This window comes from Falco rusticolus, chromosome 8 (genome assembly GCF_015220075.1).
Source record: "Falco rusticolus isolate bFalRus1 chromosome 8, bFalRus1.pri, whole genome shotgun sequence".
In the NCBI taxonomy this organism is placed as follows: Eukaryota; Metazoa; Chordata; class Aves; order Falconiformes; family Falconidae; genus Falco; species Falco rusticolus.
In genome coordinates, this window is record NC_051194.1 from 58,025,146 (window position 1) to 58,096,136 (window position 70,991).

The 70,991-nt window shown below is 44.3% G+C and overlaps 1 protein-coding gene across 1 annotated transcript; it reads left to right on the plus strand.

The window, feature by feature from the left end:
* The first annotated feature begins 9,610 nt into the window (after positions 1 to 9,610).
* Positions 9,611 to 58,837, plus strand: TRPM8 (transient receptor potential cation channel subfamily M member 8). Its single transcript, XM_037398527.1, has 26 exons — positions 9,611 to 9,652; positions 15,045 to 15,149; positions 16,686 to 16,759; positions 19,570 to 19,726; positions 23,532 to 23,709; positions 24,067 to 24,239; positions 25,434 to 25,608; positions 26,681 to 26,748; positions 28,637 to 28,834; positions 31,145 to 31,247; positions 32,222 to 32,340; positions 32,644 to 32,934; positions 34,061 to 34,156; positions 34,999 to 35,128; positions 37,709 to 37,854; positions 38,593 to 38,705; positions 39,182 to 39,398; positions 42,998 to 43,089; positions 44,050 to 44,191; positions 45,577 to 45,748; positions 45,981 to 46,158; positions 48,805 to 48,995; positions 51,316 to 51,415; positions 52,996 to 53,029; positions 54,953 to 55,039; positions 56,960 to 58,837. Exons 1-25 carry the CDS (start codon positions 9,611 to 9,613, stop codon positions 55,001 to 55,003), a joined length of 3,345 nt encoding a protein of 1,114 aa, XP_037254424.1. The 3' UTR covers positions 55,004 to 55,039; positions 56,960 to 58,837.
* Positions 58,838 to 70,991: the final 12,154 nt, after the last annotated feature.

Sequence of the window (70,991 nt, forward strand, 5' to 3'; positions counted from 1 at the left end):
TCAGTCTGACCTCAGCCTCTAAGGGATTTTTTTTCCATTGACTATATCTCTTCCTCTTTGCCTCTCCCTGTGTGCTGAAATTCTTGTCAGAGCTGCTAGCTCTGTCTATTAATGTAGCCTTTAGTGCTGCTTATTTTAAGACTTTTGAGCTCAAAACTTTTCTGAACATTCCCGTCTTGGTGGACAGTTCTCGCTGACTTTGATCTGAACTGAATTTCTTGGAAGCAATTTCTTCTCATCCTCCTAATTTTCTCAAACTGACTTTCCAGCAGCAGCTGGGCTGAGAACAAAATACTGAGTAATGCAAAGCATTTTGAGAGGGCTTGAGGAGTTAGGTCTTCTGTGTGAAGACCACTCAAACTGGGTAATTCAGTCAGGTTTTCCCACCTCAAGCCTGGAGTCTGACTATTTCTTTAATTTATTTTTTTCCTGTTGACTTGGCAAGGGTTCCTGTATTCTGTTTGTCTTCTCTGCGTTCCTTGCCACTTTTCATCACTTCCTATTTCAGCAAGCGTGACTGAACCCAACTTCTGTACTGCAAAACAGAAGGGTGTCCTTAGCCTCTCATCACTATGTTTTTTTTAGAAAATAAGTTGTTCAGAGTGATCTGGGGTGAATAGCACAGGTGATTTGAGATATTTGTAGCTCCACAATCCAATTCCTTAAGCAAAAGGCCACTGTAGATACAAGATACAGCGCTTGCTAAAGCTCGCTAACCCAAAGCAAGTGTGAAGAGTGGTTTGTCAAGTTGTTCCTTTCTTAGTTTTGCTTGTGAAACATGCAGGGCTTGGCAGGCTAATGAGCAGGGAGTTTATCTGATTGTTTTTATATTTTTTTTTTTTTCATTCATCAGGTCTGTTCAGGAATCACCATGATTTAAATAGAACCACTGGCAAGTGAGGTGTCAACATGCGATGTGTTCTTGTCACTGTAGAGTACCCTAAGATATGTGTTTACTGTTTGTACTTGTACTATGCACTGGGAGGTATCGTGGAGGGTCTGTGGGGAAATGGGACAGGCGGAGTGTGGGATGCTGTGGTCAGGCTGTTACAATGCAGAGGCAGCTGCTGTCTGTGGTTACATGGACAGCCTTCAAGGGTGTCTGCCAGCATCCAAGAAATTGATTTCTCTGCCTCAAGAGAGCCTGATGTTGTTCTCTTATGCCTATCAGCCTTAGGTTAACTATAAATCCAGCTTCTTGCTCGTGTTATCTCTCTGGTTATTGGAATCCTAGGGCATCTTGGGGCCGGTAACAGCTTCCCACAAAATGTTCCATGGAATTGTGTTGTTACACAGAAGGGCTTGAGAATGATGCAAGTTAGGGTTCCTCCAGACAGTGGCTGAATTGGGAAAAAGTAAAAAATATCCATGTCTTTGACAGTCCTACTCCTTTACAACAGCAGCATGTGCACCTGGGCTACTTCCAACAGCTACTACAGACTGGTAAGTGATTTTAGCCTGTGCCCACATCTGTTCTGTGCTGTTAATCAGTAGTCCAGTACCTGCTGTTGGAAGTGCAGTTTTCATCAAGTCAGGGCACCCTAAATTTGTCACTCTGGATGACCTGCATTTCCAACCACGCTTCTCAGCTGAGCGCTTCTCTTGGCACAGCTTTCATGTTAGCTCCATGGGGTCGATGATTGCTGCCACAGAACAAAAAGGGACAGCGGGAAAAGAAAGCAACAGGACTTGGACAAGTTATCCCTGGTCAGCCTGGTCAAGGAATTGTAATAGGCGGTATGTTCCTAAAATTACCAAGTTTGTACTTAAGCTTGCACCTATACTAGGGGTATATAATTGACTGTATGCTATTGGTCTCTTCTCTGGTGAATCCTGTCCTAGGTTAACAAAAACGTCCTTAGCTGCATCTGAAGGTGAAAGAATCTGTGGGCCAAATAGTCGAGTATGAGTCAGCAGAGTTCCCTGGAGCAAGAAAGGCCAATGACATCCTGGGTCTATTGGCAAGAGTATGGCCAGCAGGTCCAGCAAAGTGATTCTTCCTCTTTATTTGGCTTTTTTTTTTTGAGGTCACATCTGGAGTGCTGTGTCCAGTTTGAAGCTCATCAGTACAAAAAAGACGTGGATGTACTGAAGTGAGACAAAGCAGAGGCCACCAGGGTGCCTGGGGTGGGCACGCTGGTGCACATAATACATGAGGAAAGCTAAGCTGAGAAAGGTGCTGGGGGGGGGATCTTAATGGTGTCTGCAAGTGCCTAATGTGGGACGGTGTAGAGGGAATGGGTCCAGACTTCTCAGAGATGTGTGGGAATAGGGCAATGGACTTAAGGTGGAACAAAGGAAATTGCAGGTAGATACTAAGGGGGAAAAATCAGCCCAAGAGTGGTCAAACATGGGGGAAAAACGGTCTTGAGAGGTTGTGGGATTGATGTTCTCTGAGATAGAGCCATACGTAAAATTGGAGTATCGCAAATGGGAAGGAACCCATAGGATCATAGAGTCCAGCTCCCTGCTCCTTGCAGGAGTACCTGAAACCAAACCATATGACAAAGAGCATCATTCAGATGCTCCTTGGACTCTCGTCAAGCTTGCTCAGTTCTGATTTACCTGGGCTTCTAGAGGTACCTTCCCATTTATGTGAGACTGATTCTATGTTTTCCATAGATGAAGGGCATTTTACCAAAGAGAATGTATTTAGAGATTTGATTAAGTGTACCTTTTATAGGGGGAGATAATCAAATGCCTGCTGCTGACACACACTGTTATCCACGTAGTGGTGTGAAATTTGATGTATGAGGTTTGCATGTTACATCCAGTTTCCAGAGAATGGAGACTGAAATAGTCACAAGCATATGTTCATTTTGACAGAATATGATTAGATGAATTTGACAGCATACTTTAGTAATGTGTCTTTGTAAAAACAGATGTACTTCTTCACTGGAGCAGTTTCTTTTGATTAAATTAACATTTGTGAAAGCTTTTTCTTCAGTGTTACCACTTGTCTTTGTGCCATATAATATAGCTTTGCTTTATATGTGTGATCTCAGTGCATGCAAAATAGGCATATGAATATTATGCATAACCCCCCCCCCCTCAAAATAGAAAAATATTTAGCGTGTCTCAGTTATGAACTTTGCAACAGTGCGTGGTACCAGTTATTACTAAAGAAATTTTCTGTATCTTGCAGCAATGTTACAATGAGCCTTATAAAAACGAATGAACTTGATATTCTTCTTAAACATTTTGGATATATTCAAATATACTTCACTACTGAAGTATGCATGCTTCCTTTTAAAGAAGGCGGTTTTGCTGAAGTTTAGTTTTGATGCCAATGTGAAGAGAAATTATTACCACTTTCAATTTTTTGGCTTTTAGTTTTGACAGCTTTCATTGCCAAGCCCGTACCTTAAAGAACTGCTGTGTAAATGCAGTAGACTTCTCTGTGACACTCGTCACCTGGGTTATCTTGGGTTAATGCACATTTTTTATTTTGATCCTAGTTGAATTTAAAGAAATCCACGTAGCTGTAGCAAAGCTAAGCTGGTGAGTCTCCTGCATTGAAACTGGGAGCCAGTCTTCAATCGACTAGTATGTGTGAGGCTAGGGGCTTGCTTATCTCTTTTTTGTGTGTTCTGGGGTTTTTTTAGCTGATCTAAAGTGTCCTATGCTTTTAATCTCCTCACTCCTCCTCATTTTTAAAGCTTGATGAACACTTTCTCAGAACGTTTCCATCAAATTAAGTGCATAAAAGCCTGAGGTGCACGATTGCTAGTCACTCTGAACATTCATAAGCTGAAAATTACATAATCATTTTTGGTGGATTTCTTTTATTTCTAAGGCTTTTACAGAAAGAATCTGACAGTGTTCTGTTCATACCTATTAATATTTCACACCAAAATGCACTTTTAAAGCTTTCTGGGCTAACATGCATATTGGAATAGTTTCACCCATTGTTCTCCAGATGCAGTGTGCTCTCAAAGTAAATACAAGTGTCTGCATTTAGGAATCTAAATTAAAGGTTTTAGATTCCTAAAACCTAAATTAAAAAAGATTTTAAATGCTTGTGAAACAGCAGGATGGGTAATAAGAGAGGGCAGGATCACAGCTTTCTGCTCTGTTGTAACCCAGCTTTCAAGATTCCATAACACTAGGTCTCTATCTTCGAGAGGTCCCAGTTCCATTTGCCTAGGAGGCTGTCCTCTTTAAGTGAGACTAACTGGACACACAGACTAATACGAGGTGCCTCTAATGGATTTGGACTCTGTCAACAATCCCTTTTTGAACAGATCAAATACCTGTATATTGCCAAAATGTTGCCATTTTGCACTAGGTTCTGTTCTCTTTAGCGTGCCCTTTAGCGTGTCATTGTAGACTTGATAGAATATTCTGCTACATACCTTGGAAAGGAAAATGGCTAAAAATAACAAAATTGCTTTCAGTAATTAATATTAAATCCTTGTGACTTGAGCAGCCAGCTGGAAATATGCTATTCTACAAGGTTTTCCATTCAAAATGAGTAAGAATCACTGGAGCTGGGTGTCTTCGTTTATCTCCAGCCAGTGCGCTTGCCTTCCTCAACACAGGACGAAATGGGTAACCAGAAAGTGTTGCCTGGTCACAGAACCATGTCTCTTGAGCAATTATCTCCCCAGAGAAGCGCTCTTTAGGCTATTCCAAGATTCTTAAATACCCAAACCCCAAAGAAGCTCTGCTATCTGTGTTTTTGTTGCCAAAGTTGTACTGTAATGGGACCTACCACATCTGTGCTTCAGATTGGACTCTGCTGTAGTGCAAATAGTCTTGTTGACCTTCCTTGCAGTGAAGAATACCTTCTGCAGGTCCTCATTTTACTGAGCTTTCCTATAAACCAGAAGTGAAGTCAACAAATTGTCTATTATCCAAAATGTGCATCCCAGTGGTCCACACGCACAGGACTAGGAGTCAGATCTGTCTGCTCTTGCTAAAAAAAGGGGTGGCGGGGAAGCCTATCCTTGTCCTTTTGCTTGATTTGAAGAGCTTCCTCTGCTTGATCTCAATGCTTTTCTGGGGTGCCTGCTGCTAGGGTATTGACCTGCCACCCAGGCAGCAGCTTCAGATGCTCTCCTTGGCCAGAGCTGGGAAATAGCAAAAGACACAGAGAACTTCTCTGCTTCGCTGAGAACAACTGGGCATTTAAGGAGCAGGGGAGGTAGAGAGACAAAGGGCATGGGGTTAAAATGGCAGATAATATCTTTATTTCTCCTCAGGTTTGTTGTGCTCATGCTAATGACATTCAAGGTGCTTTTGAGGTTGAGAAGTGCTAAAGTATTCTAGTTCACGTTGAATAATTTGTATCGCTTTCTCTCCCTCTTCTTCTAACACTGTTGAGAAATGCCGTATCTAAGCTGGAAACGCGATGCGGGATGGGTTTGTTCTTCCCAGTGGTTATGAATCCGAAATCGCTACATAAAAAGGGTAGGCTAGGGAGCCACGCTAGCTGTTACCCCTGCTTGAGGTGAGTTTCTGCAGTCTGGATAAAAAGGGAAAAAGTGGGTCTTTTATAGCAAGTGATAAAAGGGGGTACAGAACGCACATCATACAGAGTAAATGAACTTCTGTGTGCAACTGCATCAGTGTGTTTCCTGCTCAAACAGGAACAGTGTTAACAGCTTGCAGCCAAAGCAAAATAAATCCGGGGGGATTTCTGTGATAGAAATGTTCTTTGTGAAGCTCCATGTAACACTTTGTTTTAGCTTCTGTAATTACGAAGTACCCTGGCTGTTCTACGACAGTATTTGGCATTTTGCTCTCTCTGGTGATCCATGGGGAGAATTTAGACTAGGGAATGGTGGTGATTAGCACTCAGCAGAAGTATTTTGCCTTTTTGACTATTTGATCCATCATGCTTCTATAGTGCTGCAAAACCTATCTGTATTTTTGCTTGGGCTCCTCTCCGAGTTTCAGGTGGGAACAGATGACCCAAGAATATTTTAATCCATTAAATTCTGTGGTGGCTATGCTGTGAAACCCCATATACAAACCTCCAGTAAGACGTTGTCTTTAAACTGTGGGTTAATAACGTATGGCTCAAAGCTTAGCCAAAACAACCTTGTTCCTAAAAAAGGGTTTCATGGCCAGTAGTGGTGATTTTAATGCTGTCAGCCTGTGACAGTGTCCTTGGCATTAAAAATTTCGTTTGGAGTGGTGAAATGAGACTAACTTAAGAAAACAAACAAAAAACAATCAAAAAACCCCGCAGAAACTTTATAAAATAATTGATATATTGGTTAACTTCACAGGTTCACTGTCAATTCTGCTTTCACCTTTAAAAGCCCTTCTTAAGCTCTCAGGTGATGGGATAGAAAGTGATTTACTGCCAACCACTGAAATGAATCCCATAGTACCTGGCTTTCTGCACAGTGGAGGCTGCAGGGTTAAGAAATCCCTGTAGCTCTTCGGCACCATTTGCCTTAAATGCTCTCTTGTTTATACTTTTTTTTTTTAAAGGATCATAAGGCTTACTGATGTGCAGAAACATTTTTTTTTTCTCTGTTCCCAGTACAATGGACAATAATTTAATATCTATGTGAATTTCCATGTCTTAGTAATACAGGTGCTTGCTGTATTTTCATTTCTGCATAGATAATGACACTGGTGTTCTGAATGTTGATCTTGAGGATAAGGGCTCTCACTTCACTGATCGTAGAAACATAACATTTTTGGTCAGGATCCACAATAACCCCTTTCCTATAGTTCACAAATATTCACCTCTTGTTTAGTCCAAAACTGGAGTTCTATACTTCATGTGAATTAGGAGACGGCAAATTCTGTGCCATTTGGTAAATTCTTAGTGAAATTTTCTGGTGGAGACAGACCTGATGTTTCTGGAATGCAGTAAATATTAGTGCATTTAATGTAATTCCTGTAGGTTTGGAATACTTGCATATGTATTCTCAGACCAAGACTGCAGGAATGCTGGGAAGTGTGAATAATCGCCAATGGAAGAGCTTTTATCTTTAGAAAACATTTACCATCTTTGCCCAGGTAGACTAAAACTTCCTGATATGTTTGGAGAGCATCTCTGACTTATGCTCAGGGTGCCCTGTTTCTTACTTGAGGTATGGAGGAATTTGCTACACCTGAGAGCCATGAAGTGGCCCCAAAAATCTGTCTGGTCCCCAGGTTTGCTGTGCATGAGAGAAACACGCAGAAGAGTTTGTTCCCCAGCTCTGCAGCTCCTTTTTTTTTAAGAGATGACTGAACTAATGAGTATTTACGTATTCATTAATTTCTCTTATTGTTACCAGCCAGACTGGTTTCACAGGGTATTGACTGAGGGACTTACTGCAGCTATAAACCACAATAAAGATTCATGTTCAGTACGTCAGTAGTATTGATGCATGATCATATTGTTTCTGTCTGTCCCTGAAAGCTCTGTGTTCTTGTGAAATAGGATGGCAGAAGATGTATAGAAGTGATTTATCTCTCTCTTAGGATTAGCTGCACGTCTTTGATGTGTTTCTGAGTGGTTCTTAGCAGTCGTGGATCACTTGGATGAGTAATGTCTTTGGGCTGAACACGTGTGGTAGAGGCAGGCAGGATGGTGGTGACTCCTGCGTTAAATACAAGGTCCCTGGTGTACGGAGTTCTAGGAGAAGTTTCTCTGATGGATGGTGAACCTGTAGCCTATGTTGTGGGGTCTGGATTGAGTGAGGAAATGAGAGAAAATGTTTGTGACAGTTTGGCAGTGCAAATAAAATGGAAACTGCAATAGCCACCAATAGTTTAAACTCTTAACCGCTTTTTACTATCGGCTTAAGGTAGGCTTTGTGTGATAATAGCTCTGATGTGACAGGGGAAGTGGAGACACGTGTACGAAATTACAGGCGTTACGGCTTTAGTTAAGACTTAGTTTTGTGCAGTTACCATTTTGTGATCCTAGTGGTGTTTGATGTCTAAGCTCCTACAGTCCATTTGGTACTTATTTCATAGTGGAACCAATTGGACAACCAAGCCAAGAAGGAAAGAAAATGGAGCAGTGAAGTACACGGCAGCTGCCTGTTCCTAAGTTATTAGTTGCTGGTGTGCAGTGTGTATTGCAGAGCAGGCACACAGCTGGTAGGTGCTGCAGTATGAAGTTAAGCCCCTAAGTAAAAACTCGTGCAAATGCAGATGTGCGTATGCCAAGGTAATGTGAGTTGGAAGGTAGATAAAGCTATCTCCATCACAAAAGGAAAGATTGCTCTGAGGCCAGGCTGCAGGTTGGAAAATTCCAGCTCTATTCCCTCTTCTGCCAGCGTCTCTTGGCAGAATAACTTATCAGGATTGATTAGTCCTTCGTGCTGCGAGTCCTGGCAGAGCAGCAGCACCTGCCTCACTGTGACTGGAGGGAAAAGTGCATCTGAGACTTCTCACTCCTACTTTTACAAAAAAATGCTACAGGAGTCTTTTTGAGCTTTTTTTTGGTGGCTATCCACTTACGTGTCCTACCCTACTGACTGCACACTGGGAACAGACTCCTATGTGCATCATTCCCTCCATTTGGTTTCCAAGGGAGAAAAGCCTGGAGCTGGGCGAGCGGAGGGCGCCCAGTGCATGGCACAGAGTTCCCTACTCTGGGTGCTCTGGGATCATGCTTCAGAACACACCTGAACAGTTTAGAGACTCTTCCGATTACCAGGAAATATCACTGTGAGCTTTTGACCATCAACAGAAACTCAAAACACTTCAGCTTGGTTTTAACGGTTGTGTTTTCAACAGCAGATCTGTAATTGCAACACAAACTTGTTTTGTCTTGAGCCTTTTGAATGGTATGCCTTTGTTCTTTTTCTCTGGCACTGGGATTGCTCATGGATTAGAAGCTTCTGCCCTTCAGAGCTGGATGTATTTTCTCCTTGCATGCTCATCCACTGCAGTGCAAAGCAAAACAGGATTGTGGGGGAGTGCTTGGGCTGGTGGGGTGGTGATATCTGCCCAAACTGGGTCACTACAAGGATGTAGAAGGTTCTCCAGCAGCACACCAAGTTCTGCTTTCTGCAAGGACAGTGGGCTGGGAACAGTCTGGCTCTCCAAGGAGGCACTGTGAATGTCAGCAATAGAAATTCCTCTTGCCGAAGTCAATAGCTTTAACTTAAAGGCCGAAGAAAACCAGATTACATTGATAAGTGTCAAACAAAAAGTTAGGGAACAGAGTAAGGTTTTTGTTGGGTCAAACCGTCGGTAGCTGCAAAGCCCTCTGTTGTACTCACCAGTGTTTCAACAACCTTGTAGTAAATCATGTTAATAAGTGTTGATTTTAGAACTGTTTCATTATCTTCTGGTATATTAATATCTAATTATTTATTCCCACAAGCATTTTCTTGTACTTCTGGCTTTCTAATAGTGCTGTTGATTGTGTAAATTAGCTGCAGTGTTGTTTCTAGTTTTTGTAATACCTTGGTAGCAGGTGGGACCAAAACATCGCTGTTCTCATAGAAATAACCTGCAACTGTTATTTCCTGTGCCCTACTGCAATTATGTGTGCCTTCGTTATTAATTGGTGAATAATCCTGCTGTTGCTTGCTCCCGTGCATTATCTCTTCCTCTGTGCCCTCCCTTAAAAGGAAAGCATGACACAGATAAAAAAGGTGGGGCTTTGCAAGCCAAAGTATATCAAAACCTTCCTCTTTGAGTAATGATTTCAGTAGGATTGCTGGGGCACATTCTGGAGACTTTGGTAAGTGTTCTACAGGGGTACGTGTTTAGGCATGGTTTTTGCTGTACTGAAGAGTATATACTTTTAATATGCTGAAATTGAGGTAGCTGTGCATCTGAAGTTTGGTAACGTCTTTTCTTTTTGACAGCTTTCACATAATTGCTAGAAATATGTTAGTGCAAATAGTGGTTAGATTTATCTGACTGCTTTCTTAGAGGGGAAGCTGGTCTTGCTTTGTCAGTTGCAGACAGGTTTTTTAAAAGCCTATTCATTAAATTTTCTTCAGAATTAGTTATTTTTACTGTCACTTCTCCGTTTAGTCACCTCTGAGCTGAAGACTTTCCTTGGAATATGCTGCTTCAAATGCTGTGAAAGTCATAGTATGAGGATTATTCTAGTGTTTATTTAATGGCTATTACTCTAAAAACATGTTAGTTTAAAGTTATGCTTTAATGCAGTAGTCCATGCTTTAAAAATGTCTTCTTATATACCTAATGGATTGGAAATACAATAGAAAATGAATTAATTTGCCTGTTACGTAGACTGTGGCTGTGTCACATCTTTTAAAGTGTGCACGGTTGCTGTGTTATTTCTAACACTGATAGAATTAATGAGATTTGCTTACAAAAATCAGCTAAACTCGGTGGTATCAATGCAGCTCTTCAGAACTTAAATTTAAAAATAAGTCCAAGGTTTTCAGAATTCCTTTGCACCCTTGCTAACTTTTTTTACTTTGTTTGCAACGTGTTCGTTCTTATAAATTATTTACAAATGCAGCAAGGCAAACTTGAAATCCTTTACTCTTTTGAATGAATAATTTAATGCCCTTGTTTCCTCTTAATCTTCTCAGTTACGTCCATAGTCACTTTTCTGGTGTTAACTTATTAAACAGATCAGCAACTAAAGTAAACCTCTGTCAATAAATAAGTTGCATAGATTCCTGACCAAAATGTATTTCCCCCTGTGGAAATTTATTCTGAATTACAGCATTAAAAAAATCAATTTTGTGAACTAAGAATTGCTTTCTGGGCTGTTAAGAAATATGTCCCCCAATGCAGATGCTGGTTTTCCTCAGTGAAATGAGTGATACGGTGGGTGGAGGGTGTGGGTGTGTGGTTTTGCTTTGTTTTGAACAATCTGGTGGTTTTGGGGACTATTTTCTCAGCCATTGCCTTGGTTGCTAACCAAAGCTAGCACTTCATGAGGGCAGGATGACTGCTTCGTGGCTGTGGCCATCTAAATTCCTCTGGCACTGTGTCCTCCTAGAAGAGAAACTGCTAAAGCTTTGTTAATTGCTTCTTTGCTTCTAGCTCATGCCAGGAAAACATCCTTGCGCTAGGTAAAATGTGCAAAGCTCGTGTCCTGCCTGGGGAGGGAAGGAAGGATGCTAAAAATGTTTGGGGTGCTGAGTGAAACCTGTCATAGCAGCAAAGTCAGCTGTTCGTCTTATAGCTTGCTTGCCCTGTTTGGAAACGCAGTGAGAGCTACTAGTCTTTTGACGGAGCACTTTTTATTTATCAGGACCTTCCTGATCTGCGCTGAAGGCAGGGTCAGGCAGGGAAAGGGGGTCATTACCTGCAGGACCCTGGACTCATTTGGAAGCTTCGTGAAAATTCAGGCAGGCCTACAGCCAGGCAATGGGTGGTCCCAAATTTAGGGAAGGTAAAGCCAAACTATTTGACCAGACTATGAAGACCAGTGTTTGGGCTTGCATCTGTCAGTGAAGGAGTGACGCTGGCCAAGTCCCTAAATAATTCATAGGTGGTTCCTTGATGGAACTCTCATGGCTACCCAGCATGAGGTTCTACTGGCCCTGAAATGATCTTGGGAAAGCAGTGAGCAGAAATGGTAGCCTGGCTGCTCTTGGCAAGCTTCTAGTGCTTCATATTCCTTTACTGGCCCCCTTCCCATTGGGCCAGGGGAGACAGGGCACACGCATGGCACTCTCGGGGTTGACTGGCACTCATATATTGGTAGATCTCTGAGCACTGGCACAGCCCCTCTGCGCAGCACCCCTGCCCAGACAGTTAAGAAATAATTTATTAAGACAGGAGAGATTGCAGTGATCAGGTGCAGGTGCAAGGCTCAGCCAGACAAGTGCACTAGCCCTGTTTCATGTGCAAAGGGTCCCTTTTATACCCCTTTCTGCTAATTCCTCCTCTGTTCTCCCCTGTCTGCCTTTCCCTCCTCAGCTGGCAGGGCTCCACTGGCCCCCCTCCAACATCCTTGAACTTCAGCTTACATCCTCAGCAGCTGTAAAGTCCGAGTTTGCACAAAGCTTCTGGCTAACTCATCAATTACTGACTGACAAGGTGTTTTTTCTTATCTTTGTCTCCATGATGTTTGCTTGCTAGGTTTGAGCCTCTGTATATTTTGTGTATGGCTTCCCTCTCATCCCACCTGACAAGCCCACCTCATCAGATAACCTCACTGGAACAAACATTGCCCCGTTCCACATACCCTTATTGTGGTATATCAGGTTTGGGTCTCATCACTCCTTTGTTGTCTATCAGTCAGATTTTCTTCTCTGCATGATCTTGTTTATGGCTTCCTCCTTTTGTGTTGAAAAGGCCCGTGAGCAGGTACCCTTAAAGGAACAGACGTTCGCTCCTTCTACAGACCCTTGCAGTTCCTGGGCAAATAAAGGCACGCTTCTGTTCTGGGGATCTGAAGCAGGGCACAACCAGACTGGTGGCCTCTTTGGAGGTCAGTTCGTTCCAGTGTTTTGCTTTGAGCTGTTGTAGTTGGCTACAAAGCCTTTTCCTGAATCTGGTGTAAAGCTTGCCAGACTTCTGTCCTTGCTCTGAGGTAGAAGTGCTAGAGAATTATGCAAAGGAGATGATAAACTTCAGAGTAGGAGCGTGGTCTGTTTTCTTCTGCAGCTTCTACTTAAACAGCCTAACACCTTTCTGCAGTGCTGAATGAGAAAACAAATCGGTCTGGGGCAGATCCACTGTCCCTGAGACCTTGAGCAAGTGTGTACAGCCTGACATTTATCTGCAGCTGAAGAGAGTTCCCCTGTGAAAGGCTTAGGTCAACACAACTGTAGCTCTCAATGGCACATGTTTTGGAAAGTCACTTTTGGATCTATTTCAACGGTGAAATTTGAGGGAGAGATCATTATGGGAGATGAAGAGATGTGAAGAGATTATAGGCTGTTGGTTTTCAAAGAAAAGGAGTGGGCTTTTTAAATTATTCCTCCGGGCTGAGGATCCCAAACGCCCATGGTGGGGGTCTGTGGGTGGTGGTGTGATTCTTAGAAGCTCAGGTATCTGTGGAGTCCACATGAAATGCAACCAGATGGTCAGACCATGTACCAGCTTTTTGGGTTTGTGCCTGAATTGCAATATTACATGATTTTCCCATGGCATGCAAGCTAGCTCAGTGTTGGCTTGGGAGGCCTGAGATGGGATTTTAACTGTTCTGGTTTTATGTTTTGCAGAGGGTGTATAGCCTGCCTGCCTTTTTCTGCAGGGAGCCCTGACTTTGGAATAGGCTTTTCTTTCCGTGGAACAGTAGTGCCAGGTCTGTGTGAAATGCTGTGCTCTTGGCCGTTCTTTGAGAGACTCCGTTCCCTTGTAACACTTACTTGTTCTTCCAAGCTTTTGGTGAACACTGGTTTTCCATAGGTCGTGGTTCCAAGTGGTCAAGTTAAAACCTGTGCCTGAATTGAGTGCAGGTACCGTTTTAGGCATCCTGTTATCATACAACACTAAATTAGTGCAGAATAAATAAGATTTAAAGAACTTCAGAAGCTGGGACCACTGCAATGCGCCAATTACTCAGGTTGCAATACGACTATAGAATCATTTAGCTTGGAAAGGACCTTTAAGATCGAGTCCAACCGTTAACATAGCCCTGCCAAGTCCACCATTACACCCTGTCCCTTAGTGCCATATCTACATGTCTTTTAAATACCTCCAGGGATGGTGATTCCATCTCTTTCCAAGGCAGCCAGTTCCAATGCTACCATTCTTTGGGCCCCAGTATCTAGCCACAATGAAATGTACTTTCCAGCTTTTCGCTTTTTCTTGGGTTTAAATCATTCCTGTTGCATGCAGAAGGTGGGAAGGGGGAACAGAGCCTTTTTTGTGCTCTTCCATCACTCAACAGAGATAAAAAGAGTGATTGAAATCCCAGGCACGCTGAAGAATTTGGGGGAAGTATTTGTGGACTTCTACCATGCACAGTAAACAACACTGAGTCAACTGTGCTCCGCCTCAACGTGCAATGTTTTTCGTAGTATTTTTAAAATAACTGTGAAGTATAAATGTACATGTCTTTGTGAAAACCTGCCTGTTCTTTCTTGCTTTAGGGGTTGCTCACGTCACACTCCATCGTTCTACTTAAGACTACACCTTCTTGCTGCCTGTGCCATTCCCAGTTTGTTGAGTGCCCCAAGTAAATTGTTTCACACTTGCTGTTTTTTTGATCTCAGAAATATGTTTACACAGGGATGCTTCATCAGAGCTGGAGAATGCATGTTCCTGTTTCTGGGTGGATGCTTTTTGCCATACAGTGGCAGTATCACCTAAGGGGCAAGCCCACTGTACACAGTGAGAGGAAAAGGCAAGAGAGAAAAACAGTGTTGGAAGGAGAAATAGAATTTGTTCTCACTGTGTTAGCTGCCTGCCAGCCTTCCTTTCAGGAAAAGACCTTTTCTAGTATTATTCATGAAGTAACATGAAGGGAATGGGAATATTTGCTGTAGCATAAATAAATTTTTGCCCTGTGCTTTTGTGCAAATGAAGTGATGCTCCTTCAAAGTGATGCCCATACAGGTATCTGCTCTAGTGGGCAACTGAAGTGCGTTTGCTTCCAAGGGTGACTTCTTCACTTTTGGATCCAACAAACTTTAAAGCCACTTACTCTTCAGATTGCACATGTTGACAGTCCTTGTTACAGGAGTGGACAGAGGCCTGAGGGATCATGTTCAGGTGCTGCAGCTACTCTAAGATTCTTCACCTTTTACACTCCAGTTTGCTGATTGAAATGTTTCTTCATATTATCCCCTTTATTTTGTAAAGACACTGAATTAGGGACTGCTCATTGTGTATCAACGCTGAATAGCACAAGTCCTGAGCATCAGAGATGGGAAGGGCAAGAGTTAAGATATGGCAATGAATTGAATGGGATGGTGTGTAAGGCATGCGCCTTTCTCAAAGCATGTTGACTTGGAGTTCTTTTTGGAGTGGGGAAAGAAAGAGGAAAGTCTTTGTGGTGTGAAAGAAAAGATTTTTCTCTGAATGTTAGTTTCATGTTTTAGGAATTGATATACTTCCTAATTATTTATGTTGGATACAAATAACATCTCCCTTGCCTTCCTAGGGCACTTAAGTACCCTTGCTGTTTCTTACCTACTAAAAGAAATTACCATTGCTTCATCACCTCCTCCTCTGCCACGCTCTTTCAGGTTTCTATGGGCACCATGAGGCACCGAAGAAATGGCAATTTTGAGAGTTCCAGGCTCCTCTATTCCAGCATGTCTCGCAGCACAGATGTGTCCTGCAGTGACGCTGTGAGTATCTGCTGCATTCTTGACAAGCTTGGGTGTTATCTTGGGAGTGGGCCACAGTGGTTATGAATTGCATCACATCAGGAGAGGGATGATGGATTTGCCAGTTTTCTTTTATGGAGAAGTTTTCCTAGCCCCTGACCCTTCCAGCAGTAGTGAAAGTCTAAGTATGCATTGTATTCCTTTTGATCCCTGTAACTTTTTATTGTACGTTATTAGTCATTTATGTTTTAACATGCTTTTTCACGTTTCAGTTAGACACAAATCCTCTGCCTCTAAAGAACAACCCCAACCTCTTCACACAACTTGAAGGCAAAGGCAGACAACATATAATTATGTTCAACATCTTTTTCAAACCTCAATGATTTGCTGATCACAGTGATTGCCCGGCAGATCTCTTGCTTCTGATGGGCTTGTAAGAGGCCTAATGACTCACTCTTAGGTCTTTAGCAAGTGGTTCCCCCTCCCTTTTATTTTTTTGGTCTTGCATCATTGTGGCTTTTACTGGCTAATTATGTTCTCTTCTATTGTCTTTGTTTTGGACGTTATACTTTTCTACTTGGAGTAACTTCCTCTAACTTCTGTTTAACTATGAGTGTTCTGTGTAAATGGTAAACTAAACTACAGCTGCATGTCTGCCCTTTTCATCCCAAGCTAAATCTTGCCTTGCAAATCTAAGCTATGCTTAAAACCAAACCAACCCTCCAACCCTTTATCAGCAATGGAGATTTTTGTTTGCATTTCCTAGCTCCTATAGGCAGATTAGGAATGAATTTGCGTTGCCTGAATTCGAAAGCTTCCCCTGCGCTTGTGGAGTTTTAGGGTTAATATGAGAGATAATGGTTAAACAAGGTGGAGAGACTTTGCATTCTATTAAGCTCACACAAAGCATGATTTTAAGTTCTATCCAGGTCTTCTACTGGGGTCTTTTTCTGTTGAATTAAAATAGCCCCTACCCAATAGGATGTTGATGTCTTTGGGTTTTTTTCTTGGGAAGAAACAGTGTTTACCATAGGCTTTTGAGCAGTGTTTACAGCACTTGACCACTATTTGAAAAATATTTTTAGTGCTGTAAGTTATTTGGAAATGCTGTGTAGTTTACAGCTACTTCTATTGTGCCACTGAATTCAAGTAAAACGATTTCTAGGTGGGTCTTTTGGATTAAAAACTGGAACTCAAATAGGCTCTCCAGCAACTCTTAGGGCATCAAATCTGTTTGGATGTTCAATTTTATTTATTTTTTTGGAGGGGGAAGCCATACCTTTTGCCTCTTGAGTATATATTTTGCTTGATAGATATAAAAATACTAGTATGACATGGGGGTTTTTTTGGAATGCCTATTTGTGATTTTTAGTAGTCTTTTGTGTCCTGTTAGCTCCCATCAGTGCTTTCTAATTGCCTTCCACCATCCGCTTTGAGAAAGGAGACTTACAAATTTGCACCCATTTTCTTTGTGTTTAAACCAACTGTGTTGTTGCTGAGGTTTCTTCTGCTTTATGAGTTGTCAGAAATAAGCTTTATTTTAAAAATATTTTTAAGGATTTGGTCAACTTCATCCAAGAAAACTTTAAGAAGAGAGAGTGTGTCTTTTTCACAAAAGACACCAAGTCAATGTAAGTAAATATTTTTTCTCTTTTTCTACGGGTGTGGGGGGCTGGGAGCTTGAGAGTATTTCTGTTTGCAAAGCCGTGTGGTGGGGTTTAGGTGGGGAGGAAACTTTTTTGATTTTATAAGGAGCCTGAATCTGGCATTGCAACCTCACCTCAGTCTCACTTGTACAACTCTTTGTTGTCACTTGTTTGGCTCGTTTGCTTATGCCTAGGGTATTTTGCAGTGGTGGTCAAAAGCTGGAAGTCTGATGGCTGGACAGACACTGGAGTGCTTCTCCTAGCTCTAGACCAGTGGTCTCCATGCTGGTTTGATTGCACACCCCATCAGAAAAATATTTTTAGCATACCCCTCAATGTATGTTTATTTATAAACTATATACATCTACTACTGTATAATATTATGTACATTGGAAAACATACACAAAAATAGCAATTTAAAAAGGGTGAGAGAAAGATGAAATAAATACTTTTTCTTTTTTAAAGTTCATGTCATATGCTCCCCTCTTTGGAGGCCACTGCTCTAGACTCGGTGGAGTTTGTGTAAAACTGGAACTGCATCAGTTTCAGTTAGTCCACAAGTAACTTGATGCAAAACTAGGGGCTGATTCTGTCAGCATGTCTTGCAGCAGCTCTGAAAGGGGATTTGATATCAAATCCCCTATCTGAAGCATAATTGTGGCAGTATAGACGTGCTTTTAGGAATGCAGTACCAGTACTGGCATTGGTGTGTAACAACGTAGGTATGCATCAGAAGCTTGAATAATTTAATTTTTTTCATTTTAAACCCAAATCACAAATTCCAGGCGCAAGCCTTTACAGCAGAGAAAGGCAGTCTTTTTTTTTTTTTTTTTTTGCTCAAGCTGATGTTCTGTTAAGATAGGATATCGTACTTGCTCTGTTTTCAGGCACAAATACCTATGCAATGCAAGTTTGAGGACCATAACATTGCTTCTGGGTTTTGATAGTTGGTTGTTGTTTTTGTTTTGGGTTGTTGGTTTTTTTTGCAATTTCAGGAGAACAGTGATAGAATTAAAGCAGCTGCAGAAGTCTTAATATAGAATTCTAAGGGCTCTCAGTAACCCCATTCTGCTCTGAAGCTGGGAGGAAGAATGCCTTGGAGAGAGGGGGAGGGAGGGAAGGAAATTAGTCTCATTTCAGAAAGTCTTACTTAGGGTCCTCTTCTGTCATCTAAAATGGGATGTCTGGCAAAGAACCAGCAAAAGATGGGAGAGCTGGTTCTTATCAGCTTCTCTTCCTACATAAGCCCACTGGGAAAGGATTGCAAGTTGATACTTGCTGGGGTTTTTTGTCTATCCGTTTTTAAGGTAAACCGCTTTTATTTGCAAGTTATAGTGGAGCGGAAGAAACCATGTAAGTTTTCTGTCCTTCAGAGAAGCACACTGGGACTCACCCTTACAGCAATCTTCACAGGAGGGCATTTCTCAGTCTCATGTTTGCAGGCTGCAAGCTAATCATAAAGGCCTCTGTAAGCACATAAATTCATGTTCTCATATTAATCCTTTTGGACTGATGCATCTGTTTTTTTTAATTCCCCACCCCCCATATATTGCCAGATTGCACAGTGCTGTTAACAGCATTGCTCCTCTTGCTTCTCCTCTTCATCTACATTTTTGTGCTGTTAGTAAAATTAGCACTGGGCGAGTGTTTACCTGATGTTTCTTGTTAACTTAGAGTGTAGGGGCCACACTTGTTCCTTCCTGTTGCTGTTGCTGACTGCAGTTGTCAGTCCTGTCTTTCATAAGCAACTACCCCTTCTCCATGCCCTCTGAGGAAGCAGGGATATAGGATATATGGAAGATTTCATGGATTGTGCTGCAGCTCTTCCTAGGAAAAGAGTTCTCCTAGCTTCCTAGCTTTCCCATCTAGTCCCACATAACAAAATTGCAGATTTTTCCACCCCTTGATGCAATTTCAGTGTTGGTGGAGAGGGCATTGTTAGTGACCGCACACCATGACATGCGATGAGGCGAGTGGGGTGGGGGTGGGAAATGTGCTGGGAACACAGGAAACTGCCTGCCAAATCTGCTCAGAGACCAGACATGCATCTTGATGTGACTATGCTTTGGACGCACTTGGACACCAGTCAGGCCCTGGGTTTGCATGGAAAACAATTACACTTAGTAACCTCTTCATATCTGGTTGAGAGCACAGAAAGCGAAAGAAACCATTTGTACGCAGGTTAGCAGCCGATGAGGTCGCTGCCGGTGTTGTCTGATGACAAGCTCTCGTTAATTTTCTTCTTTTCTGTGCATAGTTGTAGGGTTTCAAATTAAGCTTCTGGCGAGCTAACTTGGTTTGTGATAGTGAAAGAGGTCACAAAGGTGAGGTCCATCCAGAGGTGTCGGCAGATCTCTCGGCACAGACTGGCTCCTGAGATGAACTCAGCTCGGTGCCTGGTGCTGCACAGAAGCAGATGATAGGGGCAGGAGGCGTGATTAAGTGCTGGTCTCAGCTGAAGGTTGGTTCCTCTTAGCTGTTAACTTGTCAGGCAGCAAATCCAAGTAGAGTCCCACGTACAGCTGGGTTTGTAGCTCCACCTGCCACTAGGCTTGTTGTCTTGGCACAGCCCTGCTCCCAGGCTTTGCCCTCGATATGACTGCTGCTGCAGGCACCCTGTGTTCTACCAGCTCCAGGTTTGCTGCAGAGTAACGCTTCTCGGGAATGTCCAGATTGAACAGAAGTTGTGGTGTCAGCTGTTTTTTCTGTCCCTTGTTAATACACATATCGGAGCTTACTTTTCTGTGCTCAGGATGGTAAGTGTGGGGTTTCATGTCTATTCGTTTTTCTTTCAGGGGTAACTTATGTAAATGTGGATACCCTGAAAATCAACACGTAGAGGGCACCCAGATTAATAGCAACGAAAAATGGAACTACAAGAAGCACACTAAGGAGCTTCCTACTGATGCCTTTGGGGACATTCAGTTTGAAAACATGGGAAAAAGAGGAAAGGTAAGTGATTGTATTAAGGGTATCCATCAGGCACCTGTTGGGTGCACCGTATTCAGAGTATTGAACCCAATGCCAGTGGAAGCCCCTGAAAAGCAGGGAAGGTGCAGCTAAAGTCTATTTTGTTCTAATGGAAATGGAAGGAGTTATGCTACAAAGGAGACAAGCTGGTTTCTCAAGCCCTGAAAATAGGAAACAAAGAATAGTTTCTTCTATTTTGTTTGTTTCATAGGCTGATGATGGGAGCAAATAGAGATTTCCAGGCATGGCAGAAGAATGAGTGAATTTTACTTTTCTTTTTTTCACGGAACTGGTTTTATTGCAATTGGCCTGTAATACCATTCTGAATGTTTCTCACTGGGACTCTGTGCAGTGACTGTATCCATGTGCAGTTGGAGCAGCAGTTTTGTGGTCCCCGTCTGGATGGAAATGTCATGGTGTTGAGCAACAACTTAGTACCCTTTCACTCATCTTTATCAGTGAACCCAACCTGAATTAAGTGCCTGAATGATCAAGGTCCTGATTAAGATGCTTTGTTCCTTACAGTCTGACTTTAAGGCCAAGACAAGGCTGTTTCTTGGAACGTTGCACCTTCCCCATGTGGACTAACTTACACTTTAGAAAGAAAATGGTGGGGGGTGCACACCAGTACAGCTCTCTGGACAGGAGCACATGTAACATGCTTTGCCTTTGAAGGTGCAGCAGGATCCATGAGGTGACAGCCATAGGGATTTTATATCTGTAGGGATGTAAGACCTTTCTTTGGAGGATCTGTACTCTTCAGTACCTGCTTGCTGCTCCATAAAATCATCACTCGTGCTTTGTCATGGCTTTAAGATTGCACAACATGTCTTCTAACGCCTGCCTACCGAGCCTGCTGACCCATATTGCCTTATGTGCAGATCGTTGCTGTCTGCGGCTGTACAGTCATATCTCAGGCCTTAGGCTGGACACTGAAGGATGTTGTGGGATGTTGGAATGGGGCTTGCATGTCCCACATCCTCATTAAAGTAATTTTGTTTGGAAGGGCGCTCTGGAGTTTTCTAGCCGAAACTCTTGCTCAAAGCATATCCACATAGACCAGGTTGCTCAGGCCCATAACCAGTTCTGATTATTTGCTAGGGTGGAGATCCTGCGATGATGGTAAATTCACAGTGGGGTTTTAAGGTATCAGTGGCACTTCAGAGGTTTGGTTTGGGTTCCTCCCCCCTTCCCCCCCCCCCCCCCCCCCGCCCCATGTTTTTCCTTGGTGTGGGGACAGTGGAGGCGTGGAAAGAAGAAAACTGCTGATGTTGCTGTTTCTGATTTATTCTGATACTGTGTGACGAATCACATGTAGCTGAGCTCATCTGCCTTTTCTAAATGACCGATATTTACTGTTAATGCAGCTTGCTTGTGACAATCAAAATCAATGAGGAAAATCAGAGCATGCTATGTAAATTAATTGGGTTTGTTTTATGCAAAGTAGCAGAAACAAGAGGCATTTCAGTGGGAAGTAAGACTGACGGGTTTGAATCACGCTTGGATGGGTCCAAGTACTTCACCTATCTCTTGATGTGCATATTTTAGTTTTATACTGCAGTGTTGTAAGCTGCTGTATACCTTTACTGAAAGAAGAAATGGTTCACTCTTCGCAACATTTCTGAGTTCTCAAAGCTTGAATGTTCTTTCCTTAGTTGTGTCCCCCTTCCCGCCTTGGAAGCCAGTTTCTGTGTGCCCATAGTTGTTTCATGAAGACTCTTAAGGCCGCTGTGTGTGTTTGAGAGCTCACTTTGTTCAAATACTGCACGTAAGTCACCTAATCCATCCCACTAGCGTGCTGGCTGGAGTTAATCTTTGTTCTGCCTTCTCACTCCCTGTACTGCAAGGCACCTGCTAGTCTTAAACATTGCACAATATTTTTCTCTTGATCCCATGTGCAGTGGGGAGGACATAAAACCCAAGGCAACACCAGAATTGCTGTTATTAGCGAGGGATGGGAGGTTTTATGCCCTGCATTGCGCTTTTTAGGCCAGATGAGTCTTAAAAAATTCTGAGCAGGAATGTTACGTGTGAACAGACCAGTGAAATCTCTATGCTTCCGAAGTCCTGCTTGTGCACTCCTTTTCCTGCCGTGTTGCACAGGTCCTGTGACATCTGAGAACGTTGCGGTTAGCTGCGTTGTATGCTCTGGTAGCCATCAATCTGAGAAATGCTTCTCCGAATACCTTTCTGAGTTCAGCTTCCGAAACGCTTGGCATCGCCCGTGTTGCGAGGGTCGGATCGGGCATGGTCGGGCTGCAGCAGCCACTTGTACCAGCAGGTGGCACCGTTGCACCTCGGAGAAGGCGAGTGGTGGCCCCGAGGCGGGTCGCCCGCTCCGGTGGAGCCTTGCCAAGGGCTCCGCGTGGCAGCCGCCAGAGGTGTAGTTGCTGATGCATGGAATGGAACTTAGGTGTAACCGAGGTGTGTTTGCAATTATGCGCCGAGATGTACGAAAGAAGGACGTAAGCTGTACGGGCAGCTCAGCTTCAGCATCTATCTAAAGCAAGCACCTTATAAAAGATAAAAATGACTTCTTAGGTGAACACAGCAAGTCATTCAACTGGAAACCTTAATTTGTTGATGGAGCAAAGGCAGTCATACAGATACCAGGTACTTTGTGTATCAGTAGGGTTTAGGAGAATTGCCTTCTAACTACAGAGCTAACAAGATTTGCTGTGGGGATGGCTTACTGGCTCTGTGAAGCAGTTAATTTTTCTGGTAGGTGGCTCCACTACTATTGGGACCGTCTCCTGAAAAACACCCAAGGCTCCATGTGACTGATGCTGCTTAGAGCAGAAGCTGTGGGAGTCCCTTAGCTCTCCTGTGTACCTGCTGGAGCCTGCTAGACTTCCTCTGTGACGTGCTGTTCTGAGCCCAGATGCAATAACTGCTCCTGGGAACTTGTTCTGGAATAAACATGTGCTTTTGTTCAGGTTAAATGCTTCTCAAGAAATGGACATTTATTCCTCCAACCAATCCCTTGGGTTTGCTCTCCTGCAAATATCGGGCAATCTGCACAAAATCCCCTGTGATACAGGTCCATGTTACTCCTCTTCATACCCTGATATGGGTTGTATAGCCGTGATGGTCTTCCAAAAGTCCATCACAATAAACTACTAACAGTGATAAAATCGTAAAGGGCCTATTGAATAGCATAGCAAGAAAAAGTCAGAGGACCTTTCACATAAATGAAGACGTAGTAGGTCCATCTGAAGTCAGATTATCTTTTTAGTGTGCTTTTTGGCATTGTTATACAGTGTTCAGGCTTTACTACATATTTGCTGAAGTTCTTATATATTATACTTCAAATGTTTTATGGATATATGTTATGTAGGGACACCATCCAAATGGAGCCTGGAATTTGTAGTTCATTAAATTAAGGCTTTAGTAGTGTAATCAAAATACAACTGTAATTGTTACTAGTTCACGTTGAACAATGCTACCATTAATCCATAATCTAAGATATAAATAACATTGTTATTTATTGTTAATGTTGTTATACTGTAAACTTCCTTGGTGTTTGTTCATCCTTCCAATGGTCCTCTGAACCCCAAGGTCAGTCCTTTTGCCTTCTCTGAGCAGAAGGTGGATTGGGTGCCTAGTTGTAGAGGAAGGATAAAGATGCTTTAGAGAAAGAAACAGAATTCACAGTTACTTCACCCTTCTTCAACTGGTTGTTGGAATAAGACTGTACGTTAGAGAAGAAAATGTAATTTCTGGTCTGTTGCTAGCTATCACTATTTATCTCTTGCTGTATTTGTTCTCTTATTTTCTCTCAACCAAGTACATCCGTTTGTCATGCGACACAGACTCCGAAACACTGTATGATCTGATGACCCAGCACTGGCACCTGAAAACCCCTAACCTTGTCATCTCTGTCACCGGGGGCGCAAAGAATTTTGCGCTCAAGCCCCGGATGCGCAAGATATTCAGCAGACTGATCTACATTGCCCAGTCCAAAGGTAAAGACCTGCATATGTGTCTGTATTATTTTCTTGCTGCGTAACGCTGTTGGAGTGGCAGCAGCTCGAAGGGTCAGCAGGGAAGCAGAGCGTTTGGTTTGTTCCTGCTTGGCTGGTGCCCTTGGGGCAGATGTGACGTAACAGTTTGGAAGTGACAGGGTTGAGAGCTAGCCATCGGATGCCCATGATAACCTAAGGTCAGTTGTGTAGCATATCTTTTGTGTTTAATTGAAGAATAAATGCCTTTTCTGAGGTAAGATCTTAAGAGGGGATTGGGTGGTTGTATCTCAAAGGTAATGCATTAGGAGGGTGGGTATTCCGCTACGTTTCCCCAGGTTATTGAATGTTGTCCCCCAGGGGCCTGGATTTTCACAGGAGGCACACATTATGGACTGATGAAGTACATCGGGGAAGTGGTCAGAGACAACACCATCAGTCGGAGCTCAGAGGAGAATGTGGTGGCTATTGGCATAGCAGCATGGGGCATGATTTCCAACCGAGAAAGTCTGATTCGCAGTGGTGACAATGATGTAAGAAACAAGTATCGGCGGGGGGGAGAGAGGGGGAACTAAGAGGAGGCTCAGCTGTCAATTGTATGGATTATGTCCCTGACTGACCGCTGCTCTCGGTGATGACGGTATCTGTGGTAGGCTGATGTTATCAGCCATGTGATGACCGAGTTGAGTGGTCAGTCAAGCTCTGCTCAATGTCTGGCGATGCAGACCTCAGCAGGATGCTTTCCAGTGCAGTGCTTGTGTAGAAGCACATCTGTCTACTTAGCCTGACCTACTGTGTCCTGAACAATTCAACCTGGGGCTAGCTTTTCTTCAACATACATAGCAGTGAGACAGAACATCAGGTGCTTTACCCAGAACCAGGAGGAAACTGAAGCGTTCTCACGTTCAGGATGGTCACACACATCTGGCCTGGTGGGAAGGATTTCACCTGGGCTTAGCATGTGTGTGGAGGTTCAGCTGCTCTAATTTCGTATCTGGCATTGCATTAGGGAATAACCTCTTTCATGGTTATTCTAGCTGCTGTGAAATCCTTGCACGCCCGCCCATGGTGGGCATTCCCATGAGCTGAGACATATTGTACCTGCTGCTACTGTTAAGGAGCTTGCTCATTAATGCTGTTGTTCTGCCTGCCAGATAACGTGGGCATAGCTCCCCTTGTCTTTTGTCTACTAGACACAGTAGAACGTGTCTAAAAACCATCCTGCTAGATAAATAAAAGTTTGGTTTACTGAGGGTTCTGAGGAGGTTTGAGGGTTGAACTAGATGATCTCAAGATGTCCCTTCCAACCTACAAAAAATCTGGGGAGGTGTTGAAAGTGAGTTTGCCACAGATTTAATGTTTGTGGTAGCTGAAGGAAGCATGCATTGCAGAACTGGATCTCTGAAAGGACTAAACTGTTGCAAATAACTTCCACTGTTCCATGGGCTGAGATGAAGTTGAGAGGATCATCACACACCAGGCCGCTCTGTAAAGAAGAAAAGTTTCTATGCAAATATTTATGCTGTGCTCTTGCCTGGGGTTTTTCTCGCTGTCTTCTGCTGCTGTTGGAACTGCCAGTGAGCAGTGCCTTGAGTCAGAAAATTCAGACTCCTAACTACTGAGGAATAGTTGGTGGCTAGGGGTTGAGCTTGTCACTGGCTTGTCCTTGAAGGCTGGTGCATGCTCTGCCCTTGGATCTCTGTTAAATGCTGTGCTTGTGCTTCCAGGGGTACTACCTGGCTCACTACATAATGGATGATCTCAAGAGAGACCCCCTGTATTGCCTGGATAATAATCACACCCATCTCTTACTTGTTGATAATGGCACCCATGGGCACCCAACGATAGAGGCAAAAGTACGAACTCAGTTAGAAAAGTACATTTCGGAGCGAGTTATCCCAGGTAGGTGTGGGCATCAGGTTGCAAACCTCCTCCTTCTTAGCCCTTGTGTCCTTTGGGGCTGACGCACAGTGACTTTTCTGGGAAGAAGAGTAGTGATAACATCCCTTGCATGCTGAACTGGAAGGGATGCAGTAACTTCATTGCATCTTCAGCACTTTCAGGGACAACCAGCCCCCTTCAGAGCAATACCCCTCCCCTCATCTTCCTGCTTCATGTCACAGTAGAGCTCTGTGGGACACGGCAAATGAACGATTTCAGCCATACAGCCCTTCCCTCCTTTCCTGCTGGGCTTGCTGTCCTTTCTGTCTACTTCCTACCTGGCACTGAATTCCAGGTAGCTGAAGCACAGCTACACGAGAGCTGAAATGAGGCTTTTCCCAAAATATTCAGTTGAGAGGGTGATTGATCCATCTGCAGCATGCTCCTAAATAATTTATTTCAGCCCCTTCTTTCTCAAAATGGAAAAAAAAAAAATCAAAAGCCTTGACAGGAAATTCTGAGTTGAAGAGTGTTTTGACTGAGGCTTTTTGGTGTTTTGGGGTGTTTTTTTTACTGTGTACCTCAACTGAAGCATAGTTGCTGTTAGTCATGATGAAGCACCCAGAATCATTATGAAACTTGGTATGTCTTTTAAACACTAGCTCCTAAAATTATGGGCTTCTTAGCTTTCCTTTATAATCGAAAATGTGAAGTCAGATGTTCTGAATCTTGAACTTCTGATAAAAACCTTGCCCCTAGACTCAAAATGGTCAAATCAGTAGGTAAACACAATAAAATCGTGTTTTGGGGACTTTGGAGCTAGTTAAAATTATGATTGTTAGGAGGAAAAAAGCATGTGTTGGAGAAGACTGTCTGAGGCTAGCTATACAGAATGTTAGGCAAAACTGAGTTTTCATTAAAAATAGGAAGGGCTGTTAATAGATTTGGCAAAATCAACAGTGAACTAGTATCAGAGTGTTTGCATTAATTGCTTGGAAGTTCTTTCATTGTACTCTGGAAAAATAAGTTGTTTAAACTGCATTAATGGGTTGAATCTTTTTTTTTTTTTTTTTCCTTTTGGCGTGTTTCACAGAATCTAATTATGGTGGGAAGATTCCAATTGTGTGTTTTGCCCAAGGTGGAGGGAAAGAGACCTTGAAAGTAAGTTTATTTCTTTTACTGATTTCCAGTAGTGACAGTAGGGACATCGCTCTGATACTTCAGACAGGTTACTCCACAAGCAACTTGGTAGACAGTCTTCTTATCTACTGAAGCTTGCCCAGCATTTGCTATAGAAGGATCTTGCCTGCAATTCATTTAAGCTCGTGAAGTTTTTTTCAGTCAAAATCTTCTGTGCAAAGTTTCTACCTCAGGCTGACATCCTGGAAAACCCTTGGCTTGGAGAGTTCAGTTGTCTCAGTTCTTCCCTAACAAATCCAGAGCAGGAATGTTTGTTTCTTGTGTTTATTTGAGCAGCAATCAGAAGTCTGTCAGCCATGTAGCTCTTGATCCTTCTTATACAAATTTCCTAAACTGCGGTTTGGGAAAACTTGGCTTGACCATGCTCAGTGGAAATTAGTGCTTTCTTGTATACATACAGGGAATATTGACTATGCTGGAGATACTCCAGGCCAAAGCTTGCTCTTACTGACTTGTGATTGCTGCTCCTGAGAACTGTGGGCTGCACCTAGTTTAAACCTAGCCAGCTGAACAAGGCAGGAGGGTCCTGCTGACTCTGACCCTTCTAAGCCCAGAAGGGGAGGGAGCAGGCAGCATCCTCAAATAGATGACAGGTAGGAAGAGGACAAACAGAATGGAGAAGATAGAAAGAAGTTTCTTGAAACAGGATGTCTAAGTGACGCTTAAGGAAGGGGTGAAAAAAGAGATGACTTCTAGATCTGTCTCGGTGTTAAAAACCAGGATTGCTACTTCCCCCTCCATCCTGCAGGAGTGAAGAGGGTGTGACTGAGGGAGCAAAGGGACCTGGCACTGGGGAGTTCAAAGCAAGGGGATGTGCAGTCAGGCTGTGTGGGAAGGGAACAGTAACAGTGAGGATGAGATGACTCTAACAGCAAGAAGAAGAGCTGATGCAGACTAAGCTGAAGGACCTTGAGAAAGAGCTGGGAAAAGTGTTGCTTGGATTTGGCAAAAGGGTAGGTACAATGAAGAGAGTATGTCAGTGTTTGAGACAGTGAAGTTGAAGCAGGGTAGTATATATAATGATTTATCTTGAAGAGATGATCTTGGTATCAGAGCTATGCTGTTAATATTGAGGCTAATCAAACTGTTTTGCTTTTCAGGATGACAAACAATGTGAATCCAAAGCAGAGTCTCTGTTACCACTTCATTTGTGACATTATTAAATTAGTCTGAACCACTCTGTGAAACTTCAGATCATTATCCCAGCCTCCCTATATGTTTCCTGGGTGTTTCAGTTCTATTTGCGTGATTAATTTTAGCTTTGCCCACAGGTAGATTACAGGTGAATACAGATGCAGAGTTGGGTGTGTTAATCAGAGCTCCTAAGCTGAAATGAAGCATCTATTCAGGTTTTGGAGCAAAGCTTTGCTGAAAATGACGTGTTGAACACGTCCATCTCCTTTTAGCTCCAAACTGCCAGTAAGAGAGGATTTGGCAGTCACCGAAGGAGCCGTTTCTATGTGCCATGCAGCACAGTTAGTTGGGCGGCCTTGTAGCTACATGTATGGAGAGGCCTCAAACCCACTGTTAAGAAATGATACGTAACACATACTTACTAGCTATTTTCCTGGTCTGCTAATCAACTCTAAAATTTGGCAGATGGTGATTTCTGTCCCTCAGTTTCTGTAGGGCTCTTCACAGCCCTCTATTGTTGAGTGAATGCTGTTTTTAGAGTTGTGCATTGGTGAGCTATCAGCAGGCAGTAATAAAAATGCTGCTCTGGACCACAGGTTTTTCTGTTTTTCTCACTTAAGGCAAACATAAAATCTCTAGGCTTTCTTACTAAATAGTAGGCTCTCACAACACAGTCATGTTTGAGGCGATCACCTCTCCTTCTCTGGCTCCCTAGTCTATCAACGTGGCCATCAAGAGTAAAATTCCCTGTGTTGTGGTGGAAGGCTCCGGCCGGATCGCTGATGTTATTGCTAGCTTGATGGAGGCAGAAGGCACTCTTGCTTCTACATGCGTCAAGGAGAGCTTGCTCAGGTATCTGCCTCGTACCATTTCCAGGCTTTCGGAGGAGGAGACGGAAAGCTGGATCAAGTGGGTAAGTGTGGGCTACTGCAGGGAGCTAGCAGGGCTGAAAGCAGGAGAAGGGTAGAAGGAACAGGAGTTTGGGAGCAGCTAGTGACTTCCAGATCAGGAGGTGATACCTATAGGTTGTCTGGGGCTCCTTAAATCCATGGGGATTTAAAAAAGAAAATTTCCAAAGTCCTGTAACTTACAGGAATTGGAACAAAAGGAGCGGGGATTGTCATCTTTTGGAAAGACAGCACGTGTCAAGGTACAGGAGAGCTAAGGCCAGATGTTTTGTAACTGTGTACTCCCCAGGTGCTTGAGATTCCTCTGGAGCACTGGCTGATGTGCTGGTTCATGTTGTGATTCCTTTGTGAAGCTTTGTGTGCTTTGTGAAGGTAGAGAAATTGGATGTTTGCTGAATCAGGCCTCATGACGCTCAATCCTGCTGAATTGCTCAGAGGCAAAGCGTTATTGCTGCTACCCCACAGACTCTCGGATTGTAGGAATTCCACTTCAAGATTCTCTCATTTCTTCAAAGGTTCTTGTCTTTCTTCCCACATCCCTTAAGATATTGGGCAGGACATATCTCCCTTACAGACTAGGGGTGGGATGTTTAGGACTTGGTCTTTTTTTTGTTCACCATAGTAACGTCCCTACACCATCTTCGTTGGGACTCTGTATAGACGTAATAATACCACGTACATGGGGTGCAGCTGAAAGTACAACACGGCATGCACCAGCAAATTTTTCTTTAGCTCCTTTTTGCCTCTTTGACCTCTGCCTCTGTAGAGCCTTCAGGATGGTAGTCACTGTTGCGATCCCATATAGAACTGTTTATTACAAGAGTTTTCTGGAGGCTGGGAAAACTGGAGAAGTAAGGAGAGTGTCTGCTGTCTTGGGTTGCTTGGGCTGGTCTGAGGAGACTGTTGTAACTCTGGTTATCTGACCTTCGGGTGGACTTGTTTCTAGATATACTTCTGCTCTGTTTAACAGGGATAGAACAAAATGGAGCTCCAGAAAAATCTTAGTGTCCTGTTATTTTTCAGAAGTCTTAGTTCCAAGAACACTTCAGCTCAGTGAACAATCCATTAACTCGAGCTAATTGACTCTCTCAATTAACTGCCCTATGCTTTATCCTGGGGTCTGATTCTGTGTTCCTCCCTTGGTTAATTATCTCCTACCCACGCTCACAGTGGGGAGCAGGGCGTGGGGAGCGATTGCATATTCAAACCTCAAAGTTTGTGATGGGGGATGGAAGATGTTTTGGTTTTTTAGTTTGGTTTTTGGTGGGTTTTTTGTTGGTTTTTTTGTGTTTTTTTTTTTTTTTTTAAATGAATGTACTATTGCAAGTTTTTTTGCAGCCCCCAGAAAGGAATTCCGGTACTCAAAGTTATGTGTGTATTTTCTTTGGTACAAACTAAGCAAGCTTCTGCTACTGAATTTTTAAGTTTAAGCAGCTATTGTTTGTGGTAAATTCAAATCTCTTGGTCAGAGCTTGGCAGAGTGAGGTCATGGGACAACCTGTAAGTTCCTCTGGGCAACCTGCTCCACTTGGCTGTTTTGAGCAGCAGGCTTGGACTGGGTCCTCAGCGATGTCTTCCAGCCTCAATGCTTACAACAAAAAGTGCAGGAACGGGGCATGGCCTCTTGCAGAGAGAGTCCTGCAGAAACTGAGTCTGAATTTGCACTTTGAGGCTGGGGGCTGTGGTATCCAAACCTAAAGAGAAAGAGCTGCCCTCCGAGCAGACCGTGAGCCTCTGGTTTGCAGAAGGAGCTTTGCATGGGGTGTGGGGAGCTGCTGGAGGTGGTTTTCCCTGTTTGGTCACCTGGCCACACTCCTCACAGCTTCTGCTGAGCTGCCTTGGAGTGTACCTCTTCCTGCAGTCAGGGTTTGCTAAGATTATTTGTTCTCAATGTGCTGGAATGAAAGTAACTTTATAAGGTTTGGTTATGGGAGAAATGATCTCTGTTTTTGACAAAGCACTAGGAGGTAGAAACTGTTCTCTCATAAACTGCTAGACATTTGTTGAAACTTGTGCTGTCACAATCTTTTTTCTTTATGAGTAGTTTCTAATTACTGAGACTCTATGTTTTTGGTTATGCATAGGGGAATCACAGTTATTTGTATTTTTGGAAGATAATTAATCTTGTACTTCAACTTTAAATCTCATTATCTACCTCTATCTGGACTTGATTAAATTTTAACTGTATGTAGAAATAGGACTGATGAGAAGCAGCTTTGCTATGATGTGATGGGAAATTTCTTTTAAAGATACTCCGGGAGATCAACTACTAAACAGCCTAGGTTGCTTTGAAATGGAACTTTTCCTTTTTGTAGATCAAAGAAGTCCTTGAGAACCCTCATTTACTGACAGTTATCAAAATAGAAGAAGCTGGAGATGAAATTGTGAGCAATGCCATTTCATTTGCTCTGTACAAAGGCAAGTAATTGCTTTTTTTTCTGTGTTGTTTTGGGGTTTCTGTGCATTTGGTTTTTTTAATAGATGGCAAAAGGTGGCTCTTTACTTTCTAGAACAGCTTTCCTTGGAGCAGTGCTATCTTTCTAAAGTTAGGCTTCTGCCACGGTGTGGACTTTGTCTTTGTCCAAAGTGATGTGGACAGGCTACAGCAGCATTATGGGATCTGTTAGTTTGGGTGAGATTGAAATCCAGTCCAGATAACTGGGAAGGCATTTAGCAGAGCTTTGGGGACACTAGTACAGCATCTCTGAAAGTAGCACACAACAGGGAGTCAGGAAGCCAAGCAAAGGATCTTTTCTGGTTATACTGCAGAAGTGGATTACTCAGCATGCTGCAATGTAAAATTAAGTATCTTTTGGTATATATGTGGGCTGAAGAGGTTTGACTGGCCTTCAGCAGGGAGAGAAGTATCCGGCTAATTAACAGTCAACGTGTAGGGCTGCTTGCTAACTTTCAAATCCCAATAACTTGCTGCCATGAGTAATTCAGGCCTGGGACCTCTACTACTCCAGCAGAGCAGAACTGGTTCTCGGTGGAGGTTGCTGGGCTGGCCTAATTTACCTGCCTGTGCATGGAGAAAACCTATGAATGTTACAGCTTTTCGTTACGCTTCTTGTGTAGGCCTCATGGGGAGTCCTGCAGAATTCCTTTTGTTTAAAGGAGGCAGGACACTGAGGAGCCTGGAGGAAATGTTGTTCTAATTTTGGTTGTTGAGGTGCTCCTAGCTGCTTGTTCGTGGCCTATGTTGGGCCATAAATACGTCTTTATGCCCCCAGCATCCTCTAAGACCCAGTCGGGAAGATGTGCCTTTCCTCAGACTCATGCACTTGACAGGGGTCTTGTCAGGTAACGTGTGAAAAGCGGAGGCAAATAAGTATGCCAAGGAGCTCTTCTGTGTCCGGTCTTTTACCCAGAGCATTGTTCCTCCTCTGCAGCTTTCAGCACCAACGAACATGACAGGGATAACTGGAACGGGCAGCTGAAGCTGCTGCTGGAGTGGAACCAGTTGGACTTGGCCAGTGATGAGATCTTCACCAATGACCGAAACTGGGAGGTACAGACAACTTCTGAGTACAGTGACATGGGACCAGTGGGAAGAGAGACATTGGGACAGCGGCCACTATCTCAGCACCCCAGCTTCTGTGATAAGCAAGAGTGTCTATTCCTCTCTGCACTGACATCACTGATTGCAAAGGTTATCTGCCCATGCCAGAAATACTCTAGGCCATCCCACAAAGGCATACAGAAAAAACTGACCCTGATGAAAATGTGGCAGTTAGCCACATGTGTCAGGCCCTTAGGTAAGCTTTACGTGTCTCACGTGCTCCCTAATATTTGCTTTTCCATTTCTTCCTAGTCTGCTGACCTACAGGATGTCATGTTCACAGCCCTGGTGAAAGACAGGCCCAAATTTGTCCGACTTTTCCTGGAAAATGGCTTGAATCTGAGGAAGTTCCTTACCACAGAGGTCCTCAGAGAGCTCTACACAAACAACTTCAGCAGCCTGGTGTTCAAGAACCTGCAGATTGCAAAGAACTCCTATAATGATGCCCTCCTCACATTTGTGTGGAAGATGGTTGAAGACTTCCGAAGAGGTCTCAAAAGAGATGACAAAAATAACAAGGATGAGATGGAAATACATCTTTCGGTAAGTGGCGAACATCTTGATTCCACTGTTCATCCCCTGCAAGGAAAAACCAAAAATGATGTTTTGCTTCTGGTATAGCAGATTTGCTTTAATGGTCTCAGCCTTGGTTTACATTTAATATACTGCCCTGCTTTACAAATGCATGTAGGGGTCATTTAACTACAAGAAAAATGGGTGAGTTTGGGTGTGGTGTTAAAATATTTTCCATTAGAGCAATTACTGCTCTAGTTATGCTTGTAATTTATACCGGTATGGATTGAGTCTGGTAAGAGGTGCCAGCTGGGTGTGAGGAATTTGGGCTCTTATTTTTTGGTACAGACACTTGTACCTTAAACCTTGCTTTCTGCAAGGATGTTAGGCACCTTCTGGACTTTATTTCATTGCCAGGTAGAACTAGGCTTCTTAGTTATCGCAGCACAGTAGGTCCAAACATCAGATCCAGATCTGAGTTTCAGAACTGGACCTCAGGCATTGGATAGGAAACTTTTGAAATCAGTTGTTGACTTCAGAGATGCAATGCAGCACGTGACATTTGGGGGAAGCTTGGTTTGAAGATTCTGCTTAATTTTGAGAGTTTCCACCAAAGTTTGTGACGGTTAAAAGTTTTGTTGTACAGGAGTCATTTCGTGATGGCTTTGCTATCCCCAGGGGCTAATTGCTCTAATGCAAAGAAGATGGTGGTATAAAAATTCCTCTCTGTATAAGTTTATGTGAAATTCAGGGTCTTGCTTAAACACAAAAGACTTACTGGTGTAAAGTTAGTATTCCTTCCAGAGGATGTTAATCTGTGTTACTTAAACACAGAGTCAAGCTGTGAATGAGGCTATTTGAAGCTCATGGGTTAAAGCAGAAAGTGACTTTGACCCAAGTGTCCTTTAATGCCAGCTTCAGGAAAAACGGGGAAGCTGAGTCTTCCACATCAAAATGTAAGGCTTTAATGTGAATATAAAATATAACCTAACTCACGTTAGTGTGTAACAAGTGCTAGGCAGGCAGGAGAGAGGATCAGTGGGCTGGCTGTAAAAGAAAGAAAATACAAAAGCAGGAGAGTGGCAGGCTAGGATTTCTTCCAGTTGAAAACGGTTTGGTGAGCTTAGGTCTAAGGAGTTGTTGCTCTTTCGTTCAGGATGAGTGTCCTATCACAAGGCACCCGTTGCAAGCTCTGTTTATTTGGTCGGTTCTTCAGAACAAGAAAGAGTTGTCTAAAGTCATTTGGGAGCAAGTAAGTTGAATTATTTATTCCTCTTTACAAACAGTACAGTGGCATTCCTTGTCTTTGGTTTATAGGCCTTTGAAGGCGCTGGATCCATGTTCAGACACAAAACTGCAAGAGATAATTGCTAGATGAGTCTGTAAGTAGGTTTAATATTACCCATTTTGTGCTTGGGTGTGGATTTCATACTTTCCCAGGGTCATTGCTGAGTCAGCAGTCCAAGCTAGCAGGTACCTATAGTTGTGTGTTCTTATCTACATTCAAGCTTGGATGCGAGTTCCCACCCATTCCACAATATGGATGTGTTCTTATCCCAGGTATTTGATTGAAATAATTTATAATTTTGATTAAGAATTACATTTAATGATGATTGTATCAAATACATAATTCACAGGCTCTAAATATGAGGCTTATGCAAGTAAAGCTAATGGATGCCCCTGTTCACGTTGACCTGTGTGTCCAAAACAGTGCTGCTTCCCTGCACGTGTACATTTTGAGTAGAATAGACTAATGTAGTCTGGGCAGTTCTGGGTACACCCAACTGGTCCAGACTGGTGGACAGTGAAAACAGTAATGGAGCTTGTGAGACGCCAGACCCTCTTTTGTGAGTCTTCAGCCAGAGATGCAAAGCTAATATATGACTACTAAACACAACACCTTTCCAAACTAGTTGCAAAGTTGTTAATCAAACCGGTACGCTGGTGGTTACAGTTTGTTTTGTGGAACTGGATCTTCATTTGCCAGTCTTGACTGGAAACTGAGCAGCTGCAAAAAAAGGGCGAATACGTTTTAAAAAGTATATCACATTCCCTTTGCAGAGGGCTTTGCGTGACTTAACTCTCTCTCCATAGACCAGAGGTTGCACATTGGCAGCTCTTGGGGCCAGTAAACTCCTGAAAAGCATGGCAAAGGTGAAGAATGATATAAATGCTGCTGGTGAGTCTGAGGAGCTCGCTAATGAGTATGAGACAAGAGCAGTAGGTAAGCACCTTCTTTAAGTCCTTTAGAGATTTAACAGGAGGGGTCAGAGATCAGGAAATTGTTTCGTTTCTTGGACCATTACTTCTTTTAATGATCTCCAGGTCTGGTGTGTACCAGGGATTGCATAGTGATTTTTTTTTTTTATTATTATTATTTTGTGCAAAGCAAAACTGATAACCCTGCTGGTTTTGTTCAGCAAAATGCAAGGCAAGATTATTCATTCAATTATCCTGGCTGCCCAGAAATCCAGCCTGAATTTTAAAGAGAAATGACATCTCAAAAGGAAGTAGAAAGAAAGCTTTATTTAGAAAACTAGATAACCAACTTTAAATGCTTCCCTTTAATGTCAAAATGTGTTTTTGCTGCTTGGAAATCTCTTCCACACCATCTGTTCCCAGTAGAAACTGTGTGTCCTGTCTGAACAGCTTGCCTCCAAAAGTGAGTGTTGTGGGGGTTTTTTTTGGGGGGTAGAGAATTTCTTTCATTGGGAAGCAAAGCTACCTGGCTCTAAAGGCAAGGCTGAAGAGGGGTGCCCAGAAATAGGAAGGGGACTATAGCACAAGAGATGCATTCTGCATGATGGGTGGTGATACTCAGATTGAGAAGAGCCACCTTTCAAATTTGCAGGATTACTTGAGGGGAGTCAGAATAAATTTTGGGTAAAAAGCGGGTTGAATTCTGAAGTTCTGAACTGCAAAAGCATAATACTTTCCTTATTTGAAGACGGCAAACGATGCTCTTGCTCATTGAGAATGTAGAATCTAGCTCAGTTGTTGGGTGTTTTTTTGGTATGACCTTCAGTTTCTCTATTTGCAAATATTGTCAGTGATTCAGAGCTGAGCTCTGCATCTCATGGGCTAGAGTGACCAATAGTTTCTTATTTAATGAGGGTAATGGGTGACAGGAGAGCAGGAGGATGGGGTTTTTTTTTTTGATGTTGGTTGGTTGTTTTGGTGGGGTTTTTTTTAGGACTTCCATTTTCTGGAGCAATAATTCTGGTATTTCCTCAGTGTCTAGTTATTCTGCAAATTATTCAGAGAAACATGCAAATGAGATGAAAGCCAGCACAGTTGGCAGATACCAGAGCAGGGATTAATTTGTCGAACCGACAATGTTATCTGTGGTGTACCCTGTGGTACAGCGCCTTGGTTTCTAAACCTGGAGGAAGACGCGACACAGTATTGTCTCTGGGGCTTTATTTACAGGTTGTGGTCTTGTTCTCTTGCCTAGTGCAGAAAACGGATCTGTAACTGCATTGCTGCCCAGCAATTTGCTGTCACCACAAGTCAGATTAGCTGACAGGTCAAGTGCAGTAGCCCTGCAGGTTGAATAGGACGCTACAGAAACGTTGCTGGAAAGGGATCCTGGAGGCTTCTAGTCCAGTCTTCTCATTGAGGTGGTGTTACCACCAGGAACAAATCAGTTCAGTCATGGCTTCATTTAGCCAAAACTTAAATCTCTACAGATGGATATTGTTTTATCGCTCCTGAAAGCAGACCATGTTTGTTCCTTCTTTGGAGTCAATGGAGACTAGATTGACCTGTGGAGCTTGAGCCTTATTTTTGTTTGTGTGTACATCAGCAAAGCTATTTCAGTAGCCACTCAGGAACGGTGCAAGGCCACACTGAAAGTATCTTGCTTGTTACCAGAAAGTATCTCCTATTTGGCAAGGTGAAAACTGCTTAAATAGGCTTTCTTAAAAGTATCTACATCCCTCAGGCTTGATTTTTTTTTTTTTTTTTTTTTTTTTTTTTAGCAAGACACCGAGAGGTGAACGGGTCCCATAGAAGTCTGTCTATTAAGATCTCTCTGCATATTGCAGTGTATGCAGTAACACCAGCCAAAGGTATTGCTGTATGTCTGCATCCTCCCAGTTATGGTAACAGCCGTTTGTGAAATGACTGGGAAAATGCACTGTTGGAGAGAAGAGTTTCTAGTGAAGGCTGGTGTGTTTTATAAGAGGTTGGATCACTCTTCGGGGCAGTTGTGCTGTGTCACAGATACATCAACAGAACTGCTTTTGAGTGGGAGACATCCAAAGCTGGAAAGAGAAGTAATTTTTCACTCTATGTGCATTATTAATGGCAAAAATCTATAGAATAAGATGCTCATGGCTTTTCTAAAACAAGTATGTTTGCAATGCATTTCCCAGTGAAAAAGCATCAAATTCTGATATTGTTGTTCAGCCCTGCTGTTGATGTGGGCCTACTGAGGCGGCTGCCTGTAAGTCACTAGATCAGTGATAAATGAATGAAAAGAAGATGAAACAAGCAGGTATAGTGAGTCAGTAGGAGAAGTTCATATTTTTTTTAGTGCAGAACTCGATACTATCTGTGTGTGAGCTGATTTAGTATCACAGTTTTCCATCCAGACATGAATTCTGTATGAAAGCCTAATAGATGCAAATGGGATTGTAAAGCAATGCACATGTTGTTTTATCGTGCTGAAAATGTTCTTGTGTCTGAATGCTTTAATATTATAAATATATGCTTTGGAAGTCACTGAAGACAATTGCACCTGAGCTGGTGGGGGATTGAGTCTGAAGTTGGAGCTCAGTGTGGGGCTGCCTCTTTCCTCCAGAGCTGTTCACAGAGTGCTACAGCAATGACGAAGATCTAGCTGAGCAGCTGCTGACTTATTCCTGTGAAGCCTGGGGAGGGAGCAATTGCCTGGAACTAGCAGTGGAAGCTAAAGACCAGCAGTTCATTGCACAGCCAGGGGTGCAGGTAATGTCAGTGAAAAGGAGGTGCATAGATTATTGTAACTCTTGTCATCTGGATCACTTTAAAAAGTGAAAGTTCTTGCTATGAAACTGCTACATCCATGTAAACAGGCTGCGAAAGGCCGATGCTCAGGAATTGTCCTCAGGGAATTGAGAACCTCTGGGAGAGGTTTCCCAGCCCTGTGAATGCTGAGCCTTGCACGGTGACGGCATAGCCGTGTCCTGCAGCATGTTCACAGAACCAATGTCTGCAGTGCTGTGAAATGCATCCCAGAGAGCACTGACTGGGGCTGGTGGGGGACACGGGGTGTGTGGCTCCTCTCCTTGAAAAAGGAGGTAGCTGATTTGCCCACAAATGCTAAGCCAGGAAGGGTAGACTTGATTTAGAGCTGTAAACCATAATGAGCTGGATGAATAAGACTGCCTGAGGTGACTTCTGTGTATGCACAGTGTGGATGTACTGCCCAGCATAAAGTGCCTTATAAATCAGGTCAAGCCCTGCTCAGCCGCGTTTTGAACTCCTAGTCATGTAGACTGGAGGATGGCTGGATTAAGGAACCAGTACCCTGTTACTGATGCAGAAAGCTTTCTGTATTGTTGAAATGGGAATCCCAGTTATTTTGATTGAAATCTCAAAGTTTTGGGTTGGTATTTTTTTAGCAAAACAAATGTCCTGGAATAGCATTCCTACGTTATTTTGTTACTGTTAGAACAAACGAGGATATATTCTTCTTCCCTACAGAATTTCCTTTCCAAGCAGTGGTATGGAGAGATTTCAAGAGATACTAAGAACTGGAAAATTATACTGTGCCTGTTCTTTTTCCCTTTAATAGGGTGCGGTTTCATCTCATTCAGGTAATCAACTGGCTTTTATTAGCAGAAGCAAAGCAAGTCAATTAATTATAGAATCATAGGGCAATTCAGGCCAGAAGAGACCTCTGGAGACTATCTGATCCTACCTCCCTGCTCAAGGCAGGGCCAGCTAGAGCAGGTTGCCCAGGACTGTGCCCAGTTAGGGTTTTGAATATCTCCAAGGATGGAGACGCCACAGCCACCCTGGGAATCCTATTCCAGTGTTCAGTCACTGTCAAATAAAGGTATTCAGTGTCCGAATGAGCTTTTAACAGATCATGTCCTCACTCTGATCCGGAGTTAATATATGCCAGTTTACTTGCATGCCTGAAGTCAGTGGTTGCAGAACGGCATTACTTTTGCAGTGATGGCCTGGGCTAGACTTTGCATCTTTCAGATTTTCATTTTGATGAAGAGCACAAATGTTTCCAGGCATAAAAGCTATGCTTTGAGACCTTTTCCCTCTTTTAATTCCTCAGGAAAAAGCCTGTGGAGAAGAGTAAGAAACTCTTCTTGTATTATGTGTCTTTCTTCACCTCCCCCTTTGTGGTCTTCTCCTGGAATGTCATCTTCTACATCGCTTTCCTGTTGCTCTTCGCCTACGTGTTGCTTATGGATTTCCAGAAGGAGCCTACTGTCCTGGAGATGATCCTTTATGTGCTGGTCTTCGTTCTGCTTTGTGATGAAGTGAGACAAGTAGGCAGCGATGCAAACAAAGTGTTTAGTGCTAGATTTAAAAGGCTTGTGCTTCCCCCCCACCCACCCCACCCCCCCGCCCCGCCTAGTAGCGTAAGGCAGTGCAGGCTGCTTCTAAGTTACAGGGGATCCACTTCTTGGGAGATGTGCTCAGGCAACTTAAGGCACAGTTAATTATTTTATTCCCTGCCATGTTGAAATGCTGCTTGTGCCTCAATAGCTGCAGTGCTCATGCACCAAGAGGAATGTGTATTATCTTTGAGGCTGTGTGGATAGGCTGATGCCAGTGGAGATATTTCTGAGGAATGCTTGGCTTGGGCTGTCAAAGCACCTGAGAATACACGAGATTTAACATATTTGTCTGGGTGCATACCTCTAGATTAAGTGATTCCTGCCTCTCTTCTCCCTATCTCCCCCCTCCCCCTTTATCTGACTGATGAGCAACATACCTTTATGTATTTCTGCTTATTTTTTAATCAGAAATACAGTTCTTGGTAGTTTCACATAGTCCCGAGGACCAGCTTTGGCCTGCCTGCGCTGCTGGTACGGTGTGGGAACAGTGTGTGGGACTGCCTTTATAGCCAGCCACATAGCTGATATTCTTCTCACTTTTTATGTAAGGGGACTTATGAGATATAGCGGTTTTCAGGCAAGCTGGTCTCTCCCAGTCAGCGTTCAGGACAGGGGGAAGATACTGGGGGGAAATCGGAGAGAAATGAGTGTGTGATTTCAGCACAGTGCTGCTTTCTGATTATCCTGTAAGAAATTAGTCTCCACATGAGTGTTTGTGGGTGATCTGCTGGATCAGACCACCCTGCAATAACACTTCTTACATGAGCTCAAATGACATTGCTTAGTGTTGATGTTACTGTGCTTAACTTGCTGTGTGGTCTTTTTCCTTTTTAATAGTCAAGGTGGTACCCTGTTTAAGGCAACTTTACTTGTTAAAGGAAATTGGGGGAAAAGTAAAAGACACTTTTGCAATGAAACACTAATGGAGTGTTTGTTTCTGCTGATTTAGGTTCTGGTGTCTCTGGACCTGTCCTTGCACTTCCCGTGTATACCCAGCAAAAGTCCTGGGGAAAGCCTTAGGGATAGAAACCTTTTTTCCTACCATTGTCACTATTCCTCACTACTCTGAGCAGGTAGAACAGCTTCAGATCCCAGTAATGCCATTGACAGCTGGTGGCCAGACTGTACCAATTTGATTGTGGGAGTTGGAGATAGCTAAAACAGAGACTTTATTGAAGATTTAAAGTTAACTTAAGCCAGCGTCCTGGCTGCAAACCTGTTTTACTAAGGAGCAGTACACAGAGCAGTGTCCCAGTCCTCTAAGCTTCTCAGGATCTCCCTGGCTTCTTTGGTGGTAGATTCTATTTGCATTGGTCTAACTCTGCAGTCAAAATAAGATCTTTCTCTTTAATATTTTTTTTTTAAAAGACACACCTCAGGTTTTGTTTTCACATCCAAGGAGAAGTAAAAGTACGGCTGCCTGGGGTCTCACTGTTGCTGCTGCAGTCATGTCACTGGTTGTGCGGTGAAATCAGCCCTCTAGTTAGAGCACTGTGTCTGTGGGGGTGGCAGCTGCTAAATGTTGTTCCAAATTCAAAGCAGATTGTTTCACCCTTCAGGAGAACTACACCGTATCTGAACTGTAAGCCACTGGCTCAGCTCTCTTTTAGTTTTGATGGTCCTAGATATTTTTAACTAGCCAGAGCTGCTTTCTTATATCTTGTTTAGAGCTGTCATGGCAATAGTGAAATTGGAGATGCCTTTTTCCTGCTATCTTCTTAGCCACGTGGATGTAGCCTCCAGCCAGGTGAGTGGGTAGACTTCTGGGCTGTGCAGGAAAGCCCCGTTTCCTCAAATGGAGAAGGAACGTGGACAGAACCTCTGTGCATCTTCACTCTTAGCGTGGGAACTGCTTGATATTTGAAGGACTGAACTGCACTGAGGTCTTGGTTGTTCTCACTTGTTTACACACATCTGCCTCTGTTTTCTCTCTGTTTCTGCTTTAGACCAGAACTCGTTTCTTTTCATCCATGCACAATTGTGCCCTTAATAGAAGAGGCATCAGACTTAAACCTTCTGCATTTAATAGAGCTGTAGTGCAGCAATATGGTCATTGTTTTGTGAAGGGCATTTGGGCCGTATGTGTCTGGCCATTCACATAAAACACCACGTCACTGTCTTGTGTAGTAAGATGACTTACCTTTGGTTTAGGGAGTTACTAGACAGAGACAACCCCATGTCCTGGGTGTCAGACGTGCTGTCCCTACTCAGTGTTGAATCTTTGGTACCTTAAGGAGTAAGATAGGTGTGGGGGAAGGTGTCCCAAGATGCTGAAATAATTTCTGGTAATATCTCGAGGCTGACACCCTAGTAGGTGTCATAACTGTCCGTCTTTAGCAATGCATCCCATCACATGAAGAATATGCAACAACTGTGCAACTGGAATAGCAAGGTGGGGCTCTCCTTATAGCTTCTTCTGGGTTTAGAAGAAAATTCCCCTTGATCTGTTTCCTGTAAAAGTGCTGAGCAGAATTGTCTGCTTTGGATATGTCAGTTATAGAGAGATTCACTGATCAGTACTCTACTAAGCCTTGATTATTTCCATGAAAACTAAAAAGAATTATCATCAGGGACTCAAGTCTGTTTTTTCATGCCTGGCAGAGGTTTCTCCTGGTTAAGCTACTTGTCCTAATGAGTCACCTCTGAGTCGGATCCAGAAGTTGGCTCTTGCACGAACATTGGATCCAGGGTGCAGTAGTGCTGGTCAGCCTGGGAATAGGCAGAAATTCTCACTAGACTTGCAATTCAGAAATAGAGAGCCAGGTAATTAAAGGAATAAATTAAATATGCATCTTTGATCAAAAGCGCTTGCGTGTAGCCAGGGACAGATAACTGAATGAGGTCTGTGAAGAAAGAGAAGCCAGCATACTTAACTGCACCACGACGGCGACCCTCCCGCCTGCCCGCAGTGTTTGATCTGCTCGTAGTGGGTCACACCAAGATTCCTTTGACCCATTTGGCAGGTGTTCTGCTGGAGCGTTCCATGATCTACCCCGAGGTCCTCTGGCAGCTTGTGTATTACACGTGTGAGAACGAAGTACGTCAGTCTTGACTGCTGTCAGAACTGTTCCTTCCTCTCCCCACGCACAAGCACCCGTGTCCTTGGGTTATGCCCTTCGAGCACAGTAACTCACGCTGCGGTGCCGTGTTTGCCGCCCATGTGCTTAACTGGTCCCAGTGCAATAGTGTTAGCTTAGGGCATCTGGACTGCCAGAGAAAATGTGTTAAGGAGCTCCAAACACAGAAAGTCTTGATCCATAGAAGACCCTGTTAGAAGTTAACAGCAAAACTGTGTTGCCAGTAATTGAAAACTCTTTTGGGGGAAATTAAAAGCGATCTGGATTCTGGTGTACCTATTAGGTGCGACAAAAAATTAATAGGACAAGGGAACAATCCTTAGTATTGCAATGGGCGGTATGTTTACCCATGAGGGCATTCAGTGGGGAGAGATAAGGGGAAGATGGGTGAGCTCCCCATGGCTGGCCAGTGCTGTGTGGTGATTACTTTCTGCTCTTTTTCCTTCCCAGTGGTACATGAACGGCAGTAAGTATTTCTCAGATCTGTGGAATGTTATGGATACACTAGCAATCTTCTACTTCATAGCAGGGATTGTGTTCAGGTGAGTAATACCTTCTCCTGTGGCTTGCTTTCTGGGTTTTGACAGCAACCTGTAATGAGATTGTAGGAAATGTGTTCATGAAACCCCCTCTTCTTTAAGAAGGCCCCAAATACTGGCAAGTCTTGACTCTAAATCTGTAAAAGCAAATAAAGAAATAAACTAACTAGGGAATATCCACATGCAATATTTTCTGTTTTGTGTTTATTGGAAGTTGAGTCTATCCCTGGAATCAAAGGCGTCTTTCCTAATTCAGAGTTTTCTGGGCCAGTAGGACAGCTCTTTTTAATGGTTAGAAAAAGACATTTGAAATAGCCTTAGGTTTCATGACAATGCCTTCAAGACTGGCTATACAGAGCATATCAGGCAAAGCTGCAGGGTAGGATAGTTAATATCTCAGAGGCAGAATTCTTTGGGATTTTCCTTGGCTCCCTTTTATTGACTATTTAGTATGGCAACGTGGACGCTGAGTTTTCGTGTGTTTTATTGAAGGGGACTGCCCTTTTACCTACAATAGTCTAACAGACTCATTAGCTCACGTAAGCTGTTTTACATGAATGGGTGATTTAACAAGCATGACAAAGAAACAACGGAAACTCATTTTACAGTGTAATTTTTCCGTCAGCTGTAGCTTAGTTCTGGTGGTCATTGCACTGTGATGTTTTTGGAGGGCTGTGCTAAAGGTACAAGATTTCTTTGCTGTTAATAGTTCTAGAGGGGGAGAGGGAGACAGTGATGATGCAGCTAAGATAGGAAGGGTGTAAACAAGGTGTGCGCTCCCCATTTCTGCCACCAGTCATCAGGTGGGAGTGGGTGGGAGAGGGCATGGGGCCCTGGCTAGCTATGCTGTTTTCCAGTTACTCACTTTTCCACTCCTCGTTTCAGTGTTTCATTGTACTTTTACCAGACTTCTGCATGCTTTACCCAGTGCTTGAATTCATTTTCTTTTACTGTCTCCATCAGGCTTCACTCATCTGATGAAAGCTCTTGGTATTCTGGGAGAGTCATTTTCTGTTTGGACTACATAGTGTTTACTCTGAGGCTGATCCATATTTTCACAGTTAGCAGGAATCTAGGACCCAAAATTATTATGCTGCAGAGGATGGTAAGGTTTGGCAGCTATTCAAGAGAGTGTAAATAAATGATGTGACACCTTTTTCTCCTCAAGAGTGAAAATCACCACTGTTCTGATGATGGCAGCAAGTTCTCACCTTCTCTTAAATCTGCTAAACAGGATTAATTAAGATTTAAATAGGGTCTTCTTAAGAGCAGGGCCTTTTTCTCTCCCTCTGCACAGGGAGAGAATAAAGATCAGGCTGAAGAACAGAAGAGGAAATTTCTTTCCTGGTAGCTTTTGTCTTCCATGTCTCAAATGTTTCAGTGGTGTATTCCATCACTCGTGTCGTTCATGTGAGCATTCACCAAAGATGACAATAAATGGCGTAGGAGGAGGATTTCTGTTTTCCATTGCATCCATCACACAAGTAACTGGAGAAGCGGGTGGCCAGGAGCCTCTCGGGGAGTGGCTGGGCTAATCCTGCCCTTTGTGCCTGGCGGGGGTGTTTGCTGGCAGGCTGGGGAAGGTCACAGGAAGAGAATGGGGTTCCATGTAGATTAATGTGTGTTACTGTAGGTGTGGGAATGAAGAGCGCTGGAGAGCGGGGGTATGTCCGCTCGTATTTGTATGTGTCACCTGGAGCCAATCTTGTATGTGGAGGTTAAAGACCAGCTGTGTGGTGACAATGGGAGTAACAGCGTGGTCTGCAGCTTACCGAGAAAGCCTTTATTTTGCCACGTACCACTGCTGCAAAGCTGAAGTCTAGAGATTACCTGGTCCTACAGTGCCTTACGATACATAAGCAACAACACAGGCTTGTCTCCTGTCCATCTTTCTCTTGTTTGGCCTTCAAAAAGGGTGAATTTTTTTTAGTAAGTCTAACCATGAAGGTGCTTGGGGCTAGTGGAAGGGCAGATCTTGGTGGAGGTGGGTCTGCAACAAAAGGGGAAGCTCCACTGGGATATTACCAGTCTTCAGTTATCTGTGTACTGTCAAGAGCTGGAAGTTCATGAAACTCAGCCAGAGTGTCTGGACTATAAATACTGGTTTGAAGCCATCCAGAGTGGCATTTTCAGAAGTGGTGGCTGCTTTCACCTGACACTTGGCTGCGGGGTCTGTAGCTATAGTTGTGCATAAATAGTCATTGTATGTGGACCTGGCTTTTGTGGGTGAGGCCTGTTTGATGCCAGGGGCATATCCTATATTCTGAAATGTGCCTTGGTTTTTATGGCTGTGTGCATGTTTTTGAAGGTGTCTGAGTGGGAATGGTAATTATTTGCACGTGTGTGTCGGTGATTAAATTTATGGAGCGGTGATCTGAAAACTTGCATTAAAATGGTACCCTGACATCAAAATGGGGAGAAAGAGCCACGTGTGGCTTGCAACAGGCATGCAATGAGACACTGATGCATTTGCTTGTGGTCCTTTCTCAGATGATAGATGTCTTCTTCTTCCTCTTCCTCTTTGCTGTGTGGATGGTGGCCTTTGGTGTAGCTAGACAAGGCATCCTGAGGAAGAATGAGCACCGCTGGGAGTGGATATTTCGATCTGTTATCTACGAGCCATACTTGGCTATGTTTGGCCAGTACCCCGATGATGTTGATGGTAGGTATCTTCTGGGGGAACCTCTCCCAGATGGGTGGAAGGTTCTGTCCTTTCAGTGGTTGTCCAGTCCTATGCTGACCCCTTTCCTCTCAGCAGCAAGGAGGCAAGGTTTCATGTCTGATGGGGAGGGAGGTGGCTACATGTATTGTCCTTAGTGGCAGCACCTGGGGCTGGACCCAACAGTAAGAGGACGAGAGGGCTCACTCTTTGCTCTCCACTCTCACTCTCTGAGGTACCACCTACAACTTTGACCGCTGCACCTTTTCTGGGAATGAGTCCAAGCCCTTGTGTGTGGAGCTGGATGCCAACAACCAGCCCCGCTTCCCAGAGTGGATCACCATTCCCCTTGTCTGCATTTACATGCTCTCGACTAACATCCTCCTTGTGAACCTGCTCGTGGCCATGTTTGGGTACGTAATAAAGGAGCGATCGCTTCCTTGGGATCTCTGTACCAGTATGCCTCTGAGAAAGGTAATGAAGTCCTGGAAAACAGCAGGAAGCTGGGTCTTGGACTCTGCCTGTGTCTTTGCAGAGGAATTGCTGGGAGTGGTCTGGAGCGGGTTCCCTGTTTGAAACAGAGCTCTCAAGTTAAGGGTATGGTGTGGGAAGATGAACAAAGGCAATGTTACTCAGCTTTTCTCACAACAGTCTGATCAAAATCCCCATGTCCTGGGGATGGTTTGCTGCCTGTCCTTTTACTGCTTCTCTACTTCATCCTTTGCACAGTGGACTTAGTACAAGTCCCTCTGGTTCCCAGTGGGGGTGACAGCTGGGCCAGTGCTTTACCAAGTATGAACTGGTCAGAACTGACCTGTTAGACTGAATAAACAAGGAGTTATTGCACTTGGTTTATTGACTCTATGGAGAACTTGTTTTATTGACTCTATGGTTTTATTAGCCATAACTGCTGTGTGATGATCTGTTATTGCTCTGGTGGACCTGCTATTTATTGTTTTGACCTACGTGACAGGCAATGGGCCACATCTCCTTGGGACACACAAAAGGACTTTGTCTTGAAAAATGCTATCGCCTCTGGATCAGACACCTGAAATGTGGTGCTAGTAATGGCTGACTGCATCATACAGCCAGCACTGCTTTGCCGAATAAAAATGGTGGTTGTTGCGCACATTGTCTAATACATATTGACTGCATTGGGACCAGCAAGAGGAGAAGAAAGTTTCCTCAGCTTCTTCCAGAAATCTTTGCTGTTTACACTTCAAGCTCTGACACGGAGTTGTTAGTAACGGCAAGTCCTTCATATCAGGCTGGGAGTGCATTGCTCTCCTGTCTCACTTCTGACTTGTGGATGCAGTTGGGTCGGTGCTGTGTCTCTGTTTTCCTTCCCAACCTGGCTTCTTTTCTGCTTTACACTCCCTTGCAGCATAACAAACATACATACAACCCCTGGGCATCATTCTTGAGGTCCACTATGTTTATTTTTGTGTGTTTTGATGATACCTTGGCAGTGACAGGCTTGGCAGGAATTTGCTTTGGCAACAGGAGTATTTACAGGAACTGCTAAGGACTCTTGGTTTGCCTCAGGAGGATCTCCCTTCTGAATGACGGTGCCAATATTTCCTGGCCTGAGATGAGCTGTATTAGTATAATGAGTTAAGAACGCCTCAGCTTTGGGATCTGCTCTCCCCTGTGCTCTGAACCTTTCCTCCCATGCTGAGCTGGACTCCAAAGACAGAAATGTGATTTTTGGCAAGGCAGCTAGGACTGGTGCGGTAGATATATGGATTGTATTGTTTTCCTAACCTCCACAGGACCTGGGGACAGCAGACAATGCTTGTACCCCCCAGAAGAGGTGAAAGCAATTCATACTGATGAAGGAAAGCATAGCAGTAAGCCAGCTCTACCATAGAAGCCTTTGGTATTTGTTAGAACACTTACTTCAACAGCACCTAATGATAAACGCTCTAGTGCATACAGTTATGCCAGTAAAAACCTAGGTTTTGCCAGTCCAGTTTATTTAGTGGAAGGACCAGCATGAGTTCTTTAACAACACTCTGAGTTTTTCATAGCTCATTTTAACAATAGACTGAACAGCTTAAGCAGGAGTGCTGGATTGTGCTGAAGTCGGGAAGCCCAGTGGGCAAATGGCAATCCCAGATGGTTTTTTCATGATGCAGTTGGAAATGTGTGAAATCTGCGATCGCTTCTCTTGTGCTTAGTGTGTACAAAGTATTTGTCAATCTTCAATGATGCTGATGGCTATCAGACACTAGTCCCATCAGTGTCTACGTTGTAATTACAATGATATGTTAAACAACAGACAACCCAGCTTTCTCTTTGCATCCAGAATCCATTAATTGAAAAGGGTGAATATCGTATTTAGATACTTCTGAAATTCAGGATTGTATTTATCTTCTGAAACAAAAGATAATTTCCACCAGGTGAAGGTTTTAGCTTGTCTCATATAAGGGTCCGTTAGGATCTCACCACAGACATTTTGGAAGCATCCATCTGCTGTTTATTGTCAGCAGTGAAAGGTCAGGCAGTCTGTGAGCTGTTTCCTCTTGTGATTGTTGCTTTGCTGGGTTTGTACAGTGCTTACTACAGTAGGTTTGATCCATGCCTGGAGCATTCTTAATGCCTCTACTAAAAATCTCAGGAGCTTTTCACTTTTTTAAAATGCTCTATTTCTAGGGTTCGTTGTTTTTTGTTTTTGGTTTTTTTTTTGCTTAGAAAGGAGTTAGCTGATGAATTAACGAGACACAGTATCTCGCGAAGAAGTATCTGGTTCTCATGTGTCTGGGCTGGAAGAAAATTGCCTGGAGCTAAGGTGGTGAAAATATGTGGAGTATTTTTTCCAGTGTATTTGTAACTTCAGGGTGTTTTTTTCTATTGTCTTAGTTCCTTCCATTTTCAAATTTCTCTCTCAAAAGGAGTACAAACTCAATAACCTCCTAATTGGTAAAAATTACCAGCTCCAGGATGACTTCATAAAAACATGCCCTGGAATAATAAAGAGAAACACTGTGTTATTTGGTTCTGATGGAGGTTTTGGTGAAAAACTAATGCGGTATGTATTTTCTTTCTCCACCTGTTAGTTACACTGTTGGATCTGTACAAGAGAACAATGACCAGGTGTGGAAGTTCCAGCGTTACTTCTTGGTCCAAGAATACTGCAGTCGTTTGACTATTCCCTTCCCTTTCGTCATCTTTGCTTACATATTCATGGTGATGAGGAAATGTTTCAAATGCTGCTGTAAGAAGGAAAGCAAAGAGCCATCTATTTGTTGTGAGTTGGATTATTCCTTACTACCTACACATCAGCTCTGTGGCAGGTGCATTGCAACCCTTCCCTGGCATACTGTGCTTAAAGCAGGAGCTCGTGTTTTGGTGGGAAATCTTCGAGGGTGATGTAGACCTTGCAGGAGGTGGCTGTTGTACTGGAAATGAGGAGCAGCTTATTCATGTTCTCTATCGAATGCAAATCCACTACATTGCTGGAAATCTTTTCAGTAAGACTCAGATCAAAGCCCCTGGCTGCTTCTCAGCCATAATCTTTCATCAGTACTCAAGGTGTGCTCTCTGGGATTTGGAGAATTACACTTCTAACTCCTTATGCTAAAACTTCAGCTGAGCATTGTTGTGATCCCCGGTCCCCAGTAGCGTTGGTTTTGGTCTGGTTAGAGAGCTTTTGTTTTGTACCGTGAGACCTGCTCTACTTCAGTACCATGCAGAATTATCCAGTGCTTTCTTGTCCAAGCCATTTCAAGGTAGAATTACCTCACGTACGTAAATCAATTAAAACATCAATGAAGTCTTCAAATTAATCCTGTCAGTTTAGGGCTACCTATGCTGCTTCCTAGCTTTTGAAAGGGTTGGGGTGGTTTTTTTTATTAAGCACTGAATAAATGTATTCAGAGCCTGCAGCAGCTGAAAGTTATCTTCATGGTCTGCATGGAAAATGTAAACCATCCCGTTTGTCGTTAACATCTGGTAGTGTATCCCTCCTGTGCTGTTACCCAGTGGCAGAGATCCCTGATCTTGCATGCTCTGAATGTTTAGGTAATTAGTACAAGAGGTGGACTTAGCCTCTGCTTGCCACTCTTCCTTCTGGAGTTGCATTTCTTTTTGTCCTTCTGTTACAATCTCCCAGCTAATACAGCTAGTAGCTGCTAGGGAAGCCTAGTACAGGAAAATTGTCTTTAAAGGCTCTTCTGCCTGTTAGTGACTGACAGAGAATAATAGGATGTCTCCTGGCCCTCTGGGTATGGGCAAACTGCCTCAAAAATGCAGAATCAGCTCAGTCAGTTTTCTAGCTGTTTCCCCTTTATTTACTCTGTCAGAGGGCACAGATATGAATTGTTTTAACAAGATTTCCCTCTCCCCTCCCAACAAATGGTGTGTTTTCTCTCTTTTTTTTTTTCCTAAATGCCATTCAGAAGCAGATGAGAGAGGATATGTTGAGTTAATTGACAGACTTACTCCCATCCATCAGCAACCTGACTGCTGCCCTGCAGCACAAGCTGGATTTGTCGTTAGTTTAGGAGAAAGATGCCTGCTTTGGGGTATGAGATTCCTTAGCACTGACTAAATTGTTTTGCCTGCCCCATTCAAAAAACAAAACCTGTTTGGTTTCCTTGCTGGGGATGTTGCTCAACAGCATATATTTCTGCCCAAGTGATGCACAGTTAATGTTGCAGTTCTAAAAGCAAATGGAAGAATTCATTAGAGCCAGAATATGATAGTGGCTGAGCTGGTGACAGGAACCGAGAACTGCACGGAGAAAGCACACTAATGTATTGACTGCTGCAAAATCCTGGCTTTTCCCTCTTAGGGAAATGGTTGGGACTTGGGTGCTTAAATGCTTGTTGGTATCTGGGAGAATAACAGGCTGTGTGAGGGCAGAGGAGCACCGGATGGAAGAAATGGAACTTCAGTCATTTGCCAGCTGTGGGCTGCTCTTGGCACCATTAACTTTTGTTTATTAACACCAGTTTGGTTTGTGCTGTCCTGTTGGAACAGGATAAAATGCAGAAGTAGCATCCTGGAGGACTTTGATGCCTCAAAGTGATTTGCTTTGTGTCACTTTAATTTACACCATCAACAGGAGATGTTTTTTAGAGAAGTCAATGCTTCATAATTTAGAAATGCTCTAGTTCAATGATAAGTCATAACATGGTCCTTAAAATGTTACTCTTAATGATCCAATATGGGATAGTGTAGAAACAAATGGAAGGCTCAAACCCAGGTAGGAGCTTTCTGGTATGTTCTATGCCTGTTGATGTGGCTGCCATTCCACAAAGCACTTGTGTTAACCGAAACTCAAAAAAAATCCAGAAAGACTTTTGGAGCTTCTTAAGGTTTTTGTTCATATTTTCTTTTTTTTAACTAACTCTGGATGCCAGGAGCATGCAGTAGAATGTGTTAATGTCATGTTTGTCAGAGCTGTGTCACAGTTGGGAAGTGGGGCTGCAAATGCTCTGGATGCAGAGAAAGGGAATCATTAGCCACTTAATGCAAGCACTAACCCAGGCTCTTTACATTTTAGCATCGGAAAGACAAATTAACTGAATCTAGTGCTGTTGTTTTTCTTCACATACGTTTCCCAGGCTCAAAAAATGAGGACAATGAAATTCTGGCATGGGAAGCTGTCATGAAGGAAAATTACCTTGTCAAAATCAATACCAAAGCAAATGATTCATCAGAAGAGTACGTCTGCCCTTCTTTGTCTTCGCTCTCTTGACTTTTCTGTTGAATATTTTTAGTGGAAGCAAGTTTTCAGCCGCTCTAAATGTTTACATACTAACGAGTAGATAAATAAGTCCAGCATAAATATGCCTGTTTATTTTTAAGTAAAATGATAGGGTTTTTTTGTCTGCTGCTGCAGACCGTCTGCAGAATTAGTTGATTAGGTTGGTAAAATGCTAATGGAAACATTGCAAAGGTTATAATGGTATATTATGCACACAGTAGCTGGGCAGATGTATTAAACACTTGTTCCAAATGCTGTCACAGTAATTTTCAAATGATTTCACCTTTCTGTACTGGAGTCTTTCTATTTTTCCATCAGAGGAGAAAATGTTGTCTTCCTATAGTGTTTTGAGATCTCATCGAAGAAAGCAGTGCTGTAACTGACTACTTTTGTAACATTAGAAATTTAGATTGGATATTAGGAAAAACTTCTTCACCAGAAGGTTTGTCAAGCATTGGAACAGGCTGCCCAGGGAGGTGGTGGAGTCCCCATCCCTGGAGTTATTTAGAAGATTTGTATATGTGACACTTAAGGACATGGTTTAGCAGTGGGTTTGGCGGTGCTGGGTTAATGGTTGGAGTCAGCGATCTTAAAGATCTTTTCCAACCTAAATGATTCTATGATTATGCAGTTAGCAGAGAATATTTAGTGTTAGACCTGGAATATCAAGCATTCCCACAGCATCAGTTTATAAGGAGGTCTGTACTTAAGAGCCATGAGTAGGAAAGGTCTCTGGGGAGGGGAAGATGCTATTTGAAGCGATGGGGTTTTGAACTTTGGTGACTTGCACTACTCTTCTTCGGGTACCAACTCACGACACTTTATCTTTGGGATCTGTTTCTGTTCTTGGAGTAATAGCATGAGAGGAAGGAGAAATATAAAGAAAGCTAGAAAACAGAACAGTGACCTGTTGTGTATGATGGCTTAATTTTGTAGCTAGCTTCCAGCAGGTTGAATATTTCACTAAATCAAATGTAAGGGAAGAGCTGATGAGAATGGGGAGGAAAGACCAGACTCCTTTATGCCCCTCTGCCCCTGCTTTGGAGATTGCTGTTCACGAGTAAGTGTTTACATTAAGACTGCCCGGAGGCAGTAAGCATTGGATAAGAAGCCAAACACACAAAAAATAGCTTTTATACTGGAAGCAGAAGTGTCTTGACAAGGAAAATGGAATAGCACAGCACTAACAGTAATTCATATGTTAATATACCTGTAATAAAAACAATGCTAAACCTCCTGCAGCCCTGCCTTCTTGGGAGGATGAAACACTGGCGTTCCCAAGTAGGGGTGTCTGCAGACAGTCTGTTTTGTAACTGGCCTCTGACTACTCGGGGAAGCGGTCAGTCTTCTGACAGCTTCAGACTCCGACTGCCTTAGCACCACTTTTTGGCCAAAGATGAGAACTTGATATCTTAGCTTCAGATAGACTTCTGCAAAGCAGTTCCGCACAGTTTTGCAAAGAGGGGAGGAGGGTTAGTCAAGGCTTCTCTAATACCTGGACTCAGCCCTTTCTTCTGTGTCCTCTTTCTGTTTTCAGGATGGTGCATCGATTCAGACAACTGGATGCAAAGGTACTTGTGTTTGACTGCTCTGCGGGGTGTGCTTCTATCTGGTGAAGTGGGTAGTGGTCCAGAAGGAAAATTAACATCACCAAGAGTCACGTGAAGTCTTTGTTACTGTTGACAGGACCCATTTTAATTGGGCTTTTTAAATATGCTCCTTTGCACCTTTGATTCCATATGTGGCTTCGTATTGTGCTGGAAAATGAAGAAGAAAGATACTTGTGTAGCACCGCAGTAGTGTTTTCTCAGTATTCTTTATTGGACGGAATAGAGTAAAAACTTCTATCTCACAAAACTGCAGTATTCTGCTGTGTAACAAGCCTGTGATACACCAATAGGAAGAAAGGACATTGCATACTTACGAGTATACCCCTCTCAACACGTGTTCTGTCAAGTTTAGCTTCTAGTGCTAAAGGCATGAGGTAATTAATCCTTCGTCGTCGTTGCTGTTGTTGTTTAGCCTCTGCTTATAAAATGAAGTGGCAGGTCAGTTATATTGTGGCAAGCCTGGTGGTGCTTCGGATAGCACAGGCAACACCTGCTAGGTAAACAAAGGATGCTCTATATATATTGTAGGGTAGGAAGACCTTTAATTACAATTAAATTGACCAATTTTCATCTGATTCACAGAAGCATCCTGTGTTGAAGCAATCTAAAGCTAGCAATTTACTTTTAGTAAATTGAAGCACTTTTTTTAAAAAAAGAAAGCACATAGTTATCAGAACTGTCATACTAACACATTTTTTAGGACTGTGATACTGAAAAGACCTTCACAATGGGTATTTTTTGAGGGTGGTTTGAATTGCGTATTTTGCCTGTGAAGTGGGGAGTGCTTTGGTGTGAACAGACTTTTTAGAAGTCCAAGGGTGAAAAGGCCCACGTATACTTCAAAATATTTATTTTGATTGCTGCCAAATAATTTGGACTGCAAAATAATAGCGTGCTTTCAAGACTGAAATGGAAATGATGAGCGACCAAGTGTGTGTCTAGCGATGCTCCTCCTGAAACTGAAAGGGAGATAACCTTAATTCTTGACTGAAAAGTAGTACCTAAATTGTGCCTCTTAGTCTGCGAGGGAATACCTTACTGCAAGCTGGTTTGTCTGTTCATGCCTTCAGCTTTAGTGACAGAAATGTACTAAGGCCAGTGCTTAGGAGCAGTGTCCTTGAGTGAGCAGCTCCAGAGGTATCTTGTTGGCTTTCACTTGAGATGATGCCTTAAAAACAAGTCCGAGGATATAACTGAGCCCTAGGCACAAGCCTTGATCACGGGGTAAACTTTTCTTTAACCTTGATGTGGATGTCCTGAGGAATACTGGACTCCAGTTATGGCCCAGGGAGGGTCTGAGGGCAGCTCCGTGTGTCAGAATGAATGCTCCGCAAAACTCCACTGATCTGCACTCTCCGCTTTAAAGATGGAGTATGGTTGGAAGCTTGTATCTGTCGTGATGCCTGCTTGTTAACTAGGCGAAATACGTGTGCAGTAGGGCTCACTGCATTAATTGCACTGATGAAAACTGTAATTGGGAGTGTCCTTTCAAGCACTGTTGCATTTGGTATAACATTTGGAGAGGCAATTACTCGTTACTTATATTACTTATTAGCATTGCTTTCCTGTGAAAACAATATTAATGCTGCTTCATTTGCCACCGCAGTGTGACTACTGAATACAAAAAGCTGTCGGTTATTGCTTTCAGAGTAGTGGCTGGTGTCCACAGGCTAGCCAGGGAGGCAGGGGTTCAGGTAAGGGGGTTTATGCCTGTTGTTGCTGATGTTGTACAGTATTTTCTAGGGTATTTCAAGGTATTTACTACTGCATGCTTGTTTTGTTCTTTTCTTTTTCATTATCCCAAGCTGTGATCGTCTATCGGAATGAGTGTTAGATTGACTTGATGTAAACAAAACTTCTGTTATTTTTGTCTTAATTTTTAAGCTGTCTGATTTGAAAGGCCTTCTGAAAGAGATTTCCAGCAAAATCAAATGAATGCGGCTGAAGTCCAAGAACAGCTACCTGAGCAGGGTAAGTCCTCTTGAAATTCACTCTCTGACCTCAGGAAGTTATCAGCATTTGTGGTGTTAAATTGATATGTCTCTGGAAGAAGTGTTAGTATCAATTATTAATTCCTGTATTGATATTGTCTAATATTGGAAAAGAAGTAAGACCTATATTCTCTTCCTCGGTTTTTGTGGGTTTTTTTGTTGTGTTTGGTGGTTGTTTTTTTTCTGAAAAATACAATTTTCCATCTGGTGTTTCTAACCATTTTTGGCACGTTTTAAAATATCTTGTTTTGCTCTCTTGCCTTAGAAAAACTGAATAGCCCAAGATTATTTCAGTTGTATTTGTGCTGGAATCCCTGTGGAAAATTGGGAGCTGCTGTGCTGGATGCTTTACTTGGTTCATTTTAACTCAAGGAATATAAAAGCCAAGTAGAAAAGACAGCGTTGTGGGTAGGAATAAGGTTTATTTTCCCACTGTCAAAGTGGGGTGATATGGTGGATTGCTTTAGCCTTCCTGTGTCCTATACAATAAACTGTAGAGTGAAGGGTTGACCCAAAGTCTGCAGAGCTGCAGTTCAGTGTCTAGTCATGAACCTTGTGTCCTTTTCCATCAAGTTCTGCAGAAGAACTGAAAGCCAGACAGAATATTGATGGATGCGGAGAATGCTGTCGTCTTTAAAGACACCAGGTTAAGTAGCGTAGCTGTTGACAAGGATAATCCGGAACAATCTGATCAGCCTGAACATCAGAGGCTGGCTCCTCTCTCTGTAGGACAACTTGTACCTGTGCCAAACATTCCTGGATCACTTGTCTCACCATTTTTCAGGGATAACTTCATATTTGCTTGACCTGAAGTTGTTTAGTTTATGAATAATTTGCTACCACCTAATAAAATCTACAAGGATCACCAGTTACTGGGCTTTTTCTTGGATGCAGTAAATGCCAAGTTACCTGCAGAATAGGCTGTAGAATATTGGAACTATGGAGGTCATTTAGTCCAACGCCGCTCAAAACGGCACCGGCTCAGTTCAAAGGTTGCTATGGTTTGACTGAAAAAGAAGTTGGAATTCACTAAGAACAAATGCAGATCTTATAGTCACCTGGGAATTACTGGCTACACAGGCATGAAATGAGGGGAAATCTGCTGAGATGGTGGTTCTACAGAAAAGTGTTTGAAATGGGATGGAATATTAAATAGCTAGTGTTTTGTTGTGATGCGTGAAGTAATCCTGCTGCTCACAGTGCAACAAATCCTCTGTTGGGTACAGAATCCAGTGTTAGCACTAAGCTTCAAGGAAGGTGATGGAGTGGCTGGAGAGTGTTCAGAACAGTGACAAGAGGAACTGGAAGTCTTAATGTAGTCTGTAGAAAGGGGTGAATGAATTACAGTTAGCCTGGAAGAGAAGATACCTGTTTATGATGGAGTTTGTGGAAATGACCTCTCATTATAGATAATAAGTGCCTTGCGATGATGGAGGTCCTTTCCAGTTCATGCCAGGCAAACTCTCTACATGGTATCCCAGGTGTGATAGAACTGTTTCGCATGCGAGCTGTCCTGACTCTGAAGCTGAGCCTCAGCAGTCCACAGTACTAACATCACCGTGTGAACAGAGGGGTTAGTGTCTCACAGGTAGCAAACATGTTTATTATGCCATCTCATCTGAAAGGGAGTACTTGCATCCGTGCTGACTGTCTTCAGTAGGAGATGCTGGATTAGCCATTCCAGGTACACTTTGCATGCAGGTGCTTTCAGTTCCTGACAACTAATAATCTCTGCTCCTCCACTAAGACACCCTGTTCTGGATGGGTGCTGCAAAGAGCTCCTTGATCCCAAGTGTTGTACAAGACATCCAGTTTTCCAAGCCAATGTCATGAGGATAAAAGCAAAATATTGAGGCAGACTAGGAAGTCTACTCTAAAATTTCTTCTTCTGCTCACACAGGTACTGATTCATCAAGAGGAATTTCTCTGAACTGACAGTAACCACCAGGCAAACGGTAACTGATCCACCAGTGTCAATGTTTCAGCAGGACTCACTAGGATTTTTTCCGGTTTTATTTTTTTTTGATGAAACGGCCCTTTCTGCTTGTTGCAAAATGGTGGTAAAACATGTAGATGACTGTATCTCCTGGCTGGCCTCCCATGTTACCCAAGCTTTCCCTTTTCCTCATCTCCCCAATGTTCAATGGCAGCAATTAGTTCTTGTCAGCTGCTGTTAAAAAGCACTCCTAATTCCAAGAGTGCTGCTGCTACTGCCAAAATCACTTCGCTTTTCAGTTTCACTCAAAGGGGCTGGTTCGTGGGTTTCCTTTAGCCACTAATTGCTTGTCTTAATGAATCAATCTCCTTTCCCTTTCCTTCATGTAGTAGCCAGGCCTAGCTTGTTACTTGCATGGTCTGTCCGTCAGCCCTGCTGTGGTCTGTAATGCTGGCATGACAGAACGTATTTCAGCCCCATCCTTCGGTGGGAAGACAGCCTTTGGTTCAACCCTGCACCCACATCTCAGACTTCACGTGAACCGTGTGGAATCCTTTCCCACTCCACCTAGAACTGCAGAAGCTCAGCTATTACAACCCCACATGGGAGAGACTTAATTAATCTAAAAAGTGTTTCTGAAGGCCTTGTGTGCAATCCTTGCTGGTTTCTTAAGTGACAATTTGTGTATTGGGAGCATTGTAATTCATTTAACTTTTTCAAATGTCTGTGGATGTTTGCATCTTGAAACGAAGCAGTGATTGATGGCCGGTTTTAAATATTGCGATGCTTTCTATGCTGAGGTTGCCCTTTCTGCTTTCTGTCTAAAATAGCAGCTGAGTGTTGTGGCATTTTGTGTGGTATAACTGGGTACGCTACCAGCTGAAGGGAAGCCACTTGAAATGGCATTTATTTACATTGCAAAGCGTTGTATCCATCTTCATCCCCGGCATCTAGGAATGGTCTGCCAAGATGTTTGATTTTGAAGGCTTAGGTCTTTTCCTTTTGCCTGGCAATGGCTATCATACTCCATATGCTTTACTATGACTTGCAGCTGGTCTGAGGGCTGTCAGGCAGAATATATATATATATGGGTGCTGAGATGGGTGCCACGTGAGGCATCCAGATGAGTAGTTAGTGGGTGGAAGGGGAATTCTGGCTGAAGTGGAACATTTCCCAGGTGAGTCACCTTGACCGGTGCAAAGACAGACATCTCTTGCCTGGCTAGAAACCAAAGCCTGCCCGCAGGCCTGCCTCTGTGCACACAAGCATGCTCCGTTCGTGTCTGCTGTCCGAGATGGTAAAGGCAAGACTTTCTTGTGTGTTTTGGTGTTTGCTTCAGTACAGGGATATGGAGCCCTGTTGTACGTGGGGGAAGTTTTCACTTCAGGGTGCAGCTGACTGAGGTGCAGTTTACTGACTGGGGAGGCCAGCACATGCGTGCATTTTTCATTAGAGCTGCTGCTTTGCTTGTCTTTGCAGTTGAAAATGGAATAGTTTTAGAGGGAAAACTGTAATGAGGGGTTATCAGAAAGGTTACGGCTCTTTTCTTCCTGCTTCATGTGACCTAACTTTACTGTAAGCTGTGCATTACACGACCCTGGGAGATATAGCACTACCAATAGCAGCGTTACTTGTTTACATGTGGAAATATGTGTGCTTTCCTGTAAAAACGTTTATGAAGGACTCTGGCTTTCATTGACTTCCATGGCAGTGAGCTTGCAATGTAAATTGAGATAAGTTTCCTTTCTAGAAATCTTTTCCTATGTCATTTGTATGTCTTGAATGTGAACGTTGTACTCCTTAGTTTATTCCTTTTATAGATAAAACCTGCAGTGAACTTGCCAGTAGTTCTAGTGATCTGTTCTCCTGTAAAATGGTGAATGTAACTTTGACCCATGTTATGAAGACTCAAGACCCCGGAGTCTGCCCCTGCCCACCGCTGTAGCCCGTCGCTGCTGCCAGCCTGTACCCCACACATGCTCCTTTCCCTTGGGCACGTGGCCCCACGGTGTCTTCTCCTTCCCCACACCCAGGGGTGCCAACAGAGCCCCAGCCCAGCTGGGCTTTGGCAGCCGGGTGGCACCACAGATCCCTGGGGAGCACCCAGCCCTCTGCTCCCTCCAAACCCTGACACCAGCCGGCTGCTGGCTGGGCATCTCGGGTGTCCTGGCAGAGGAGGCCAGTCCTGGTGCAGGGCCAAGGGGGACAGTCTGCACCAGCCCTTCCCTCCGTCCCCTCACGCTCTCCCCAGCTGAAGCAGCATGGCAGCAGAGTGGATGAGTAGTGTGCCAGCCCCTGCTGCACCTGCAGAGCCTACAGGAGTCCCTGAGAGAGGCGGCCATTGGGTTCCTCGGTGAGCCACCTGGGGTCCCTCCCTGCCCTGCTTTATCTGGGCCCCAGCTGCTGCACTGGCAATAAGGTACGTCCCAGTGGCTGTGGGAGCCCAGACCACCCAACGTGGGGCCAGGTTGCCCACAGGACTCCCTGCCACCCTTTCTGGATCATCTGTCGAGGGTGAGGGCAGCAGGGTGTCAGCGGAGGCTGGTGGGGAGGAAGGAAAACCCCTGGGCAGGGGAGCTGCAATCCCTGTCCTGGCTGGGGAGGGCTCTGCTCCCTGCATGGATGGAGAGGTGGTGTGGGCAGGGCAAAGAGATTTCAGGGGAATGTGGGGTATTCGTGGCCAGCACCTTCCGGCTGATCCTGTTGGACTCTGCTGCTGGCCATGGGAAGAGCTGGGTGGGGTGGCCCTGGCAGAAGGGGTTCCTGGGGTCCCTGCAGATCTGGGTGCTGACCTTGGCTCTGTTCTTCTGTGTCCCAGCCTTTCAAGGGAAAAAGGATGACACCAGCTGCTCCATCTCCAGCCCTGTTCATCCTAGGAGCTGCAGAGAAGGAAGCCTTCATCCAGTTTCTGACTAGCAGTGCTTCAAGAACCGCTCCAGAGGACACAGAGGAGGAGAAGACCTTCTCTTCCACATCCCAGCTTTCTGTGCTACTGGAGCTGTGTGCAGAGCTGATCCTGGGCACAGCTGAGTGTGTGGAAGGCTGGGTGCCTCCTGGTCTCTCCCTGCCCATGGGACATCTCCAGCCTTCAGGCCCTGCCTGGCCCCTTCATCTGTTCCTAGCTCATTCCTTTGCTTGGTCTTCCATGAATAAGCAGTCCAGCTTCTTCACCTTATCTGCGTCTTTTCTTTGTGGAAGCAAAATGGTGCAAAACTTGGGCCCTGAAGCACGCGTGCCTTTCTGCCCCCTGTGCTGTGCGCAGAGATGGAAAGGAGGAAGGTCAGTTCATGGTTGGAAAAGTCCTTCAGTAGAGTCAGTTGCACTTTGGAAGGTTCTGCCACCTTCAAAAGTGCAAGAGGATCTTTCTCCATCTGACCTGGGTCTCAACGCTGCAGAGGAGAAAGCTGGCAATGGATTCTAGGAGAAAGGCCTTCTCCACACAGGGTTGGTGTGCTAAGCAAGGGAATGCTGGTCTTGCAAGTCCTAGAGCTTTATTCCTGCTATTGCCTGTATATTTCCTAGGTATTTATTGCTGAGCATAACTGCTGTTTCATCTCTTGTCCACCCTTCCACCAGCCAGTTGAGGCCACCATCCCAAAACAGCAGCTGGAGCTGCAGTGAGCATTCATTGCACGGGAGCCCAGCTGGGATGACGGCTCCTGCCTTGCTGCTGCAGGGAGCAGCAGAGGGCAGGGCAGTCTCACCTTGGGTGACCAAGGACAAATCTCGGCAGACAGGGCCTCCCCTGAGCAGCAGTCATCCCAGCTTCCCAGGGCAGCACCACAGATGTGAAACCTCCCCCAGTGCAACTTTTACCCATTGCCCCTTGTCTTCTCTGTGTGGGTCCTTCTGAAGCGAGGGTCTGTGCCTTCTTCACAGCTACTTTTTAAGTACCAAGTACTTCATTCCACAGCAGACAGGAATCAGCTACTGGTCAGGATAGCCTGGGGTGAGTGGAGGTGGCTACCCAGGCAGAGCTTTGTTTTGGGGATGCTGCCGCCCAGGTGGAGGGCTGTGCCTGCACACCGCCTCCTGGGTGGGTGAAGGAGGGTGGAAGCTCCACCTCTGCTAGGGGTGCTGTGGTGGGGTCACTCGGGCAGCGAGTAGAGGATCTGCAGGAGAAAATCAGCAGGCTACGCTGTGTTAGAGAGGGTGAACGAGAAACAGAGTGTTATTCAAAACTTTGCAAGAAGAAGTACTAGGATCCTTTGGCACCGACCTCCAAGGACCACTGGACAAAAAGCTTCAAGAGCAGAAGACAGTGCCTTGGAGAAGGAGGTGCCATGGTCTCTGGTGACCTGTGGGACCAGGATATTGCTTCTTTCCCCTTCCTCATACATAGCAACCAGTAGCATGTGAAGCCTTGTTAGCAGACAAAACCGATGAGCAAGATTCACAGGGAGAAACTGCCCTGGTAGCATGTACAAAAAGCTGCAAAAGGAAGCATCAAGCGCTACTAGTGGGTGACTGGCTTGAGAGGCACTGAGGTGCCCATCTGCCAGCCTGATAGACAGTCAAGGGAAGTTTGCTGCTTGCCAGGAGCTGAGATCTGGGATGTCACAGAGAGACTGCTGCAAGCAGTGAAAAGCACAGACTCTGCTGCAGTGTGGGCTTATCCTTCATCTGAAAGGGCTCAGTCCTGAAGGCAAAATTTCCTGCCCCTGCCTGGACATTCAAAAGCTTCTCATCTTAATCTCCATCCAGGTTTAGGTTTCTCTTATAGCCAGATCTCTGTTTCTTTACCAAAAGGGTTGTCAAGCATGTGAACAGGCTGCCTAGGCAAGTAGTAAAGTCACCGTCCCTGGACATATTTAAAAGTTGTGTAGATGTGGTGCTTAGGGACATGGTTTAGTGGTGGACATTACTGCAAAACAGCTGCTGCTTCTTCCTCCACCAATATTTGGGGCTTGCTGACACCAGATCTGAGCCAGGTTGTGCTCCATTGTCCAAAGCCTGTTCAAAGCAGAGCAAGCAAGCAAAATGCACAGCAGAGTCCTGGATGTTGCTTAGAAGAGCATCCAGTGGGAATAGGGATCTGGACTCTCACTGAGAACTGGCTGGCTTTGCTTTCACGACTGGAGGCAGGAGCCAAGAGATGTGACAAAGATATCAGCCAGCTTGTGTCTGCAGAGGGCCTGGGGCTTTAAGTGTGAACCTACACCTGGAAACACACTTGGAGAAGTAAGAGCTAGAATGTCTGTTTTGAAAGGACCGTGAGTAATTCAGTCTTGCCAGAGTTCCTTATGTGTCTGGGTTTGTTCCCCAAGAAAGCTACTGATCTGGGTAAAACCCTTTGGAGGAAAGGGGGTTGCTTCCCAAGGAGAGTCCTTCTCCAAAAGTTCCCAGTGAGTTAGGTACAAATGTCTCTTTCTGGGTGTCTCTGAGGTCCTTGCACTCCTGGCCCATTGCAGTTCAGAGAGCAGCAGGGGAAGGGAAGGGAGAAGGCTGTTCACAGCTGCTGCTGTGACGAGCAGGTTTGGGTTCTCCCTGCTGCTGCAGAGACCAACTCCAAACATGGTCCAACCCAAGCACCTGCCAGCAAGGTTCAGCTCAGGTCTGAGCAGGAGCATCTCTGTCCAACTGAGAGCCCCAGAGCAAGAGGGACACCCAACCTGTGTCACAACAAGAGAAATCCTGCCAAGTGAAATGACTGCTTTGTTGCCAGTGAATTATTTAACATTAAATACACTGTCACGGTGGCTGCCTAGCTCCTGGGACATGGTCAGTTCGGTACAGCAGTGAGAGCTGTGATTTAAAAGGCCTTTACCCAGACACTTCTTATCTCATTAGGCTTTTTTTAATCCATGGCAATATGCATTTACCTGGCTTTTGCTGCTGTGCCCCAAGAGGTGATGGATCTATCCTGCTTTTTTACTTTAGATGCCAGTCTAAGCTGGGGGATACACGAATTTGGTGTCATGATGTTCTGACGCCTCATCTCTCTATGCCCGTGCTGCTGCCTCTATGCAGAATGAGATGGTTGCAGACAGATGGAGTGTTAGTCATAGCCTCTTCTTTGGTGGAAGCTGCTGTGTCCCAGGGCCAGCACAGAGCTGAGATGCATGGGCCATGAACCTGGGAGAGTCTTCTGTATGGCACCAGCTGATGTGGATGTGTCCCTGGCCTCAGGAAATGGTTGGAAGGTTTGGCTCCCAAAGCTTCCTGCTCACTGGCCCTTTCTGTGCATCTTGAGGAGAGCAAGGTAGGAGTTTTGGGCAGCTGTTACTGCTGGGCATTAGCAGACCTTAAAATTGGCACATGTTCTTGAATGAGCACAGCTTAGACATCCCACAAGGAGCTGAATGCTGCTTGCTCTTCCCTGCTGACATGTGAGGGTTGGTTTGGTTTCAGGATGACACTAGGCTGTTGTGGGTGTGCCAGGAGTACCACGTTGGCTTTTAGACAGCCAGTCCTGTCACCCTGGGTCCCAGCAAAACCCCTATGTGGATGCTGGTCAAGACTGGGTTGTCCTGGAAGCTGAGGCGGCTAATTTTAAGCTAGTGTGGGTACCTACATATCAAGCATGATGGTGTTCCTTCAGATATCATTCAGGATATACCTGTCCTGCCAGGTCTCCCTTAGCCTGACCGACGCCTTCCACACTTTGTGGTACAAGTTGCTTTCCTATGGAAATGTCCTACATCTGTCCCCAGGGGTGGGGACCCTGGCATGGGATGGAGAACCGCAGGGACGGGAGGAGGCACCGTGGCCCACTGCTGATATTTGGGGCTCCTGGAGGAGAGGGCGATGCCTTGGCCGATGCCCCTTGGCCAGGAGGGGCAGGTGTGCTGTGGGACCCTGCCATAGGAATCTCGGTACAAAAGCAGTGCCGGGTGTTATAAATAAACCAGTCTGTATTTCCTCACAGAGGAGGTGGCTTACATGTTTTTGCCCCTGGCTGTCTCCTGCCTTTCCATTATTAATTTGATTTTAAACATTGATATGATACTGTCTCAAGGCAACTTTGTGTCAAGTTATTTCCCTGCATCCCCGGTACAAGTGGGTAGTAGCTCTTCCTTTATGCCATTCCTATAATTTTTTTTTTTGTGTAGGATGTTAATGTATTTCCAATAACAACATTGTAAAGCTGTCAACTAAGAAACATGTACGTCTAATAATCTCCCTGTTAATTTATGATATGAATTTTCTGCTATCAGGAAATCTTTCTTGTGAATAGGAATATTAATGAGATCATCGTATAACATGGTGGTGAGGTTTTTTTTAAGAAGTATTTATTTTACTTGAAAGATGTAGATTTGCTCTTCATGATAAATAGCTGAAAAACATTGTGCTTTATCTGCAGCGTGGGCTTGGTCTGGGAGACACTAAAATGTCATACAGTTAAAAATACTGGCTTAGGCAAGGATATATGAGTAAGCGAAGGTTGAAAGTGTTCTGCTTGCCTAGGCTGGTGGCTGGTATGCAGGTATTGTGAAAAAGGATTTATGTAATTTCTAAAATTAATCACGGGCTGTAATTAAACCTTGATTATAATAAATTTGCTTTCTGTGAAGTCTTGGATTCATAAATACAGGATGGCTTCAGCAGGAGCAAAAATGCGGAATGAGGTTGTAACCACGTGGCTGCACTGACTGCAGCAGAACTGCTAGAGGTGGGGAGTTTCTTGGTTTCTCCAGCATGGAGCATTTTGGCTGGAGTGCACCCAGCTTCTAAAAGAAAGGGCTAATTTTTAATTCATAATTTATTCACAGACTTCATCTTTTCTGCTCATAAAATAGTGAGTAAATAGATGTTATTTCTAAGAGGGTTTGTTTGGACATTAGAAACATATTTTTTGTTGTTGTTTTGTGACTGGTATCGGTGTAGAGCTTGATCTATGAAGTATTCAGGGTATTTGTGCAGTGTTTGGTGCTTGGCTTGCAGAGGTGTGCTGGGAGGATGCTGGTGCTTACGCCAGAGTGTAACTGCAAAACTTCATCTCTGTAAATGCTTGCTGATGAGCTTAGATCGGGAACACTCGATAGCTGTCTCCCACAAGTGTCATTTTTAGAGAAATTTGAACACACAAAGTGTTCCCACCTTGCTGGAGCTGTGCAATATATAATTCTATACATAGAATTTGTTGCTTTGGATAACTTTTGCTCTAAGACCTGTGACAGCGTATTTCCCTTAAGTCCTTGCCTCTTGCAGTTTGGGAATCTCTACTTAAAAACAAGAAAAACCCAAAAGCTTGCTGCTAGCCCTGAAAATGATCACTGAGGCATAAACTTGAACTATAACATCCACAAATCTGAAGACAACAGTCTTTGTACCCATTCTATGATTTTCTACAATCTTTTGGCTTTCTAGGGTCTGATGCCCAAATGCTAGGGCAAATACCTACATGCAAATTGGATGCAAGAAGTCACCGGTGACAGTGGTGACTTTGATGCTGTTCCAGGCACTGAATCCTCCAGAGGCAGAGGAACTCCAGCACTACTAGACTGTTGAATTATTGAGTAATTCATGCTGCAGGAGATGCTTCAGGAGCATTGTCATTGTTGTTCGAGTTGGCTTTTCTGTAGAACTACAGAACAGTTTGGCCTGGAAGGGGCCTTGATCAACTAGTTCCACACCCCGCCACGGGCAGGGCCACCTTCCACCAGCCCAGGTTGCTCCAAGCCCCATCCAGCCTGGCCTTGAACACTGCCAGGGATGGGGCAGCCACAGCTGCTCTGGGCAGCCTGGGCCAGACCCTCACAGTAAATAATTCCTTCCTAATATCTGTATGTAGACCTACCCTCCCTCAGTTTAAAGCCATTGCCCCTTGCCCTATCCCCACACGTCCTTGTAAAAAGCCCCCTCCAGCTTCCTCGCCGCCCCTTCAGGCCCTGGCAGGCTGCCGTAAGGTCTCCCCGGAGCCGTCTCATCCCCAGGCTGAGCAACCCCAGCTCCCAGCCTGCCCTCACAGGAGAGCGGCTCCAGCCCTCTGATGGTCGTCGTGGCCTCCTCTGGACCCGCTCCAGCAGGTCCATGGACCTTCTTATGCTGGGGGCCCCAGGGCTGAACGCAGCGCTGCTGGGGGGGTCTCACCAGAGCGGAGCAGAGGGGCAGAATCCCCTCCCTCCACCTGCCGGCCACGCTGCTTTTGGTGCAGCCCAGGGTTCGGCTGGCTTTCTGGGCTGTGAGGGCGTGTTGCTGGCCCAGGCTGAGCTTCTCATCCACCAACACCCCAAAATGTTTCTCCAAAGGGCTGCTCTCATGTTAATGTGTATTTTTGTGCTTTCTGCCAGCACCATGGGATTGCATCTTGCTAGTGTGAATGCCCTTAGGATATTTGTGTGCTTAGTATGTCAGGAAAAGTAATTGTGTGTTTTTTTCTTGAAGCTGGCCATTGCAATTGGGTTTGTCTGCTAAATGCAGCCACTCAGGGAACAGGGGCAGTATCACACAGCTGGTGATGGATCACGATGCATGTGACTGTGGCAGATTGACCCCAGCTGGCAGCTAAGCAACTGCAGTGGGATGAGGTAGAGAATGGGAAGGGCAAAAGCAAGGAAAAGAAAAAAACCTTCTAGATTAAGATAAAGACAGTTTAATAAGTGAAGGATAAAAAAAAAAAAAAAAAACAACAAAAAAAACCCCAAAAAACAAAGGAAACGTAGTGATGCAAAAGCATCACTCATCACTAGCCTGGTCAGTCCTTGAGCAATGGCTGCTTTGCAAAAACTGCCCTCAGCTTTATTGCTAAGCATGACATCACATGGCATGGAACATCCCTTTGGTCAGTTTGGGTTAGCTGTCCTGCTTGTGTCCCTTCCCTTATTCTCTTCCATCCCCAGCCCACTTGCTGGCAGGCAGCATAAGAAGCAGAGAAGTCGGTGATGCTGTGCCAGCACTGCTCCGCCACAGCTGGAACACCCAGGTGTTACCAACACCCTGTGGGTCACTAATCTGAACCACAGCCCTATGTGGGCTACTATTAGGAATATTAACTCCATCCCAGCCAAGCCTAGCAAGTTATGATTTGGAACAGCAAGCTGCATGTTTAAACAAACTTGACCAAATAATTATATACTTAGGAAGAGGCTGCAAGTGATGAAACGGAGAGTTCACTTGGAAATGGTTGCTCAGTTTGGCTGGAAACAGAGTTGAAGGGGGCGGTGAATGATGCTTGAAGATGCTGATAGATGCTCGCAGATAAACTTTTGTGAGTTTATTGTGAAATCAAACCAAGGATCTGAATGGTTTCCTCTGAGCCTGAATGGAGGCAGAAGCGTTGCAGTAACTCTGAACAAGGGGGGTCAGTTAGCTTTTGTCGACTGGGTGCAAAAGCTGTGTGGCATGATAGGGAACCCAGATTCAACTCCTGCTCCTGTGGTACAGCTGCAGGAGGTGGGGTTGTAAGCTTTGTGTGCATGCACGGACAAGGAGGGGTGATGGAGACAGCAGAACTACGGGAAGTTAAGATAGTGCTGCAGAGTCTCTGCCTCAGAAGAGAGGTGACTGAGCCAAGTGCCTCCTGACTAGATCAGCCAGGGTCTGCTCTGGGTCCCCAGGTGGGCCACAGGGTACAGGGGTTTGTCAGGAGTGCTGCCTGTTGCTGTGACCCTGCTGCCTGGGCTCCCAGAGAGCCTGGTCCATGCCCCCTGCCCAGGACATCGAGCTGTGTCGGGTTTGGATGGCTCTTGCTTGAGTGATAGTGACTGAATTAGGGCAGACTGATGGCATAGAGGGCTGTGGCAGTTGCCCCGTGGCTGTCCTGCTCAGGCCTTTTCTGCCTTGGTCCTGGAGCTGAGCTGCTCTATAAATCTATAATGAGAGAGGCGTAAGAAGTCTGGCAGCTATTCTTGGTACTATTTCCCCCCTCTGTGCGGGTGCAGGTTGTCACTAGTGGTTGACTGGACTCCAGAACATCTTGCCTTGCTTTCCTTTGCTGTACTTGCTGAGCAGCTGAAGCTCCTCCTGTAGCTGTAACTGGGACACACTGTTCCCCTTGTGGGAGAGAGGACCAGCACCCGCTGGGGTCTATCAAAAAGGAGGGTGCGAGATGTGGGAAGCAGCTGGCCAGCACCGTTGTCTGTCTGTAGCACACAGTGCTCTGTGCCTTGTCGCTTGTGCACAGGATTAGTGCTCTGTGCTCCGGCTGCCGACGGGCTAGCGGCCAGGCCACTTGCTCCCCACTGTGTAATGGGTGGACAGGAGGAAGGAGGCTACAGCACAGGTAGGAGATGGCAGCTGGGACCGGAGGGTACCGATGCCAACAGGGAATCCCTTCGTGAACAAGACTTCCTAGAGCTGAGGTATGCTCCTGGTAAAGAGAATGTAACGTAAAAGTGAAAAGTGAATTTTAGACTGCTTGGGATTTACCTTTGTAAGGAGAATGTGACCAGTCTCCTGAGGAGTCTGGGTTTGGGGTGTGTCTGAGAGAGCTGTGCTTTAATTCTGTCGGCTGTAAAATGTGAGCTTAGGTAGCCTGGCTTGAACAATAAGATTGGGCTGATAATATCTCTTCTGAGAGCAATGTGCTTGTACTCAGTTGATTCACCTGCATGGCCCTCAGCGATTCGCAGGGAAAAGTGTCAGCAAATGTGCCAGACAAGTCCCTTTTAGGCTGTTTCATTTAAGCAGTTGTGAAATGTCCAAGCACAGCCCTTGAATGAATTCATAAAACTAATTGTTCCAAGTAATCGAGTCTTACTTAAAAACACCATGTAGCTGTATCTTTTTTTAACAGTGGATACTGGTGTCCGTGCCGTGCCTGTTCTGGCAGGGCAGGATCTGTGGTGTTCTTGGTGCTGGGGGAAAGGGCTGATATGGACACGGGGCTTGGTGGTGGGATCCAGAATAGGTCAGATAAAGCAGAAGGAGCTACCAAGCTGTTCCTGAGTTTCCTGACCACTCCTAACTGTGCTTGTGCTTACCGGTTGCCTGGAGTTATGTTCATGCATGAGGAGGAGTGTTGGGTACCTGATTTTTATCTCTAAGGGCTTCCCCTCAAGAGGTGCGTTTGCAGAGGGCTTCTGTCATGTGGTCTGCTTTCACCACGAGACAGGCATGCTGTGGTGCTCTGTCCTTGTCCATTTTTTCTCCAATCATTCTTCTACTATTTGCATTTATTTGTTCTCTGTAGTCTCAGGTAAACAACTTCTGCAGTCAGTGCCTCTGAGCTCAGTTGTATGATCACCACTGAGCTCTTTCTAGGTCTGTCTCTTAACGAACATAAGGGCTGTCTGCATCCCTGGTTTTGCTGGTGGGTTTTGGGGGGATATTTTTTTTTGAGGGGGTTAGGGGGTTTTTTTGTTTGTTTTCTGTTTTAATGTTGGGGGGGGGGTTGTTGTTGTTTGGTTGTTTTTTTGTTGTTGTTGTTTGATTTTATTTTTTTTTTTTACCATAACTGTGGCTATGCACCATCTGTTGAACCGGGACCAGAAGTGATTTCTTGGGGTTTTCTTTGTTTCATTACTGCACAGCTGCAGCTCGCCTTGGTGTATCCCGTGTGGTCTTCCACTTGCTGCATCCATCACTGCAATACCAAGAGGTTTTCACAGCTGCAGAAAGTATTTCTTTTTCTGGTGGGTATGTTGGGCCTGTGGGGTACCCCACATGTTCTGTGTAGGCAGAAGCTCTGGTGCCACAGACTATAGGAGCATCAGTCAGATTTTGGACTCCAGCTGTGCTCACATCAGTGTAAACGCTGGGCCTTTGCAGAGTTCCTTTTCCTTCCTCATTGTAGGTGGCAGCCTCCAACAGCACAGCCAGGGTTTGGTCTGCAGCTGTAGTGAAGCTCCTGCAGCATGGATCATCTGTGTGGGAAACTGTGGGCATACAACAGTTGTGGATGAAGGCTTTAAATGGCCAGGATGCAGCAGCAGCAGCGCTGGGACAGCTGTGGCCAAGGGATGCTTTGCAATGGCAGCATTGAATTATGTCATAGAATTATTTGTCTTAAGCTTGCTCTGTGCTGAGATGCCCCAGAAGGAGCTGCTTATCACAGTCATGTGTTTATATGTGGCTTTATTAGCAAAGGAGAGCGCCTCTGGCTCTGTCAGTGCCTGTTCTACTGCCTATGGACTGTCTAACGTTGGGACCAGGAACTTGCACGATCCCAGGGCCTCCAGTGGCAATAAAGATGCTGAGCTTGTGACTGAGCAGTTGGTGTTCTGGCTATGTAAGGCTACACTGGAGACTTAAACCTTCAATGCTGTGATGTTTGCATAGCAGCTGAGAACTTGAGTAGAATCATACTTTTGCTCCCAACTTGGGAAAGAATTGGACTAACGCATCTTTAAATTTCGCCCCACGGGTGTCGAGCTCACTTGAAAATACCAGCTGGTTAAAGCTGAAGTTTGGGGTCTCACAGAACTTGGAACAGGAGTTTCCAATGTGACATGGTATGTGCATTCAGCCTTTATAAGACCATTTATTCTGAGCTTACCCCTGTACAGCCCAACCTAAGGCACCAGACTGGCCCCTTTCAGCAGCTGAAGTCTTTGTGGTTTCATGTATGCCCTGAGACTATTGAATCCCTTGTTAAATGCCTGGCTGCTGCTGTGTAGGACGTGAGACAAAACAGTGCCTGGAATAGCCTGTTTAGGTAATTCTTGGGTTTGCTGTTCCTGACTAAAGTAATTATCTAAAATATATGCTGATTTAAAGCTTGAGCTTGCCACCAGTGATTTTATTTTAATCTAATGTCTAAAACCTTGCATCGCTGCTCTATCACCAAACGTGAAAATGACAGCTTTGGTATTCGAGAATCCTTGAAATTTGGACTTCTGATTTTCTGGTCATGGATCTTAACGCGTGGGAAAGTGCAAAATATTCTGATTTTTTTTTTTACTGAGACAAGGATTGCAACTTGAAGAAATACTAGTTTTAAACTAATTTATGCTAAGATTTCATGACTCTTTCTTCTGGACACCACACCTTCTCATGACTTGCAGCCAGAAACAACAGTGTTTGTGTTGAATTACACCAATGCTGAGGCTAAGGTTGAAACAACGTGGAAATGTAATGCTGGTAATGTGGCTGAATACCAGAAAGGCTGAGCCTA

Excerpts from the sequence above, each read along its gene's own strand:
- TRPM8 (XM_037398527.1), top strand. The coding sequence starts at position 9,611 with ATGATTTCAGTAGGATTGCTGGGGCACATTCTGGAGACTTTG. Across the intron at positions 15,150-16,685 it reads ATGTGTCCTGCAGTGACGCT|GATTTGGTCAACTTCATCCA; the intron begins GTGAGTATCTGC and ends AATATTTTTAAG. Across the intron at positions 16,760-19,569 it reads ACAAAAGACACCAAGTCAAT|GGGTAACTTATGTAAATGTG; the intron begins GTAAGTAAATAT and ends TTTTTCTTTCAG.